The sequence below is a fragment of the Sinohyriopsis cumingii genome, chromosome 5 (assembly GCF_028554795.1).
Source record: "Sinohyriopsis cumingii isolate HCF-2022 chromosome 5, ASM2855479v2, whole genome shotgun sequence".
NCBI classification, from domain to species: domain Eukaryota; kingdom Metazoa; phylum Mollusca; class Bivalvia; order Unionida; family Unionidae; genus Sinohyriopsis; species Sinohyriopsis cumingii.
The window spans coordinates 149,614,688-149,686,776 of NC_142965.1; the positions used below are offsets into that span (position 1 = coordinate 149,614,688).

General features: G+C 34.4%; 1 protein-coding gene and 1 pseudogene across 1 annotated transcript; both read left to right on the forward strand.

Annotated features, from left to right (window-relative positions):
* Positions 1-14,766: 14,766 nt before the first annotated feature.
* On the forward strand, positions 14,767-16,562 carry LOC149800443 (uncharacterized; annotated as a pseudogene).
* A 2,269-nt stretch (positions 16,563-18,831) lies between these two features.
* On the forward strand, positions 18,832-43,532 carry LOC149800444 (uncharacterized). Its single transcript, XM_089957250.1, has 7 exons — positions 18,832-18,854; positions 19,425-19,527; positions 22,372-22,495; positions 25,203-25,357; positions 33,457-33,604; positions 38,542-38,666; positions 43,379-43,532. The coding sequence occupies exons 2-7, from the start codon at positions 19,488-19,490 to the stop codon at positions 43,399-43,401; spliced, it is 615 nt and encodes a 204-aa protein (XP_089813376.1). The 5' UTR covers positions 18,832-18,854; positions 19,425-19,487; the 3' UTR covers positions 43,402-43,532.
* The last annotated feature ends 28,557 nt before the right edge of the window (positions 43,533-72,089 follow it).

Consider the following 72,089-nt stretch of genomic DNA (forward strand, 5'->3'; position numbering starts at 1 on the left):
TGAATTCAGTATACATTCTAGTGAATGCCTTTATCCAAGAATGTTATCAGAGCACTCCTGGTTACAAGATATCAAACAACTTAAAAGTGCTAGATGTTAAAGCACGTATGGTAAAATCATCTCAGTTACACACACACACACACACACACACACACACACACACACATTATATATATATATATATATATATATATATATATATATATATATATATATATATATATATATATATATATATATATATAGTTCTCTACTCGACCTGAGGTCACAATTAGCATTTTATTTTTTTAAAAACATTTTCTGATGGAAAATAACCTTCTAGAATGACCTAATGAGCGTTGTCTTACAACACAATAACCTGTAAAATTCACTTTGGAAATTCCAAGACCCTGACCAAAATCAACATACGTACTTCTATTATTATATAAGGATTTTATATCAAGCCCATAAACATCCGGAATAATTTAGCTATTCATTAGTTGTTGACATAAATGAAATAAAAGTTTTTAAAAAGTCAATCAGTTCAAGCAGGCATAAACTCAGTTTTGGACAAGGTCAAGTCCAGCATACACTTGTACATTATAATAACATGTAATAAATTGAAAAGGTTTAAAGATAACAAAAAAAATTGTTCAATTAAATATACAAAACAGTATTTACAAAATAGATAGATACGTAGATAGTGTACTTTAAGGCTTTAAAATTGCAATGATTGTAGTTGAAATTTCCTACTTGCGTTGGTACCATTTTAAGATATCAATAACTTAAAATTGAATAGGATCTATAAATAGATGTTTACGCACGTGTTTCCAGTTACTAATATTACATTATTCAGAAATATGTTGAAAAGTTTCAGTTTGTTTCCTATTGGACAGGTCGGTCGTTAGGATGCTTAGAAAAATTAAGCCATTTCTCATTGGAGGGTAAGATCATACGATATTTTTACAATGTTGGAGACTGACTATTTCTCAGGTAGCAGTAGTGACACAATGCGTGTTTTATCTCTTATGTCTGTATATAAATCCCTGTCAGTGATCAATTTTCCCATTTATATTTATTGTGCTTTTGTTGTAACATGAAGTTCTTGGACTTATTAATATGTTGTATTTAAATATGTGTTGAGAGGAAACAGTTGCTTAAATTATTCAGTGAAAATAGTAAGTACTAATTGGACTATACTACTGTTATGGGACTAGTGTAAAGTATTCAAGGGAATTCTTGATATTCACGTTTTGAGACGTCAGGAATGTTGAAAGACCAGTATAATTTTAATTTCAAATTTGTACTGAACATTTGACATTAATGATTTTTGTTCTTCTCAGGATTGTTTTGGATTCAATTCCAGCCCAATTTCATGTTAAAGTGTTCAATAATAGCATTGATAAGTAAATTAATTATTAAGTTTTATGAAACTTGTTTGGTTTGATTCTTTCTGTTACTTAGATTATGAACATAGAGTCGGAGAAAATAAAATATCCTTTTCCATTTAAATTCTTTTATTTCGGAATTATCTTTCATAGTGTTATCTACGGTGGAGAGATATGTGTTTGAGGTGGAGTGTTTCAAAAGTATAAGATGCTGAAGCATGCCATCCTTTATTCTCCTTTGGACTCAAACAATCTGTATTAAAACAAGAAAGGTTTTTGACAAAAGATTCGGTGGAAAAGAATATTTTAGATTTAAGTGCTCTGGGTGAAATGAAATTATGAGAAGTGAAGTTAAAACTCCAGATGGAAATTGAGCTAAACAAACTTCAGTTTGAAAAAGACAATTAAGAAATTGAATGACAAATTCAGAAGAAAGGAATGGAGCTGAAGAAACAGAAAGATAAAGACGAAGAGGAGAACTGCAAATGTAGATGCACATAAAAAGGAAGAAACATAAATGCAATTTAGATTATAGAAATTATAGATGACAAGAAGAAAACACCCTTCTTACGAAACTTCAGGTTTTGATGCTGCCAAAATATTACATTAGTACCCCATTTTAAGATAAAAACTGTATACCTAAAGATTTTTTTTCATTTTGAAAAAATAGCATATAATTTAAAATCGCAAGGAGATAACTGAACATTGTTGTTACATCGTGTACTAATTGGCTAAACTTGAGAAGTTTATATCTCACTGTCAGAAGAAGCAAGTGCTGTGTAAGAATTGGTCAAGGAATGTATATTGAAGGGTTATGCGTTGATATATCCCCAGAGGCTTGGGAACTTAAATAGAAAAGAAATTAGACAAAACTACTTCGAACTTCTAGGGATAATAATTATTTGACGGGTGATGTAATATAAAATGATTGATAAAGCTTATGATAAACTTAGACAATGCATATTGATTGAAGTGTTCAAGAACAGTGACGTCAATATTTATATTGAAGAACACCCGGTAGATACTTTAGAAAATGCAGTTCTTACAGATAAAAATTATTCCATGAATGACAAAGTTTCATTTGTCAATTCATTTTCGTCGACCAGATTGTTCTTAAAATCTACACCAGCCTCAAGTGAGTAATTATAAATTTGGCACAACGTATAAGAATGAAAAGTCAGACAAGGCTGATTAGAAATCCTTATCTATTATACGTGCACTTATTTCAAGATGATAGGGCTCGTTATTTATGATTGCTATAAATTTTCAAATAGGCAACATAATGAAGATAAAGATATTGGAAACAAAACATTTGGTGTGTCAAACTGATTTTATTACGGAGAACTATGAACCCTTATTTTCAAAGGGTTCTATAGCACTAATTGTTTATTTAGACAATCCTGTAGCTATTACAATATTATTGACACTGGAACTTCTGAGAACCTTTTTTCGGTCATTTACTATGACTATCTTAGGAGACTTCATCTGGTAAAGGTGTTTATATTCGGGCAGAGTGTGGCTTTGTTACTGTTCCTCTACATTGAGTTAAGTTTGCATCACACTTTATTTAAGGACCTGTACCTGCTGGATTGGTAACTTCTTTGCCTATTGAGGGTGTGTGTGTGCATTTATTGATAGGGAATGTCTTAGCTAGAGATATGTTTGTTGTTAATTCACTTATAACAGACAACGTTTGTGTGTATCAGAACGTTGATCATATTGAAAATGAAGCTTATGATACGTACGTTGCATATCTTTGTTCTAGAGCTATGAAAGAGGAATTCTTGTGAATGAAAATGATCAATCCTTTTACTGATACATGTTATGGTCAGAATGTAGACAATGTCACATTTGCTCCTGACACTGATGAATGAAAAGGTTCGATCCTCTTTCAACACCGATTTTCTTCTCCCCAACCAGTCAGAGGCTATGAGCGACGTACCAGCTTGCTATTTTCGATACGATTGGTTCCTTTGAAAGAAATGGAGACCACCCTGGAAAGCTTCTGGTGCCCAGTGTTTATTGAGCTATCATAATTTTCTTTATAAGTCGTACAGACAGTAAAGTCTTAGTTTATCTCACGAAACTCCCTTGCCCGTTGATTTTGAAGTCCACGAACCTAGCACAAGATATGTAATCATTCGTATTGGATTAAAACTAAATGTGATGGTTCTAAATACTGAAGATCTTGTCAAACGTGTCAAACTGTAGGAAAACCTAAGCAAAAGCTTGTATATAGCTTATTGCTGCATCTGACGAACCATTTACCAGAATAATGGTATTCTGTAGATCCTTCACCAAAGACTAAGCCAGACAATCAATACATATTGACTGTTATGCGTGCGTCGAAAAGTTTTCCAGACACAGTTCCTTTACGGAATATTGAGACTAACAGTATACTCAAAGGATTCATACATTTGTTAACGCTTTTTATCCTTCCTAGTTCCATCGAATTTGATCAATGTTCTCACATCATATCAGGGAACCTGGTTAAAATCATATTTGGATTTGGTATCCATCAACTGAAGTCCTCCGGCTAAAATCATATATGGATTTGTTATTCAACAATTCAGTTCCTCTGGCAAAAATCATATATAGATTTGGTATCCATCAAGTTGATTCCTCTGGCAAAAAGTATATATGGATTTGGTATCCATCAATTTATGTCCTCTGGCAAACATTATATATGGATTTGGCATCTATTAATTTAAGTCATATGGCAAAAATCATATATGGATTAGGTATCCATCAAGTTAATTCCTCTGGCAAAAATTATATATGGATTTGGCATTTAAGTCCTCTGGCAAAAGTCATATATGGATTAGGTATCTATCAGTTTAAATCCTCGGTCAAAACTTATATATGGATTTGGTACCCATCAATTAAATTCCTCTGGCAAAACTGATATATATGTGTTTGGTACCCATCAATTTAAGTCCTCTGGCAAAAATTATATATGTGTTTGGTATCCATCAATTTAATTCCTTTGGCACACATTTTATATGGATTTGGTATCCATCAATTTAAGTCCTCTGGCAAACATTATATATGGATTTGGCATCCATCAATTTAATTCCACTGGCAAAAATCATATATGGATTAGCTATCCATCAAATTAATTCCTCTGGCAAAAACTATATATGGATTTGGCATTTAAATCCTCTGGCAAAAATCATGTATGGAGTTGGTATTCATCAAGTTAATTCCTCCGGCAAAAAGTATGTATTGATTTGGTATCCATCAATTTAAGTCCTCTGGCAAACATTATACATGGATTTGGCATCCATCAGTATATATCATATGGCAACAATCATATGGATTAGGTATCCATCAAGTTCATTCCTCTGGTAAAAAAATATATCTGGATATGGCATTTAAGTCTTCTGGCTAAAATCATATTTGGAGTTGGTATCCATCAATTTAATTCCTCTGGCAAAAAGTATATATGGATTTGGTACCCATCAATTAAATTCCTCTGGCAAAAATTATATATGGATTTGGTACCTATCAATTCAATTCCTCTGGCAAACATGATATATGGATTTGGTAGCCATCAATTAAATTCCTCTGGGAAACATTATATATAGATTTGGTAGCCATCAATATAATTCCTCTGCATATCATTCTTAAAACTAGAGGGCTTTGGAAATATATCATCAGATTAAAAAAATAATAAAGTCATATTGCTCCGATACTAGAAAAGATTAGCATGAAGGTTTTCATTAACTGTTGTTTTCTGCCACGGAGTCAGTTTAAGGGTCCCTTGGCTTCAACACTTTTTAAATTATTTTTGGACACACTGTTCGTGGACCATTGCAGTTGTTTAAATACATTTTCAACACGGATGAATCGGAGATTTTTTCTTTCGATTAGGTCTCTGGTTTTAAATACAAACTGCCGGCTATTTGTGAGATGGCAAGAAATAATATATAGTCTATCCATTTAAAATTGAAAGTAAGGTATGACAAAACTGCAAGGAAAGAATGTTTCAGCCTGGGGATAAAGTTCTGACTCTCTTACCCATAACTAAAATTAATCTTCCGACTAGGTATTATAGTCCCAATGCAGTTAAAAAGAATGTAAGTGACCTGAATTATATCACCAACACTACTGGGAGGACGACATAGCAATAACTGTAATATATCCATCACCAGTCACGCATGTAAATATGTTAAAGGATTTTATCGAGAAAGCCTTGTAAATCATTCAGTAAATTTCGTGGTTTCCATCGCAATCAGAGACGATTTAAATAATGGCATACAACCGGAATATACTGACTTTGTTTAAACCAGTCTTTAGAAATGGACAATATTAAAGAATCTGTACATCAAGAGTTCACATCTACAGCCACTGGAAAAGAATGAGTTCAGAAAGCTAAACTGTGAATATGACCAATTGTTTCCAGATGTACCAACTCAAACAAAAAAAAAAATCTAAAATTGGTATAAAGAATTCTCCCTCAACATTCCAGCACAATGGCTGTGCTGCGTATCATAACTTTAGAAAGAAATTCTACTTTGCAATGTAATTCCAAAAATGTTGCACTTGCTTATCACGGTACATTTGGCATTAATCATATTGCTTTTTGGATGACTCAGCTTACATTTATGCAAATAAAACATTGTTCTAGATTTAATATGTTCTTAAAATAAGTAACAGGAAAGAGTGAAAACATCAAGCTTTGTATGAAAAAAGCAAATAATTTATTTCCCAAGAATACAAAGTGAAAAAATGAGAAAGAAGAAACTACGGTATTGTGAATAAAATCACAAAAAGGAAAGAATTAAAGACACAAATTCTACTAAAAAAAGTCCTGAACAAAACTCAGTTAAAGCCCCGAAGAGGCTTTTTCAAATTGACGGTGATGACATGTCTGTCAAGGTCTTCGAAGTACTTAGGTGTCAACGGTCTCTTGTTGAATCACAGAAATATTCTTCCATTTTTTAATTCAGTACAAATTCCAGTATATGTCTTTATCAAAGAAATTTATCAGAGCACCTTTATGTATTTCCAGAGAAAATAATCAAATGAATTCAATAATTTGAAGAACATAAAATTCACCCCAAACTGTCACAATATAATGCAACTTAAAGTGTTAAAGCAAAACTGGTAAAATCTTTACAGCCACAAGATAATATAGTTCTCTGTCTGACCTCATGTCACATTAGCATTTTCTAGAAACAACCATTTTCTAATGGGAAATAACCTTCTAGAGTAATCTAATGAGCCTTGTTCATTTACAACTCAATAGCCGATAAAATTCACTTAGGAATCTACAAAAGCGGATCCTGATCAACATATGTACGCCTTCTTAATTACCATAATAATGATCCCGATAATAAGCTCATACACTTTGAGAATAATGAAGTTATTATTAGTTGTTTACATAAATGAAATACAAAAATCGAAACACGTCAGGTCAAGCAGAAAAGAATTCAATTTCGGACAAGGTCCAGCAAAAAATGTTACGTTACAATAACTTGTAATGAAATCAAAAACTAACAAACAAACAATAAAATTAAATATATAAAACAGTAGAAAAGGTTGTATATTCGTGGAAATCAAGGATAGAGGCAAAATATGTATGTTTCTATTTTCAATTTTGGAATTCTAAATACCATTTCTCATGGGTTTTTTCGCTCTCAATTATCATGCCCCATTTAACAATCAAACATTGCACGGAAGATTACGTTATGTTAACTATAAAGGTTGATAGCAACTGATTTCGGAGTTTGGCTTACATGTTGATATTAAATATAAAAAAATTGTTTTTACTAATTAGTACCTAAATCAGTGTAATCGTAATCATAAAAGAACGGTATAGAATGTACATGCGTAGTTATTATAGGTTGCACATTGTCCAATATTGTAATTAACATTTTATTATTTATGTCAGAAATGTATCATCAGGAACAATTCAAGCACTCCAACCTGTACGATGTATTAATATACTTTTAGAATCACAATCCTTAATTATTCCCTGCAGTAATTATTTAATAAGAACTACTATTAAATCATTCCGTTTGTATTAAAACAAACATAATCAACAGATTAGCAATGTAACCAAGATAACGCATGAAAACTAAATGTACATCTGATTATAAAACAGTATAACATAACCATAAGGATATACTACATATTTGAACCAGAATAATTTATATATTTACTACAAATAAACGTCTCTAAAATTATATTTAAAGTACCTGAGATGCATATGTCAAACCCAATCATTGCATTTTAGATAATAGGGATATTAATAAAGCTTTGTGTGTTTTCAGGTTGTGAGATAATTCATAGGAGAATAATTTCTACCTAGATAGTTTAAGGTATTTTATTTTTAAATTTAAACGTATCTAAACACAACGCTTTTACTATTAGAGTTTTAAAAACAAAGTACAAAAACGCATAAATGTGAAAAATAAACATATTCCATGCTGGCTGTGTCTCCATTTTGAAAACGATTTATAAGAACACCGAAATAGAGCCAGGTGTTATATGAAGAACTCATGTCTAATATAGAAACACATTTCAGCTAAAATAATGGGTATTTTAAATGTAGATTAATTAAACGAGCAGGTTTATTGGTTTTGAACGCGATAACACTTTGTGCCCATTGGATATGGGCCAATATGAAAACAATTTAGAAAATATTAATTTGTTATGGCTATCAGGATTATTTCCAGAATAGGCGGACTATTACTAAGTATAGATGAGAAAAGGTAACCAGATCATTACATAGAAATTTCATTAAAGGAATATAACTAACAAGCTCTCCCTTATTTCTTACAGTTGTTTCCTAAACTGAGTTAATAGCCACTGACATCATAATTTGTAAAATAATTAATCAATAATCGAAAGTCATAAAATAGATAATAACTTGCCTAATTTTAAAAATTATGAAAACCAAAAGGCTGTTATACGTGCAATATTTACGTGCTTTAAAGCTCATGCCCAGAAAGAATAGCGAAATGAAGGTAAGAAAAAATAAATAATTGCACCACATGTACCTGGCTTTTTAAATATATATTATCATACAATAATAGAGAAATTAATTGCTTACAAATATAAAGGTAACCATGACAGTGAACATATTGTGAATTATCTTAAACATACAACAGTAACAATCAATTAGTTCCTCACACAACTTGTGAAAATGATAACACAAGAAATATAAAACTTACACAATATCAGTGGAGACACAATGCTATATGAATGAAAGCGGATTAAAATTCCTCCGTGCAGTAAATAAAATCCCATTTTGTTTCGTTAATCTGGTATTTATGTTGTTAATTTTATCCTTAATGAAACTAGAAAAAGCATTCAATGAAACAAATGGACAATGTAGGAAGTAATTGAACAATTTATAATTTTCAATAAAATGAAAATTCATGCAAAGTATGCTGCTTCCTTTACGTGAACATTACAGTAAAAGACAAGATTTGAACCGGATGATTTTACCACCAAAGAAAAAGGTTTGGAAGAATAAAAAAGTTATGGCATTTTGTTATTGCAATATATACGTTTTTATTGTGTTGATAACTAACATAAGAAAAGGAAAATTTGTATTGAATCATAGGAGAGAGAAACGTGCCTAAATTGTTTTGGGATACATTGAACTTCAACAAATGAGATTTTTTACCCCTCTTTAAAAAATGTTGTATTAATTCTGAAGGATGAATTACATTAAGACTTGATATGATCTTGTTTGATGAAACATATGCTAAGTCAAATTATAACTATGTATCAAATTAAGATAATAAACAAAAACATATTTTATACCTTGATTGCAATGCTTTACATTCCTGGTCAAAAAAAACAACCTCTTCAGATAAAGAATCCACATAGCTTTATCCAGTAAAACAAATTTAATAGGGGATTCAGTATTACTGATGATAATCCTAAATCACACATTTCAAACGTTTTTCTAAAATCTTTAAAAGAATTACACCATTCACATGGTGATAAGAAATTAGGACCTGCAGTAATCAAAATAAATTTTGAATGAATATCAGATTATCTAAAGAGTTGCTTATGGCAAATTGGCAAGTTAGTACAAGTGCATCTATGAATAAACATTGCCAAATTGTTAACGAATACTGTGACAAATGCATGAAACCATATATTAACTATAACACAATAGTACGATGTAAAGTGAAACCATCTAGTGATTATACATCTAATGGAATCATATTTATCATTAGCATTTTAATGGTTAAGATATTATGTAAGAAATAGAGTAAAATGTGCAGTTGTGCGAAACAGAGGAAACAAAACGAACAAAAAAGACAAAACGTTGACATGAAAATAAGCATGCAAGCGCAAAAAGAACAAAACGTGATAAAAATGCAGAAAGAAGAACAAGATTGCACATGAAAATAATATGGAACACCATGCGAAATTTAAATGGCTGCGAAATAAAAAGAATTAGAACGGGCAAGAAGAAATAAATTCCCTCACAAAAGTTCCGTTTTAATGCTACCAAAACATTCGGTTGGCACATCATGTAATGAACGACAAGTATACTATTTTATTTCTTACTTGGAAAAAAATAACTAAAATTTGAAATTGGCAAGAGAGGACTGGATTTTGTTATTAAAATGTCTACCTACTGGCAAAGCTCGTGAAGTCTATACTACATTTTTGGAGAGTGTTGATTATGACCTGTTTAAGGAATGTGTCTTGAGGGGCTATGAGTTTAGGAATTCTAAAAAAATAGCCAAAACCATGAGCTTGCTAGAAAAATGAACAACTAATTGATAGTCGGTGTGCATCTAAGAATACTGGTAATGATTATTGTAACAAAATAACCGATTTGGGCTCGGATTTATAAAAAAACACTATTGATGGTGACATAAATACAATGTTTATTGATGAATAACTCAAATGAGAAAAAAGTATGATTATTACGTACGTTTATAGATTCGATTACTAGACAAATGAATACGATCCGCACGAACCTAAACTTGTAAGATAAATGTGGATAAAAGTGAATGACCTTACATGGTACAAGGACAAAGGTTAATAATTCACAATAATTTCACACGACAAAACGAATGATGTATTTTACTCCAATATTAAAAATGATATGCCTTACTCAATAAAAATGTCTTTTTCACTGAAATAGTGAAAAATTATGTACTTTACTCAAATAGGAAAATGTATATAATGAGACATATATCATACAATATATCTTTACAGTCCCAAAACACTGGGTATGACAAACCCCAAAATTAGCATACGGCTAAAATAATACATGTATAGAGTTACACAAAACAATCCGTCACTAGAATACTTGGCTACCAGTGACACTGGTCAGTCAAGCAGTCAGCTTTACGGGTAATCACCGACCACCATTAAATCACCCGGTCAATCAGGCAATCAGCGCCCATCAATCGGTTAGCAACGTCCGACCACCTGCTACTAAATCAGCAAAACACTGCTCAATCAGCTCTACGGCTGCTATTTGGTCAGCTTTACGACTGCTATGGTCAACTTTACAGCTGATACCCCGTCAGCTCTGATCACTAATGTCAGTTCTACAGCTGCTATGGTCAGCTTTATGGTTAGCTCTCCAGCTGCAACCTCGTCATCTATGATCACTATAGTCAGATCTATAGCTGTTATGGTCAGCTATATGGTCAGCTCTACAGCTGCTACCCGGTCATTCCTGATCACTATGGTCACATCTATACGTGCTATGGTCAGCTTTATAATCAGCCCTACAGCTGATATTTCGTCAACTCTGATCAGCTTAAAATAAGTCTAACACCGCGTACCGAGAATGACACGGGCATATACGATAACACGTAATGACCTTATATACGGTAAGCTATACAACGTACATTATCTGCACAACATTACAAAGCAATAAACAGGTTCAGAAGCGGTACTACCTGTGTCCGATAAGAATCCTTTGATCCTAAGCGTTTCTTAATAAAATGCAACGGTATTGCTAATATAAACCTCCTGTTAAGTCATATAAAAGGATAGGAAATATTTGCCTTATGCTACACAAGCCGGAGCTACATTGAAAATATAAAAAAATAAACGTGGAAGTACAATAGTTATAACATATTATAGACATAAGAAATTAAAAAATAACCCACATACCTCTACAGCTGGATATATACAAGTCCTTAAGTGGACTGCTCACTGACAAGCCGTTTCCGAAGTGTAATGTTTCCGTCCTACGGTGAGGTATTTATACACAGACGATGTGCACTTCATCAATATTGTTTTTTTTTCTTCAAAACGATGGCACTTCGCACGTGCGGCATAGGATTAACAGAACTCACTGTTTCAAAATACCGTACAATATACATAAATCACCCTCGGTAATCGTTGTACACAAAAACGAGAAACCAAAAACGAAACCCAATTACATGTATGTAATAAATAACAAAGGGATTTATACAATTCCGTGACAATTATGACAAATGTAGACAACTCATATTAATTTAAGTGTTCAAGAACTGCATCATAATGGTGGCAAGACCTTATATGATGAGGTAGGAAGATGGTTACAGTACAGCGGACTAGCAACGTTTCGTTTGTCAATAGGTTTTCCTCTCAGCAAACGTTTAGTAAGAAACTTTATTAGTATCGCACGATTACGTTCTATTCTCAGCCTAATAATGAACTTTCTGATAAGACTCATCAGACATCCTTATATTTTCCTACTTGCGCTTATTGCAAAGCGATAGAGAACAATATTTACTACAAGTTAACACTAAACATCTGATTTTGTTACTCCAAACAAACCAGAGGCCCCGAGTGGCCGAGTGGTCTAAAGCGCTCACCGTTACGGATCACTGCCATCTCACCTCTGTCTGCGTGGGTTCAAGTCCAAGGCTCGGCTAGCGTGGATACGTGGGAAAGCCTGCCAGTAGCTTCTAGGGGGTCGGTGGTTCTTCTCTGGGTTCTCCAGGGTTCTTCCTCCACCAGTTATACTGGCCGCCATGTATAGCCTATCTTATGTTGACAAATGGCGTTAAACCCTAGAACAACAACAACAACAACAACCAAACAAACCAGATTGATCGCATTTTATAGAAATATCAGCCATTCAATTATTCATGTCGAAGGGTTCTATATCAATTATTAGTATTCTGCCACGTCTATAACTATTGAAACACTAATGGAGACAGGAACTTCGGAAAGACCTTTAATCAGATACTTTGCCTTTTCCTCGTCATGTAAAAGAGTTTATGTTTCAAGGAATATAGTGCGGCTTTCTTAACATTCGTCAACATTGTGTAAATTTGACATCGAACATAGTATTGGGATATGTGACTGTCGGCGCATTGACACCTGTGCCCATTGATAGACTGTTCTTTTATAGATAGGAATTTACTTAGTTGGGGATAATGTCATGAATATTCCACTTGTAACTGGTAAGCTTGGCTTGGATTAAAATGTCGTTCCTATTTAAAATGAAATTCTTTTTTTTTTCTACACTGCCTTTGCAGTTCATACAACTATGACGAAAGGAGCTCTTGAGAATGAAACCGATCCGATAATGACCAATTTATGGTCAGTTTATTGAAGAGGTGACTTATGCTTCTTGTACTCAAGTGATCCTCTTTTCATTCTCTTAATTCTAATAAGGGGCAAAGCGAAAAAAAAACTGTTGAAAGCTATTACGAATCTGAAGACACCCACGTACCTTTATTATATGATGGGGTCCTTATACGTAACTGGAGAACGCCTGATGAACCCGCTGATCTGCCAGCTATCAAAGTTTTATTCCTTAGTTGAACAGACTGGAAATTTTTATCCTAGCTAATGAAAATCCCCTCTGGCTGATTAATTTTCTCTGGCTGGAGAAAATTAAACTAAATATTTCTGAATATTGCAGATCTTGTCATACTTGTCATACTTGTCCAATGGCATGTTTTGGTCATTTTGAACCAGTCCGTGGACATACTGTTCGTGATTGTAGATCTTGTCATACTTGTCTGTGGACATGGTCTTCGTGGATCGTTAAATTCAGCCGAAGATTCAAGGTTTCTGTCCTTTAGAACCAGTCTGTGGACATGCTGTTCGTGGATCATTAAATTCAGCTGAAGATTCAGAAAGTAATCTTTTTTGCTATGTCTCTAACTGCAATCTTAATTTGTCAAATACTTGTGTACTAGCAAGCTCTTATCTTCCGTCTCCTGAATCAAAAATAAGTTGATGTATTACAGAATTACAAATGAAAAAGGCTTTCCTTTGGTTTTAAGGATTTGGCTGTCGTGTACAAACTTCAAAGTCCTCTTCAGTCCAAGTAGTCTTATTAAATCACATACACCCTAAACTTTTAAAAATAAGTCATTTTAACTATTTCATGAAGACTTCCGGGATGATATAATACAAATCAGCTATTTAAATATTCTAAAACGGTAAGTGAATTGTGATATCCCTGTTAATAATTCAATCAATTCAGTGCATGTCTCAAACAGTGGTGATTAAACGACGTAGTATAATTGGATTGTAGTTACATTGGTTTAACCAGTCTTTGGAATAAAGACAAATTGAGAATTGATATTGTTTTTAAATCACTTCAATATCGAACGGGTGAAGCGTAAATTGAAATAGCTACTATGTGAATATAACTAATTGTTTCAAGATGTTTCAAACCCCCCCAAAAAATCACTCATAACTTTGACATTGTAAATCCTGCACATGTGAAACAGCATCATTTCATGAAGAATCTTATCTACATGGAATGTTAAGGAAAGAAAATTGAATACTTGTCGGAGAATGCTTTTCCTGGACCAAGTTGAATAAACTGGAGCTCGCTATGCATCTTAGTGCCAAAACCAGTAAAGTCCTTCCTGATGTGCTATGACTACAGAAAAGTAAACAGAGTGCTCAAAAGAAATTCGTTTCCAGTACCAAAAATTAAGTACTAGATTGGAAAATTGGAATTGCAAAATACGCCACGAAACTCCACTGATTGAAACAATTTTTGCTGATCCCACTCCAGGAAAGAGAAAATGAAATTTCGGCAATTGCGATTCCGGAGAGGACTTTTTAATAGAGAGCTATGCTTTTAGGTGTCAAAACATTATCCATGAACATTTAAATAGATGTTGTGCGTACAGCGATTATATACATCGACGACTGGAAATATTGTCTGGAAGCCGTCCGGAAATACTTTGATTGAATAAGTGATGCACATTTGACACTTAAAGTGCCACAACAGTGTATCTACACTTATTCAGTTTATTTCTTGGTAAAAGAGAGTATATATTCAAAATACGAATGTAAAAAATCCGATTGAAAATTTTCAGTAATAACTGCGTGGGACCCTACCTAATATCGCGTTTGCACCTGTTTACGATCATAACCGAAGGCAACCGCCGACCACTTCCGGTATTAAGTGAAAACAAAGCGTGACGTCATATTATGAACACTTGTTGTAAACAAAGGCTCAGTTGGTATCGTCACCCAAATTAATCCGTACCAGTTTGAACCCTATATTTCCATTACCGAACAATCCGAAGTTGCAGATGAAGATGACGAAGAAGAAAGACAAGATAGATTGACGGACAATTCATGGTAATTGTTTTCTGAATATGTCTACGGCCTAAGTTACGATAAATATATGTATCCGACGATATTGACAGTCTCCTGTTCCTTTACAAATTTGGATTTTTTCTCTCCTGTAATAAAGGCTGCACAAGTGTATAGCATTTCATGGGTAGAGACGTATCTATACGTTGATAAGCAAAAGGTACATCGGATCACAGTTGTATGCTTTGAAAACCTGTGAACAAGTTGATATGATTACTATTGAAATAGGCAGGATATTACCCTCATGACATTAAAATTGAATTCATATTCTGTACGCTGTATTATAAGTTAAACTTTCGAATTTCTCATACGTATGCTAATAGTTGATTTAATAAACTATGAAATAAACCTTTTTTGTCTGTGGTAAGCATCTTCTTGCAACTTCTATTTTCTTTCATATCTAATTTAATTTTACAGTGTTGTACTAAACGTTTTATCTGTTCCTGACTTTAGTCAGTTTGTATCATTGTACTGTTCTATTGATGTGTTCATAAATATGAGATTAAATTTGACAAGCACAGCATAATGCATTAAAGAAGAAAACTCTATTTCATTTGTAAATGTGGACATTGTTTGGTAATGCCTACAGCAAGGGAATGTGTATGTTGTTGTGACATAGAGAAGGTTACAAATATCCGCAATGAATACCAGGGGATAGAGTGTAAGCACACCATCCAGGGTTTAATGCAGTTTGTCTCGACATCCATGTTTTAAAAGTTGCATACTACCAGTATAGACAACAATTTGGAGAACATCCAGAACAAAGAAATGAGTAAGTAAATTATCGGAGTAATTTTTCATGTTCTTTTGTTTACATAAATTTTGCTTTCATGATCTATGCATGACAGCAAAGTATTGGGATTATTAATACAGCAAATAAATAAACCACTTTTTCAAGTCATGTTATGACATCTTCTTGGATTGAACCCATGTTATGGAGGCCTACACTAACTAACCTTTATACCAGTGATTTTGATGAATCATGCCAAAAAACAACACATATACATATACAAATATGGTTTTATTTAATTTTATGTGTCGCAAAATAAGATGGTCATATATATATATATATATATATATATATATATATATATATATATATATATATATATATATGCACAATTTATACTGGGTTCATTTAACTTTATTGATATACAAAATAATGATAAATTGCACTGGGTAACTACTAGTACTATCTACTAAAACGTTTGATTTCCAAATTTGATCTAATGCATAAAGCATATTTTATTTCAACTCAATTTTCAAATTATTATTTCAGAAGACATCGGTATACAGCATATAGACAAATTGCTCTGTGGTGTTGGCACTTCTTTGGCAAAGAAGTGAGGGTCATCATTCTATCATGTGTTCTTCAGAGAATCCGTACTGCCTTTCCTGATCAAAACCTGAACTACACTGGCTTTCATGAGGTTGACAGCAATTAAACCTGTCTGAAGATTTTGAGTAACAATATCCTTGTCAGGCCTCTCATACAGACTACATAATGGTGGTGATACATCTACCATAAGTTTTAATCCTTCATCATTCATGTGAGACACCTGTCCAATTGTGAATGTTGTTTTCATCAGACATTTCACATAATCTGCAAATAAAATTTAATATGCATTGTATTGTACAAGCCAAAAACTGCAACCTTTTGCTGAAGTTAATACATGAATTAAAAGTATTTGTGTTTACAATTGTTTGTATATATTTACTATTTTACCAGTTAAAATTCATGGCCTTTGAAATTAAAGGAGTGTCAACTTTAACAAATATTTTGCTTTTACTATTTGAATTTAATAATTTAAAAAAATAATATAGGTACATACACTTGGTACAACAGTATTTATATTTCTATGTGATATATACCTTTATGTTCATTAATTACTAATGTATATTCTTGCCATATGTTGAGTCGACAAGGATTTTCCTGACAGTGTATTCTCCTTTCTTGTACTTTGGATACAGTATTTTATATCTGGCTCTCACATCCTTAGTGCATACTTTCTCTTTGGCTGTTTTCATTAAAATGCAATGCAGCTAGCTAAAGCTTATTTCAAACTAGATAAAGATGCAAAATACAGTATATCATTCTATCAGAATACAGATAATGTATTTTTTTTATAGATACTTTATTTGCAAACATTCCCAAACACTAAAAACTGTTATACAAGTTTACATTGTAGGATATGAAAAGATCAGATCTTGATATCTATGATTTAATTTGAATATGAATATACTGGACTACAAATAAAACACTGAAAAACCTGAATCAGAACTTTGTGTCTGCAATAATTTAAGCTTTACCTTCAAAGCATTCCATAATAGGAGAAACCAGTTATCTTTGGTGCAAAATAATTGATCACAGAGTTTTATCCCTGAAGCTTGTTGTCCAGGTGACAGCATTGGTACATATTTTTTCATTTGTCTGCTGTCACAGTCTCTTCAAGCTTGTCAAATACTTTTGATCCTATAAGTTATAAAATATATTCACCAAAGCTTGGTTTTATGCTATCTTGCATGAACATTAAAGTATCCACTAACATAAATGTATCTAAATTCAATAAATTACTAGACCAATACAGTTAAATCAAAGTCACATACCTATATGACATGTGCTCTATAAGATGCTTTTGCATACCAAATATCATTGATCAATAAGAAATAATTGAAAAACTTGATGGACTTACGTGATTGTTGCCAAGATACGACTGAAAAATTGTTGAACATAACACCACTGAAAAAAATCATAACAATATTGTAAAATTTCTGCTACATTTTTTGCTATTCAGATTTGTATTCATTGCGAATGGGAATAAACCTCATCACGTTTGTAAATATATATATATGTAATCTGATTCACACATTTGTCCGACAATGAAAAATATATGAAGGCCTTCTAAATCTACCAGCAGAAAGATTTTTCACATGGTCAAACAAAGTTGAAGGCAACATGAAAATTGTGACTATTTATCCACTGTTTACATCTCAGTTCTTGATTGATTAGATATTTAATGCATTTGTTTTGAAAACTATGAAAAAAAAAAACGTTCTATAGGGTAGAAATGGAAATGCTGCAGTAACTGATATGTTGAATATCATATATATAATATGGTACATGTCATTAAAACCTCACCCTTGCAACTTCTGTCTTTGAATAGCCCCTTCTTACTTTCTTTGGTGGTGACACTTAACAAGTTATTAACTCTGATGGTGACAACTTTTCAAGCCTACACAGTTGATGCTTTGGTGTTGAAGTTTCTGATACTTTTGCAGGTACCTGGGCTTGGTTGTCAGTTTCCTTCACTCAATGGAATGACGGAGCAGCAGCATCATTGAGTTTGACTTTTTTTTTGGTGCCCTACCCATATGCTCAACATCAAATTTATGCCTAAATGGGAAGCATTATGGTGTGAACTGAAAGGAGTAGAGCCTAGAGGGCAGAAAACTCAGTTGGACCATCCCAGTTTGCTCTTTTGATTGTTACAAAATCTGTCCATCTGCGACGAAGTGCTTGGTCTTTCGGAAAGGAATGCATGGAAAACTCATCAGCATTTGAATTCCAATAATTTGCTGTAACACACCTGACCCCACTGCCCTTGCTTGTAGCTCCACAATCTCCTCTTGGCATGACTGTGATGATAAAACTTTTCAAACTAGATAATATGGAACGGAACAAGTGCTTTGTTTATGTTTCGATAGAAACGAAAGTAATGTGTGTGTTCAAAAAATGACGTCAGGCGATCTACACACTCCAGAAATTACCGAGCGATAACATTGGTCCGATGTGTATTATTTTCGAAAACACACCTGAGCGTATTTCTCAGTTATTATAGCGAATTTTTTCATCGGTTGTTTTATACCGCTTTCAGACTTGATTTTCGATTCAAATAATATTGAATTGCATTTACTTTATATATACTGGTATGGCACTTTAATTTCAGTAAAAGTGATGTGTTACATTTGTAGAATATATTGTGGGAAATGGTAAATTGAAGGCATTTTAAGTAAAAGCTCTATCAGTACAAAGTATGCGATATTTGGATATTGCTAGATGTTATTGATCATTTTGCTAAAGCTTTTTCCATAATTGGGAGAGCTCATGACCAATTCGGTGATTAAGAGAAAAAAGTTTTGTTGGACTGACTAATGTCAGAGGGCATTTCGTACGTTTCGTAAATTTCGTAAATTAATAACCGTAACTAAGAGTTGCCCAGTTCTTTCAGCTCCGGATTTCAACCAATCATTTAAAATGGTTGTTGATGCAAGTGGTATAGAGGTTCGCGTAACATTAATTCTAGAAGACAAAACGGTGTCTCGATCATCGAGTGTAATAAATTTCCAAAGCATTATAGACGAACCAGTAAAAGTATTACAGTACGGAGAATTAATGTTTATAATCACTATTCAATTCAAAATATATAAATTCTATAATCATCTGTTTAGTAATACACAACGTTTCACCACATAATCTTCTCCCTTCTTTTTTTACAGCTTCTTCCAATCTTGTACAGCGTGGTGTCTGCTTATTTTGCTGTATACAAGGAGCAGGCCAAGATGCAAGGACTAGTTATATTTGTCATCTGTACTAGTCTATGTCAGTATTTATTCTTGGATATCTTAAAGGGTTGGAAACTGCTACGACTTCCAATGATACTGCTACTACTACTACTACTTTTTATATTTAGCATTATAAGTAGCATTAGTTGTAGTAGCAGTATTATTAGTTGTAGTAGTAGTAGTATTAATTTTAGTAGCAATAGTAGTTGTAGTAGCTGTAGTAGTTGTAGTAGCTGTAGTAGTTGTAGTAGCAGTATTGGTTGTAGTAGCAGTAGTAGAAATATTATCATTCCTGATATTTGGCTTTGTAGTCACTATTACAGCATATCTTTCATGTAAAAAATGGCAACTTTTTGCAATAATTTGTATATTTACCTGTAATATGCCAAAAAGATGCACAATCCATAAATCGTTCAACATATTTCCAGTTTATTCACACTTCTAATCCTACGCATCTCTCATACCTGGAATGGTGGAGGTCTTCAAAATTCAAAGACCAACTTGGAATTTAGTAAAACAACACTGATTATCTCCAGCATTATAGAGACAATATTATTTGCGTAGTTTAAATATCCTTGACACAGAGGTTTCAATGGAAAGTATTTTAGCTTGAAACCGGTCCCATGTCGCTATAAAATTATATTCAGTGTACGGTTGTAAACTGTATAAAGGTAAAATCTGGTCTGGGTTCGAAATGTAGCCTACATTGCTCTGTTCTTAGCAATAATGCATGTGTTCATGAACGAAAGTCATTTTGGTGTGCAGCTGGAAATGATGACAATTACTCAGATGCAGCAGGTTCATCCTTGAGAAGATCACTGTGGTCTAAAGACCTGTATACAATATATAACGTGATATGTGTTTTATCTATACTACGATAAAGATAGGGTGAAATGGGATTCGTACATCATAAGTTAAATAGCCGTCGATATTATTCTCTTCCTCTAACAAAACCTGCCCATACGCTCCAGATAATAGTATAAACGTGCTGATTTATTGGCACCAAGACTTTGCCAAGGACCCATGGTTTTGAAAGATGTCCACAAACGTGGAAAAGTTATTTAGACTAATAATAATAATAATAATAATAATACAAATAATAATAATAATACTATTTCAAAGTAGTATTAGTACTAGTAGTACTAGCAACATTAGTACCAGTAGTAGTATTAGAGGTAGCGAGTATATCATATATTACAATATATCATCATGGTCATCATTAATACCAGCTGCAGCATATAATTGTGATCATTAACCTACAGGTGACACAGGTGTGAGTCTATTAAGAAAGTGAAATATTCTCCACACAGCTATAATTCTATGTTTTGATTTCACTTTCATAGTTTTAAAAATATATTATATGCCAAACATGTAAACTAGAGATATATCAGGGACACACTGTCGTAAAGCAGTAAATTATTGTTTTGTTTTACACCGTAATGCATGGAAGAAAATTATGACATCCCGATATCAGTAGTGTCTTTAGAGATTAAAGCTTGGGAGAGAACTCGTCTTTCCTTAATGGTGGAAAGTATATCATATATAGATGTTACTGAACTGTACTCTCACACTGCACCAACATGTCATGAACATATGCAAGGCAGCATATCTTGTTGTGATGTTCCACAGGGGTCTGTTCTTTGAGCTGTTCTCTTCATTCTATACACTCATCTGCTCTCCAGTGTCTCATCAACTGTACGCTGATGACACCCAAATATACAAAACTAGTCACCCAACTGAAGTTGATGCAACCCTCCAACGTGTAGAGAGGTGGATTTCTGATGTGAAATCATGAATGACATGTAACAAGCTGCAGATGAAAGATGATAAAAGTTGAGGCCATTCTGATCACAACATAAAGACTTTCTCATTCACATCCTTTACATGAAACAATAAATATCAGCAACACCAACATTAAATTCACGCAGTCAGTACGAAACCTAGGTGTTACTCACGACAGTACTCCCTCATCGCACTAACATGTCATGAACATATGCAAGGCAGCATATCTTGAGCTAAGACGCACCACCTCCTTCTGCAAATATCTTTCAGTTGATGCCGCTAAAACACTTATGTGGTCATTATTATTTTCAAGACTGGACTATTGTAACTCAATTCTGTCCGGTTCATCTCAATATCTACTCCAGAAACTTAAACAAATTCAAAATACAGCTGATCGGATCATACTTAGAGTACCACGATCATAGCACACCTCCCCCTGCTCTGTATCCATTCGATCCAGAATCAAACACAAAATTTGTTTTCTGTGCTACGTTTTGCTGATGGATACCAGTCCAACATACCTGTTCGACCTCAACCGTGTGTACAAACCAGGAAGATACTTACGCTCTTCTTTTGACAATCGTATACTCATTATTCCTACTATGAAAACCGGGTCATATAGACAACGTTCTTTTGCATACCACAGCCCATCAACGTGGAAAGAATAGCCCACTGAACTTAGACACAAAGACACAGTGATCTCATTCTAGAGTGCCATTAAAACTCACTTATTTCGACTGCAAGAACATACTTAAAGACCTAATAATGTTTCCTACCTTAAATATTTTCAGCATGTTTTATGTTTTCTAATTTCATGGTGTTTTTTTAATGATATCATTATTTATGTATTTTATGTTTTAGGTGGTGTTTTATGTTGTAGGGCGCTTAGAGCTTCTAAAAGGCATGCGCTATTCAAAGTCCTCATTATTATGATATTCTTATTATTAATATTATTATTATTATATTATTATCATTATTATTATTATTATTATCATTATTATTATTTTTTTGCGAGTCACAAAAATGTTATATTGTTCTAAATATGGACCATTATAATCTCTATTTAATTCACTTTAACATGAAACTAGTTAATTTTCAGTTTTCACTCAAGTGCTTTCGCAGTGTAATAGAACCAGATTGGAACAGTGTATGGGGCTTTACGCTGATGCAATAAAAAATTCATCAATTGCTGACTTTCAATCGGGGATAAAGTTATATTGCAGGTAAAATACCTATCTACTTTTAATTAATAACACATGTTTCTGGACAATGCATTAATTATATAATTAATATGTATATTTAGGTAGGTAAAATTTTGATATTTGTCTTTATCAATGTGAAAACAGACATATACGCACAAACATACACACACTAATATATATATATATATATATATATATATATATATATATATATATATATATATATATATATATATATATATATATATATATATATATATATATATTAATAAGAGAGCAGTACGATTAGTATCAATCTCCGATGTGCATATGTTTGCAAATGTATAGATAATGAATTGTTAGGATATACAAATACATATTAAATAAATATTGCATATCGTCAGGATATTTACAGATGAGCATGGCTGGACTATTTGGTTTATAGAGATTGATAAAGACCAAAAAGTATATAAAACGTTTATTTTACTAGCTTTGTTGATCTTATCAAGGTAAGAGTGTAAAGAATAGCGGAAAAACTAAATGTTTTTCGTCCAAATACTCAGATCGACCTAATGCCTAGTTTTGAAAGGATATGAGTTTCAGACTTGCATGTGGAAAGTAGAATATCAGTAACCGGACTGGAATGTGGAAAGTAGAATACCAGTAACCAGGCTGGAATGTGGAAAGTACAATACCAGTAACCAGACTGGAACGTGGAAAGTAGAATACCAGTAGTCAGTCTGGCATGGCATGTGGAATACCAGTAAAAAGACGACTGGAATGTGGAAGTAGAATACGAGTAACTAGACTGAGTAGTAGAAAGTAGAATACTAGTAATCATACTTGAATATAGAAAGTAGAATACCAGTAACCAGACTGGCTAGTGGAAAGTAGAATACCAATAACCATAATGGCTAGTGGAAAGTAGTATACCATTAACCAGACTGGCTAGTGGACAGTAGAATACCAGTAACCAGACTGGCTAGTGGAAACAAGAATACCATTAACCAGACTGGCTAGTGAAAAGTAGAATACCATTAACCAGACTGGCTAGTGGAAAGTAGAATACCAGTATCCAGACTGGCTAGTGGAAAGTAGAATACCATTAACAAGACGGGCTAGTGGAAAAAAGTAATACCAGTAACCAGGCTAGTGGAAATTAGAATACTAGTAATCATACTTGAATATAGAAAATAGAATACCAGTAACCAGACTGGCTAGTGGAAAGTAGAATACCAGTAACCAGACTGGCTTGTGGAAAGTAGAATACCATTAACCAGACTGGCTAGTGGAAAATAGAATACCAGTAACCAGACTGGCTAGTGGAAAGTAGAATACTAGTAAGCACATTGGATGTGTGCAAATTACAATATCAATATCAAGATTAACAGGTGGTATTTAAAATATCAAAAGCCTCATTACTGGTTTGAATTTTAAAATGCAGATGACAAGGCTGACAGCATGGAATTTTGAATATTAATAAGCAGCGTGGCTGATATAACATCATTCAATCAATCCTTTCTGCGCCGTCTGGTTCTTGAGGCGACAGCAAGGGAGCACCATTTTGGTCTGTCGGCTGCTGTTATGGGGGCAGTCTGCAGGGTGAGGCCTCTGGTCCTGAGTTCTCGCTCCACGGTTATGCACCAGGTCTCTTTGGGTCTGCCACGGTTCCTTTTCCCTGTGGAGTCCATCTCATTGCCACCCTTGGTAGTGCGTCAGGGGGCATTCTGCAGACGTAGCCGAGCGATCTCCATCGACGAGTTGCAATGGATTCAGCGATGGTGCTTGCGCCCGCTCTGTGCCGGAGTTCCTCGTTCGAGATCATGTTTGGCCAGAAGATCCTCATGATCCGTCGTAGGCGCTTGGTCTGGAAGACTTCGAGCTTGCGTTCTACGTTAGCAGTGGTCTTCCAACACTCTGACCCGTACAAAAGGACGCTCAGCACGTTGCTCTTGAAGATACGGATCTTCGTGTGGGCGCTGAGGTTTGTTCTCCTCCAGATGGGCTTCAGTATTGCGAAGGCCTGGTTGGCCTCGCTGATTCTTGTGGTGACCTCTCTTGTGCAATCTCCATCCGTGGCGTCCTTGCTGCCCAGGTACGTGAATTCGTCTACTTCTTGCAGAGACTGGTCCTTGTGGTGATTGGGTCGCCTCAACACTTGTGTCTTCCCTATGTTGACTCGTAGACCTATGGTGTCTGCTGTCTGTACCAACTGTTGTGTCTTCTGTTGGATATCCTGGTGTCTGCTTGCCAGCAACCTGATGTCGTCGGCATAATATATTATATTATTTGCAGTATTAAGGTTATCCAGCATCTGCATTGCATATAGCAATACATGTTTTGTAGTATTAAAGTTAATTATGATCAGTATTGCATATAACAATACCTTATTTGTAGGTTGAAAGTTATCTAGCATCTGCATTGGGTATAACAATACTTTGTTTTTAGTCATAAAGTTATCTGGCATCTGCATTGCATGTAACAATACATTGTTTGTAGGATTAAAGTTATATGGCATCTGCATTGCATATAACAGTACGCTGTGTATATTATTAACGTTATCTAGCATATGCATTGCATATAACAGTACGCTGTGTGTAGTATTAAGTATTCTACAATTGCAAATGTCATGCCAATGTTTGTAGTACGAAAGGTGTTCTATGTCTGTATTACATTACATTTGACAATGCAATGTTTTAGTTGGTAATAATTAATGTTTTAAATGTATAATCTTTTTTTATTAACATAGTTCTTCATTCAAGAGTGCCACGGCTTGTTACATGCAAGAAATTGGGTCATGTCCTGACTACCTGGGCAACTTAGATGCAGAAATAAAGAACCACCTGCATGGCTTATATATTAACTCTACCAGCTACTTAAACGCGTACTGCAGCACCATGGAAAGTAACTGTTTGTCATTTATGCTGATTGTTGGCATGTGTGCAAGATTTATTATTTCAGGGTGTCTGTATATAGTAGCCATAACTCTAACATTTGGACCATACATTACAAACAATGACACGATCAATTTATTTTCCTGAAGTTCATCTGTCACGTGACTCTCAAAGTCTAAATCAAAGTTCATACAACTGACTAACGCTGTTTAGATCAATTCATCATCCAATCAATATTTCACTATTTTGGCAATATAATCACGCCACGTATTAAATTCCAAAATAGCAAACGCCATAAGTCTAAAACTACATACATTAATTTTAGTCGATTTGTGGTCCGATTATAATCCAATTAATGTTTAAATCATGAAAATCTTCCTGCAATCATTAATAAATGTAAAATCATCTCCAGGCTAGAATTGAATAGATTATAATATTGTCAGTATGTTCTTGTATTGATATTTCCAATACCAACATTTATATATTTCTCCTCAATACATATGCAATGGGAAATAGTAATGTTGTGCATCGAATTTAACATAATTATGATTAAGACTAAATTATCCAGCATAAACGAAAAGAACATGACATATGTTAGCTGATAAATTTAAATAGGGGCACAGTGACAGTTTTACAAAGTAATGCTCAGCGGCACTAAAGAACGAACATTATATGAAGGCTTTCAACATTGCCATACACTTTATATCCTTCTAGGTTGAACTTTAATGTTATGTATGTTTCTGTTTATATGTATACGAGAGGGACGAATTCGAAGACCGCTCCGGTGGCATAGTGCTTAGAGAGTCCGCCTCAGAAGCGGGAGGTCGTGGGTGTGAACTCTGGCTGAGTCATACCAAAGACTTACAAAAATGGTACTAACAGCTGCCTCGCTAGGCGCCCAGCATTAAGAGGTCTGTGTTAGAATTGGTCGGCCTGGTGTCAGGATAAAGTGACTGGGTGGGACATCATGCTATATATGTCTGCGGCATGATGCCTGAGTGCTAGACATCACTATAAACTGTAACACTGCAGGCATAGTAGTGATATGACTGAAAAAAAATTAAAGCTACGTTAGAAACCCCAATCACACACACACGCACACACACACACACATGAATTCGAAAATATTAAAATAAACGGAGGAAACTGATCTATAACAAATAATTTTATCAAAGATTTTTCTATATAAGATGCTTTTAAATCAGGTTCACTGTATCGGTGGCGACTGTGGACTCCACCGTGAGATAGATATGCGCCCATCATCTTAAAAAATATAATATATTAATTTTGCTTCTTTGTCGGTGGTATTTATATTCCTAATTGTGCCAACTCACTGCTAATTTTTAAACAGTTTTACATTTCTTTATAAAACTGCCATTTGCAGAGATTTTACATTAGTCATACGTAATTTACATACATACATACATACATACATACATGTTTATATATCGCGTCGGAATTTAATTTTGTATATTATTTGAACTACTGAGTTATGAATACCAGGATCACAGAAGTATATTTTGCATTGTAAACGTACCTGCCAAGACTACGTGTTTAGTCGTAACTATACTATATACTGAAGCTGTATTAGTCTTTACAACAATGTCTACACACTAACTAAGAAGAATTGTAAATTGAAAACATTATGCGGCCGTTAGATATTCAAATATATGAAACTGAAGCAATATACTACCAAAACATTATGAACAGTTTTTTTTATGTTACTAGCAATGGCGTAATCCTGCCAAAAGATAGAATTCTCATATATATAGCAGACAAAGTGACAACACTGTATCGTTTGAATGAATTAAATGCTGCCTTGGAAAATACAAATCATAGAACAGATCATGTCATTATAACGATTGTAAAGCAGACGCAAATATTACGTGAAGACCCTGCCTGAAATGTGGCATTGGAGTACAGTTACGTGACCCATGTTGCCAACCTCGTGGATCTTTGGGGAGTATTGCGCATACAGAAATAAAAACCACAAACACCCGTGGCTGCACAAATACAACAAATACAGATATAAAAACCCGAAAAGAAACAGATACATTAACAGCCAGGATTTAAGCTATTTCTGATCTTGACAAAATGTCAAAGTAAAACAATCCATCGAGAAAATTTCCCAATGAGAAAAATGATTCACACTCACCATAGTATAGGCATGTCTACAGATAAGACAACTTGCACTGCAGCATGGTATACGTGTACCAAGTAGCATGAGAAACGCTGACACGTCTCCGCTGAATCCACAAATATTACCACCACCACAACCACCACCACTTGTTAAGCAACTATAATAATTTGCACATCAGCACAATATCAGAATACCCAACGGCGCAGGAAAAGCAGACATCCTTGCGATAATAGGTTCATATCAACAAAACCGTTTTCGTGCTGAGGAAGAGCGAAAACGTCGTCTCGCCGCTATTATAGCTACCGAAGCGGCTGAGTATGTTCTTGCAAAAACATAGTGGTCACATGTGCCCGAAGATCGAATTTCACAAGTTAGTGCTGAGTTGAAAAATCTTGTGGCCATTATCCATCCCGTCTACTCCACCAGGCAAAGACGCTGAACAGCTGCTTACAAATCTGATTCCAAAAATCGTAGCAAACTGGGAACAAAAGAATACCATGCCCTTAGCTCCTATCTGTTTATGCCGCTTAGTTGTGACAAGGATTGATTCAAAACTACTACTCCGTGGATGTACAGTGGTGCCCGAGTGATCCTGAACAACAAAGACAGAAGCTCCATCAGTGATTACATAGACAAAGGCACTGAAATATTCTAGAAACGCTGGAGAAATATACATATTCTAAATCTGGATGGGACACTAGAAAGAAGTGGCTAGGTCAAGGTTCATCTTTTGCCGTATCACCCGTTTTCGTGGATCCAGTTAATATCAGCACAAACAAAATTGGGTTCCGCCAAGGTCAGTGATCAACGTGAAGATATTTGATAATTGTTGTTCTGAGTGACCAATCAAGTCGGCGCTATACCCGAACAGCTTTTATCGGCTGACATTATCTCACTATCGACAGAAGGGTAGAAAATCGATTCATTGTTGCAGTGTGTAAAGAACGACACAGAATCGGAACCCAAACTGAATTCCTTTTGATTGAGTGAAATGAAGAACTCCGAATCGGTATCGCAGAGCATGAGAAATCAATGATCTTGGTCGGCTGCACATAAATACAACAGCAACAGCATATCAGTGCAAACGTTGCACGCATGTATTCAACACTCAGGAACTAATCACCAGTCAGGAATTTTAATGTTCATGTGTCACCAAAATTCCGCAGCGAACAATCATGCTCGAGCGCTGAAAACACTCTCATATACACTGCAGTGATGCGAAAGATACAAGTCCCGTGTATCATCTACGCGGATTTTGAATTCCTGAAACGGAAAGCAGCTCTACAAACATAGAAACAAATGCGCCAGATATCAATCGGACGGTGCGAGTTGTCCAGCAAATTGCATGCATGTTTATGTTGTGGTTCGAATTGATATCAAATCGGAACCGCTAGTTCCTTATCGTGCTCAGAGTGTGAACGCCCCAGACACAGTAGCGGTAGTCCCCTGGTCAATCGAAATCACAACGAAATCGATTCCCAAGCGCGAATGGAAATGACGGTTCATAACATTCGTTAATTTGATGGAGGCATTAACCGCTGGATTTGTGAAAACACTTTTACTAACAAAGAGCAAAGATAGTCCACGGACAAAGAGCAACGTCCGTCCGGCGATAAGACGATGCAATCCCTTATGTCAAAGTTCCTGATCACTGCCACATCACGGAACGTACAAAGGTGCATCACATAGCGAATATAATTTGGAGCTGACAATATATTCCAGCAAAAGCAAAATTCATGTGGTACAGCATAACCTGCACGGGAACGATATATACTTGAGCATGCAAGCAGTTGCCACGGCATCCGATTCACTGATCAACGTGATCAATAACAACGTGGAAAAATTCATGAAGTTTCAGCTAAGTTCATCGATTTTATTCAGTTCAAGAACTCGACCCTGGAGAACGTAGCGAACAATCTGACGACAGAAAACATCAAAATCACTTGTCAATATTTTCCCACCAACTCGGACCTGTTCACCAGGAACGGGGTGTATTTGTACAAGGAATTGAACGATTGTAACGAATTTTCCGAAGCCGCCACCGATTACAGCGTTTTACACGCGTTTTACACGATGATACAAGGCGGTGGTATTTCCGCTTTCAATAACTAACAGGCAAATATAGTTTAGGTCTGCGTTCGAGTTGAAATGTGTACGCGATTATCAGGATTTGTGTCTGGGCATAGACGAGTTGTTGCTTGCAGACGTGTTTAATGATTTCCGTGACACCACCATGCACCAGTTCCAAGCTCGATTCTAACCACTGCTTTTCTTTTCTCAGTATTGGCTAGGATTGCTCTCGGACATTTATTCATATTTCCGTTGTTGAGCAGGAAGACGGGTACATCGTGGATCTGCGGAGTGAACAATTAACAATACAGCTGTAAATTAGAGATTGGCGTGACATATAACCAAACACAATGACAGTGGTGTGTGTACGTGTGAAACCCATTCGCATAGTCAACGCGATTAAACCGGTGTACATGACCGAATACGTAAAAGCACCCATGTGGCCACGCGCGTCGTCTATAGTTCTAAACGTGCCGCTGTCGATCAGTTAAAACAACTGCGCCCGTTCGCTTCGAGATCCAGTACGGCGATTAATAAAACTAGCACCAAAGATGGCTCCAGTTATAATGTCAGCGACCAAATAAATGCCGCCTGCAGTGAGTAAAATCCTTCACGAGGTCGCTTAACAGAAGATTGTCATATTCAACGACTGCAATCAGTCCATGTGGAAACGCATTGCATTGTAATAAAGAAATTCAACACAAATATTATTTTGCAATGACCCATTTCAAAGAGATATTTTGATCCAGCATTTGACATGTGAACCCCGTTCTAAGTTTATCAAGGCAATATAGAGTTTTAGTTTGAATCAGTGAAAATTGAATTTCAAGTGCAATACACTTCTTGGTTTTTCCTCGTATGTGATACATTTTTGGAATTAGTGGCAACGCTGGTGAACTAGAGCAATGCCTATTACGATGCGAATGTCCAAATGAGATTTCTTAACAATGGCATCAAGGCGTTATTCAACAGTATACATTATTCCATCAATGGAAAGGAAATCGAAGTAATTTCGGACAATGTTTACATGAAAACGACGATCATACGACATGCCCGATAAAGCGATGACTGCACGAGAAATGCTGGCCTGACCATGATGCCTGTCAGTGATGCAACTGATCACGCTGATCATATAGCAAATATAATCAGACCTGGAAATATTGCTGGCGATGCTGATTTAGCCGTTGAAATTTTAGAGTGTCTTAATACTGTATATAATCCTTCATTGCAATGCATTGGGAACTACTTCACGGGGACAAATACGATTTTCGTGTAGCATTCCCCTTGGCCAAAACATTGGGTTTTGCAGAGATATTCACGGGCTTATACTTGGAGCGAGACACACGGTCACCTTGTTCCATAAGAAACAGCTCCAAGGATATAATTCGACGTGATGCATGTGCTCCTGGCGAAAAAGTATATTAGATGCACGGATCGTGTGTGTGCCTGTCGTATCCCATTCACTGGGCACAGAGCATCGCATGTTATAATTTATGGAGTCGAGAACCACATCAACGCTATCGGTTCTCGCACATGCCACAGACTCAGACCCACCCACTGATATTGTGGGGCAGTTTACTTGGCAAAGATTTATCTGGCCTTTGTCTTTCTACACTAAAACAAGTATTCCTGGTGTTTCAAATTTCGGCGCCATATAGTGACCAGGTACAGTGTAAAATTGCATTTGAGAACGTAGAAGAGACTGCGACCTCTCTACGATTAAACAACCATCAGGAAGCTTTGGAAGAAATTCGGCTTAACTATAGAGGTCAATGACATTGCACTTGCATATCACAATATGTGGTTATACAGTGACCGGAATCACGTGCCTGCAGATTTCCCAACATGACTTTATGACGCTTTGTTTATAATAACTCTAACGGACAGTACGTGAGGTCCGATGGGGCTGAAGATAAATAATAAGCAATTTCTTGATCTTACTTTATCATGAATTACCAAGCAAAACAGTGATGATTTAACTTCTTACATAGTTACAATATCAGCATCATTAGTCACCGAAGATGAAATTCAGTTCGACGCACTCAACCTTTATCAAGACGATACTTAACCGTCATTGCGTTTGTGTTTAAGAATATAATTTTTATAATTTTATATGACTAATACAATCAGACAGTGGCGATGAAGCAGCGGAATTTACCAAAAACCAGCTGGTAGCAAATGTTAGCATTACAAATAATTTTGTTCCACTTCTCGAAGAATATTTGCGTGAATGTTGTGTTACCAAACCCTCATATGAATTGTCGTATAATTATGTTAAGGGTCAAGTAGAACATTACCATTTAGAAACAACCTGGCAAACAACTCTGGGCCAGCTAAGAATCATCGCACGTGCACGTGCAAATGGTCACGCGTAGAGTTTAGACTCAGGCGTAAGAGCAACTCCATGGTTGTTCCTACAATGGTAGTGACATTCAACGGGTCCATCCCGGTCACGTTAACAAGTGAATATTTTACCGTTGACTCTACTGAGAAAAAGAAAGTTTTCAACATTTATTCATCAATGTCTCACTTTTCGGGTCGCAGTATTTGGCCAAAGACGACTGTCCGATGTTAAAGCTTCTGGCGTAATCGGTATGTTGTGAATGAGAGTTGTTGCTGACCATCGGAACGCACCATCGCTGGATGTGTAAGTATTTTCGAGGAAGAGTTTTTGTTTATAAACGCATGACCATTGTGCCAGTCAAAAGAATAATTTGCTAGAAGTGCGTATTACGCCTGCTGGTGATGATGAGATGTGACAAGGTCTGCCTGCCGTGAAGTTACGATTCGCGATTATATTATGGATAGCAGAACTGTGGCAGGCCATTAGTCTTACCTACGTGAAAAACTAATCGAAGCAGAACAATACTTGAGAAATTAAATCGCCAAGAGAACCTCGTTGATCGTGAAATAAAAACTCACATGTTTGATCGTAGATGCCATTTACGGACACTCTGTTGGTCTTGATATCACTAGAATAATAGCAACATCAAACATTGTAGGTTCACCAACTGTATTGTTGTCGGAGTTATACTCTGATAGCGCAAGAAGTTAATTTCGACGGAACTGCATTTCCGAGTACTTGTCTATTTCGATTTGCTTGGGGACACCCAGAGCAGTCTCAATACGATCAGCACATTGTTTTCAGTTGCTATCGTGGATAAAATAATAAGTGCGGCTGCGTTTCAGACTGGGCTGGCGGAAATGGAAAATTACACACCACTCGAAGCACAAATTAGAAACCATGCGGTTAAAGATTTACAGACATTAAAATCAAGCAGCAAACAGCAAGCGCCATGCGTGTACGTATTGACCACTACCTAAGATTTTGCCTGCCTGTCGAAGCAATATCATCGCTCTCTGAATGAGTATCCTTAACAAAATCGCTGCAGGCTAGAGTAATACGGAAACGGGACCTTTCATCTTATTCTCTACACAATGGGGACACGGACACCTATAAAAGGGTTTAACCCCCAGGAATGAATCACTCGCATCACTTGGTGACTACACCTCTGGATATCCATGAACAAAACAATTACCAAACAACTATGGCTCTCGTGGAGGATAACTTTGTCATGGACGTTAGGGCCTCGTAGGGGTGTCATTGGAACCATAGGATAGACTAAAGGGCAAAACCCCTACTTTAGATAATACTAAGTTACATTTAACAATAAAAAAGCAAGTTTATATATCCACACGTGTATATATAAATTGAGTATTGGCATATATATTATTCCTTTTTTCAAACTTATCGAGACGATATATGTATATTATTGAAAAAATCTCAGAGATTTTGTCTGTGAAAATTAGACGTTCCCACCATTTTAAATGAAATATATTACGAAATTGTCATACTTTGCTTAGTAATTTTAATATATAAATATGTTTATGCGTTTCAGACTTGTCCCCTGAATTCATAGCCTGCCTTAGGAAGATGACAAATGACACATTTCCTCCGACACCTGGTGGATATCTAGAGTGTGTGTATTCGAATCCAGTATATAATGCTACCATCACATCTGGACATCTATCAACGGATGCGTGCTCGTAAGAAATGCAACTTATACATTTATTATAATGAATAGATTTCAGTTGTGTGTGTATAACTTCCAGATTCAGCTAAATTTCACATTAAGGGTATAGTAATAATGCGAACATGTGATATTATCATGTACACGAAGTGTCCACTACTTCCTCTGCTTCGGCCATAGCTTTTCAATCGAAGATTTCAGCAAAAACTTTATTTGTCACCATTTAGTATTTTCAAGCGTTTATGACTTTCTTACTTCTCTATCTTGAAGCTAAAAAATCCATTTTAATATTTCTGGTCTGTAAGTTTTATAAAATTCAAAATTCATAAAACTTCTTATGCGTGAATAAAGTTATTGAAAGTCCTAACAAGGTATTGGAAGATAATAGTCTAATCGAGTTCATTGCCTTTCGTATTGAAATAGGCAAGTAAAGACCGACCGAGAACTGTGCTGTATGAATACATACCTGCCGTTGCGAGGATGCAGAATATATTATAGATATACAAAAGATATGCTGTCTTTAGGAAACGTGCATTTGATTAAACATATACAGTCTCTAGCATCTAAATACGCCACCCTTGAGGTTGAAATAAGGTCTCCAATTTATGCATAATTCGATTGAAATGCTAAGACCCTTGTGCACGATGGTCAGCAGGTAGGTGCACCACAAACACATATTACATGAAGTAGACCTACAACATGAAAAAGGTATTGTAACTTTCCGTTAACACTGAATCTATAACAGAGAGTAAATGGCCGTGTTATTTGCAGTCCCTAGAACTATATGTACAGTGGGTCTGCTTTGATCCTAATACAATCTGAAGATTTTCATGTAAAACTTACCAAATAGTCAAGGAAAAGGGCACATCCCGTTCCTCCTGAAGTTTCGGCGACAATGGATGTGGTCCAAGTGCAAGAATTATACCAACCCCGACGGGTCATCGCCTAATAAGTCATACAGCAATACATACCATATAATTGCACCATGCTTAAACTGGAACGTACAACTCAAAATGACAAAAAATAAGATCTGATAAACACTTGTTTATGGAGAAATGCATAAATTAAGGATTTTCGATATTCGCGGGTCAAACGTTCGTTTTTGGGAATATGACCTGTCCGAACTTGGCAGAGCCTCGAACTACCATGACATTCTGCAAATATCTTGCAGGAATGATGTTCCGCATGAAAGCAATCATGACATTGTGATGGTTTATGCAAGCACACAACAGCAGCACAACATTCACTGAGTGTACCATGGTGAGTGTAATGCGAACCGAAAGTCCGGCCTTCGTGGCAAGATTCATCAAAGTGAGCTTAGGTGCCAAAGTCTTTGGGTTCCCAAGCAACTGTTTCTAGGCTAGATGTATTGCCATGCGACCAGCGGATGAGCATATCGGTAGCGGTTTGACGATTCATTGTGGAAAATATTTCATTTTCTGTTTGCCATTTGATTTGCACTGAATATCTTTTGCATTTGCGTGACTGATTCCCGCCATTGGCAGCCTTTGTAATTTAAAGTGTCAGACGAACTGCATCTACTTTCCAGTTCAGAAACTTTTACCGTCCTGTTTTACTCTACGATACATAAAACGCCATTAAAACATACTGGCATTAAAGCTAAAACGTCGAGGAAACAGATTTCTTAATTGTATATATTTACATGTTTACCCTATTAGTCTTAAGCGCACTAAGTCGACTCACAATAGACATAATACGCCTGTCTGCTTGATAAAGGCTCTTCGGATTTGCTGTCATATTGTCTACAGTAACGATGATTTAGTATTGCATAGGTATTTGCTGAGGACGAATAATCTAATCCATGTGTGGTGGTAATGGTGGTGGTCCAAGACGATGTTGGCTGTAAACAATGCAACGTTGCTAGGAACCGGCAACTTGACCGCAATTAAAACAATTTATGACAAAAATACTTCATGCTGCTTTAATAGCTTCCACACAAATTCTCCGTCGTTTCCGTTGTAATGACATACACAAGACACTCATATTACAAATTCTTATTATACAGTTTTGTGGTGTATGCAAAGTTGAGTTATATGTTAACATTTTTTAACTTTTGAATACGCGCTTAAAATGTATTAATATTCATGTAATTACAAAGGCACTGTCAGCTCCTCATTCACATTCACACCTCTTCCTTTTTGGTTATTCATCTACACTTCCAGGTTATTGTAAATTCCATTTTCCATAGTTTTACGTATATCTGATTTAATATATATATATTTATTTTAATTTAATTGTTTGTCAGTTTAAAACAAAAATTCTTACATGCTATTGTAATGTAAATGTCTTCACTGGAGATGATATTTTTTGCAGAAAATTGGTTGACCTGAATCATTCTTTTCATAAAGACCAGGTGTTGGCCTTGAAGCTGACCTTGATTCAAAATTAGTAAACAAAGTTCTATTTTATTTTAAAATGATTGGTTGTTGTCAAGGTCATGATGGGACTACGTGGGTTAAGAAGTAAACACTTTTATTTCTATTCTGGGAATAAAATCATTTATCTAATCAAGGCCATATTCTGTGAACGTGATATAAACACGATCACGTGACCCACCTTCAGATTTCGAAACTTGGGAGAATTTCAAAACTGCGTCTGATGATACAATACAACCTTTGTTTTAGAGAGAGATCTGTTTTGGGGCTTTTACACTTGGTATCAAGTTGTTTTCTTTGTTGTTGCCAGATTTTGAGTTAATTATCTTCAGATCATTTGGATTTCAAAAGGATTAATTCTTTATTCTCTGAAAATATTTTGAGGAGTGCTCACACAGAAGTTTTGGAAAGACATTGCTTCAAGTTTAATTTGGATCTCCAACACCGGAGTGCCATTATTTGTATTTCAACAAGGAACTGTAGATAAACACAGTAATGACTACAGCATACGTCATCGTCATCCATCTTGGATTTTCCATCAGGATTCGAACTTGAAATTATCAGAATATTTATTAATAAGACTTTTGTAATTTAATTCGTGGATTATTCTTAGATTATTTTTTAATTTGATTCTTAAAACCGTAAGTTTTCTTTTTTTCATTTTTACAGAATTGTTCCAGGAAAATAAATTTGTTAAATTGTTGTTTTTAATATTTCTCTGTTACTGTTTATTCGAGCCTAAACACGTAACAATAGTATTGGACTTTGAGACTTTGATTTAGATGCCAGTGACTTAACAAAAAGAACGGCATCACTCACTAGGTTTAACTGCATATAAAATACGTGGTCGTCATCCATATCGGCAAGACTGTCAAATAAAAGTGTTTCCCGTACATCGGTGTTTGACAACAACTGATTGTCAAGCCGATATTTTTTGACCGACTGAATGAATTGAAAACCCCGATGGTGTGTAATAACATCCCAAACACAGTGTAAGTTACAACTACCCCTATTCCAGAGACCCTTGTTTTCTGTTAACTGGGCTGAGATGGTTGCTTTTGGGTCGGTGATGTTGGGGCAGTTCAAAATATCCTGACGCGTCATCATACAAGTCTTTTTCAAGGAACCCTATAGTGGTATTCCGTGTTTTTTTTTTTCAAAGACGACAGTATTAAGGATTCTGTTGTAGCGGTGACCAAAGAGGGATTAAGCGTAGATACTTTTTCGTCTCAACGAATCAGTGTAATAAGGCAGTGAATCGAGGATCAATGTACGTAACGTGCCGTAAGATCCAAAGTATGCCATGCAGCCACCATCAGTACAAATGGTATTAGGAGGGTTTAGCATGCATCATAGATTGTTTAATAGTATCTACGTAGAGCGTTCGCTCGTACAAGCCGAACGTTAAAAAAATATTCTTTGCTAAAAGCTTAAATTTGCAGAAATACAAAGGCAGGCGTGTAAAAACATGTTTATCTAGAATTATTAATTTCAATCAATACACCTTTTGTTTTTATTTTCAAACGGAAGACTAAAGTATAATATAATATATATTCTGTCAATGGCCGAGTATTTGTGGATCACTCTGATCATATAGTTCTGGTAGAGCGATTTGAACATATGTGCCATGATTCGCTTAGTAACTGCTACAAAAGGTGATTGGAAGAAACTTATGTTTGTTTATTGTTATTTTCAAGATTCATTGTTCATCAGCTATTTGAAGAGCGAGTCTTTAATATAAACTATTGTAATTGTCTTTCTATTCAATATATTGTACATGTAGATTATGTGATACAATATAATTATATCTGCATTTGATACAATCTACATATCGTTCTATTTAATGCATGGTGATTATATTTGTGTTTGATATATTGTATTTATCCTTGTATTTGATACATTGCAAGGATTGTTCCATTTGAAATAATGTAATTATATCTGCATCTGATACATTGTTTCAAACATTTTACTCCTATTACAACTAGGATTAACTCAAACAGGACGACAAAGTATCGAAAATAACAAAATAGAAACAACAATGCTGAGTTAAAGTATATAGCATTACTACATAGCAACTTGTACCTGTATTTGTTTTGTTGCTGACGATGTTGCTACCTTCAATACTTAATTTTACTTTCGCTTGCAGTGTTATTACTGCCACCATGCAAAAAATAAATAGAGGCTATAGATGCAGGAAACAAATATGCAGAATTTAATTGGTCATCAAATAATTACATATCACAAATGGTTATTTCCAAGGTAACCGGAATTCTAGACTCATACTGCAGCTATTGGACATCATTCTCTCTTATTATGTAATCACATTATACTTATTTTGCTGTACTAGTCACAGCATAATAATTGACCGTAAACAGGGCGAAATGAAAACTCAAGGGAATATAAACAACAATGTAAAATTACGAAAGGTTGCCAAAACCTTTGGTCATTTTTTGTTTGGTTTTGATAGGAAAATGGCTATATCAAGTAAAAAAGAAACATACTCTTCTGAAAACTGTCTTGCCTCCAAAGTTCATGGATGTTAAATCAAATTCTACAGAGCTCAAGCCATCGGACACAAATGTGGAGTTCAATATATAGATAAACACTGTCCAGACCAAGTCAATGACTTTAACAACTACTATCATGTGGCTACAGGAAGCATGCCCTGTCCCGACGCCAGTGGTATGTATAGCAAATTATTAGTCGTAGCATCAATTGTTCTTATTGTTATCTGCATTCATACATATTTGTAATACTAAACAATTCACTAACTTTAATATTCATATCTGAAGACATGTTTGGAGTTGCATGATGCATTTATGCCTTTCGCTCCAATTTGCCCACTTTTCTATCATATTTATATGGATTTCTGGATTTCTAACGCCATTTTAGCACATTATGATCTACGTCTTGCAGAGTAAACTGTAACATCCCGACTCGCGTTATCGGGGATATAAAAAAAATACCCAATTGTTATGTCAGAAAAGTTGCGTCACATTGAGTTTTACAATTCATTGAATCCCTCATGTCTAATTATTCCTTAAAATTTACTGAATTCCTGACACTGGTTACAGTCCTAAAATACAAAGAATCGCTTACACTGGTTGAAATTGTAAACGTCATTAAAAAATCCCTTATATTGGTAACAAGATGGCAAGTGGATGTCACATGGAGTAATATCAACAGTCACACTGATTAACATTAGAAAGATAACGATGATAGTAAACACCTAAAGGTGATATCACATGGATTAATATTGTACATATGACGATGATAATCAACACCTAAAGGTGGATGTCACTTGGATTAATATTGTATATATGACGATGATAATCAACACCCAAAGGTGATATCACATGGAATAATATTGTAAATATAACGATGATAAGATAAACACCTAAAGGTGTCTGTCACATGGATTAATATTGGAAATATAACGATGATAAGATAAACACCTAAAGGTGCCTATCACATGGATTAATATTGGAAATATAACGATGATAAGATAAACACCTTAAGGTGTCTGTCACATGGATTAATATTGGAAATATTACGATGATAATCAACAATTAAGGTGCATTACTAATAGGAACATAATGTTGATAATGAACACTGAAAGGTGGATATGACATGGGCTAATATTAGGAACGCCACGATAATAATCAAAGAGTGGGTATCATATGGCTTAGTATTATCAATGTAACGATGATAATGAACAATTAAGGGTGGGTATCACATGGCTTAGTATTATCAATGTAACGATGATAATGAACAATTAAGAGTGGGTATCACATGGCTTAGTATTATCAATGTAACGATGATAATGAACAATTAAGGGTGGGTATCACATGGCTTAGTATTATCAATGTTGCTATGATAATGAACAATTAAGGGTGGGTATCACATGGCTTAGTATTATCAATGTAACGATGATAATGAACAATTAAGGGTGGGTATCACATGGCTTAGTATTGTCAATGTAACGATGATAATGAACAATTAAGGGTGGGTATCACATGGCTTAGTATTGTCAATGTAACTATAATAATGAACAATTAAGGGTGGGTATCACATGGCTTAGTATTATCAATGTAGCTATGATAATGAACAATTAAGGGTGGGTATCACATGGCTTAGTATTATCAATGTAACGATGATAATGAACAATTAAGGGTGGGTATCACATGGCTTAGTATTATCAATGTAGCTATGATAATGAACAATTAAGGGTGGGTATCACATGGCTTAGTATTATCAATGTAACGATGATAATGAACAATTAAGGGTGGGTATCACATGGCTTAGTATTATCAATGTAACGATGATAATGAACAATTAAGGGTGGGTATCACATGGCTTAGTATTATCAATGTAACGATGATAATGAACAATTAAGGGTGGGTATCACATGGCTTAGTATTATCAATGTAACGATGATAATTTTACAATTAAGGGTGGGTATCACATGGCTTAGTATTGTCAATGTAGCTATGATAATGAACAATTAAGGGTGGGTATTACATGAATTAATGTTATGAATATAATGACGACAATTAACAGATATAAGACAATCGTTTTTAGAAGGAGACTGGATAAGAAACGTTCTCAGAACTGGGAGTTTAATGTACCTATTAGCTTGTAATGTACCTATTAGCTTGTTATGTACTTATTGGCTTGTAATGTACCTATTAGCTTGTAATGTACCTATTAGCTTGTTATGTACTTATTGGCTTGTTATGTACTTATTGGCTTGTTATGTACCTATTAGCTTGTAATGTACCTATTAGCTTATTATGTACTTATTGGCTTGTAATGTAACTATTAGCTTGTAATGAATATATTAGCTTGTAATGTACCTATTACCTTGTAATGTACCTATTAGCTTGTTCTGTATCTATTAGCTTGTTATGTACTTATTGGCTTGTTATGTACTTATTGGCTTGTTATGTACTTATTGGCTTTTAATGTACTTATTGGCTTTTAATGTACCTATTGGCTAAGTAGATGATTATGTTTGTATTCGCCAGCATTTCATGTTATTAGTGCCACTGAAAGGCTTTTTTAGTAATCCCATTACTATCGTCACCATATTGTCATCATCATATGCATCGTCAACATCATTCTGACGGACCTAAAAATGGCAGAGTAAATTAAAACGAAAATCCTTTCTGTCTAATCAAATATTCAAATTTAAAGTTTAATATTGAAAGCCATGAATATTAAAAGCTGAATAGAGTCATTGAAACGTTAAATATACTCAGTTTTAAAAAGAACAGAATCTCCGTTTTCTTGGAGGGATTGGAAATTTTAACACATTATCGCTCCCTAATACAGTGTCCACGAAAGCTAAGCGCCTTCTCCAATCAGAACGAGGCAGTCGTTCTAAGTTGGCCGTTGCAGTGATGTTTCGATTATTAATCCGAAGCCTCCGATACTATACGTACAGTAGTCTGATGCATGTCTATGCTAAATATTAAAAGTTATAACACTTTATAGGAAAACATGAGGCTAAATATTTATAGGTTATAACATCGTTTATCACATAGACGGTACACTTTTATAATTGTATGTGCAATATCATATTTTATATGCAACACATTAAAATAGGAATTTGTACAATTCTGATTAGTCCAAATAACCCCTGAAATTTTTGCGCAGTATCCTTTTTCTGATTGGCTGAGACCATGGGAAATGTTTCATTACACAGCCTACTGCTGCATTTAGTTTTCATTATTGCATTGATGATTTTGACGACCATTTTTCGACTATATTTACGAAAGGGAACTGGGCAACTGTGGTATTAAACCCCAAGACAAAAAAAAAACAGTTAAATTGAAGTTACTGTTCATTTGATAGCGGGTGTGTGGTTAGTGGTGTCTGTGGTATGCCTTTAACATTGAATCAGCATTATATACAAGCATTTTTGAAAAGTTATAGGAGTAAATAAACTCACATTCGTTAACAGAAAAATTGCGAAATAAACCGGTTTTCCAACTGACAGAACGTTTGGGTAATTAAAACACAGGATTTATTTTTACGTGCAAAAACAGTACTGATGATTTAACGTTTCGTATGGGATGCAATTCCAATTGGCTACTATTGAAAAGCAACAAATATAAATACCCGGTAGCAAACAAATTACAGCAAATAAGGCTTTAATTCATCTAGTAATCATCCTTTTACATCAATATCCAGCAACTTTAAGTAGTGAAAATAACAAGTATTGGTCTAATCGAAATAAATCAACTACGCAACATCAAAATGGAACATAGAGTACATTGTGTGTTGAAAAATAATCTTGTTTTAGTCAAATGTTATATGTATTCGGAACGTAAGTTCCTCTTTCAATAACAGTTTGTACAAGAAAGCATGCGTTTAAATGTTATAGATTATAATAGTGCGCAAAAAATCGACAAACAAGGATTTGGCACTTTTGTTACACCAAACACATGGAATGTGCAACGTATGAGTCAGAATGAACGAAATGATTTCTTCTTCGTTCTATATATTTCCACTAAAATAAAAATATGTGATAAAAAGAATCTCAAATAAGTAATTATTTAATATTAATTTAATGAAACTCATTGAATAATTTCAAGCTTTTGCTTGCCAAGGCCCACACAAGCTGGACATTATCGGACTCGTTTAATATATTAAATATTAATTAATTACCCTTTTAAAATCATATCTATAGGAAACTATGAACCATTTTTTCCGAGACATATTGAACACCGTTAAACACCAGTTGCCTGTGCTCTTTTAAATTATTATTATTGTTATTATTATTATTGCTATTAGTATTATTATTATTATTATTATTATTATTATTATTATTATTATTAAAGTTATAATGACATAATGAAAGCTACATAATGAGAAATAAATGTAATGAATTAACGACAGGTACAGAGACAATGTCGGAATATAAACTTAAAAAGGCTCTGTTTAAGAGATAAACGTTCAATATACGAATTTTCCGTTTGGGACTAGAGGAATAAATTGGTCTGCAAACGAATATAAATGTGTTTTCGTACACTCATCTACTCAGCCGGCCCAGCAGTGAATGTGTTAGAGCGATGTCATTTGATTTGCAGTGCGCAAAAACGGTATAACAAATTTAAACTTTACAAATGGGCTAGCCCTCTTATTACTTTACTGATGACTTCTTCGATATCTTTTTCCTGAGACCTAATATTTCCTGGTCATATTATATAAATGAAAAGGCGAATTTCGTTCTAATATGTTGATGTAAACAAGCTATGTCTCGTACATGTAATATATCCAGTGTCATCGGATTTACTTGCTGAAGCAACGTAACTTTAAAGAAAACATTAAGTTAACATGTAATTTAATTCGCACGTTTACTTTACAAAGTCTAAATATTTCAATTTCAGTTATGACACCGATCGTTGGATAATATCTGATTTGCAAGCAGTCGGAAACAAAAATGACGAATAAAACCTGGAACTAACTGTTATGTTTCCTATGGGGCTGATAGTAAGATGGAATTCAGAATATCATATCGAAATGTATAATCGATGATAATTATTTCATTTTTTGTGGAAATAAATTTGCCTAGTACATTGCCCTCATGTACACTTGTATTTTGTCTTGCAATAGAAGCAAATAAATTTAAGAGAGACGAAATACTTTACCCCAGCATGTGCATTTAATTCTTCTTGCAAACGGCAAGCAATATTTCAATTTAAATATATATAAATAGAATCAGGCAAGTGAAACTAATTCAAAATACTATACTAAGCTTTTTTAAAAACAGTTTCATATTTTGAACGAAAAGGCATGTTTCATGTAGACAGTAGATTTTAGCTTCTGACAAAAGCATAAACTAGACGTAGTCGATTTTCCTTACTAGTGATGATAAATGTCACAATATCAAGGAAAACATTATTCGTACAAATATAATTTCTACTACCACTAGTAGTAGTAGTAGTAGTAGTAGTATAGAAGATAATTAAAAGAAAAAGGTTAATGAAGAAGCTGAAGAAAATGCCTAGCAAACAACGCCATGAAACTGAAATTCAGTTTCAGCCCAGGTAAGAAAGAATAAAAACAAGAAAGATTACAAGACAAGGTCGTCATATTAGTTGAAGTAGATGTGGCGGTAATGTTAATATTTAACCTGATGTTTCAAGATATATTCCTCTTAATTTCACATAGAAAAGTTAACAAACCCTTCCATAGCTGCCGTAATCTTTACTTTTAATTTTAAAAATAATCATATCATGCCACGTAAATGTTTGATTGAATGAGAAATTATTAATAGGCAACATCCTTTGACAACCGAGCTGAAACAAATACCAAATGTTGCTATTCCATCATTCCGTTAATGTATCCAGATATGAAAGCAATATTCATCAATATTAGTAAAGGTGCTGCATCAGTCATATTTTCTTAGTCTGCTTTTTGTACTTATTGAAACCCAACTACCTGCCATACCGCTTTGAAAACGCAGTAAATTATGCATATAGATCTGATTACATAACATCGTGAGATAAATAGCATTGTTCTAACATCGTGGGATAAATAACAATTGTTCTGGATAATGCAAAACAAACTTCAAAATAATATAGCTGAAATTGTTTAGGGTTTATCATCAATTCATCTTGAACTCCATATAAATATATACGTTAGGGTTAGAGCATAGAATCGTAAAAGTATACGTAAATTTAGTACTGAAGATAGAAGATAAAGTACAGAATGCCAATTACCCCTGACGGGACTAACTCATACGTCTATCTGGGAAGTGATGTGTTCGCTATTCGAATCAAACAAAAAAAAAATGACTAATTTAATTTAATTAAATTTGCCTACGCTGATGGCACGTATCAGGAATTTGTCACACACGTATTTACAGGCTGTGTCAGAAAGGAATGACGTTTTGACCAACTATAATACGCCAAAGTGGACACGTTTTGACCAACTATAATATGCCAAAGTGGACATTCAAATTGTTGGCAAAACCTTAAGAAATTCATATTTAGGCTAAATGTTTTAATTGAAACCTATATGTATGTATGTTTAACACGGAGACTTTCGAAGATGTCATGGTAACCCATAATCTAGGGCATATCTGCAACTGGCATAGCCTTTTAAATTATGAAAGAGTTCAGGTGACGTGTCAATTCCAGATGCAGGAGTAGACTACGATGTTTTAATGTTCGTCTTTGGGAATGCTTTGTTTTTAATGTGTGTCCTATTTATATTGATCAAACCAATTGGTCAAAATGCCAAAAAATTAACATAATGCAAAGACAATAATTGTAATCGTTGAAATAAGTGTCGGAAGATGAAACTATCTATGACTCGGGTTATTAATAAGGAGCGAAATATGAGATATTCATGCCTCGATAGGGGCTTGTTAATAACGGCGGTTATATAGATATAATCCTGAATGGCTAACCTAATTATATAGGGTGGTGTCCCATGTAAAATTTCATATTTGTAAATATTCTACATCGCAAACGTAGTCTAAATTTCATTTTTAGCTACGAGAGTAGTATCAAAGAGACGGGTGTCTAGAAAAATGTGAGAGACACGGAACCCAAATGTACAGACATAATTATGATACGGTCGAAGCGAGCGATTATCGAAAGCAATGTATTTCTCTTAATATCATGCAGTTTTTCTTCGATATGAGTCTGTAGATAAATGTTTGAATTATTTGCTCCAAATCCATATATATGATTTTTCTTTGCTATAAGTATTAAGATACTTTCTTGAATGTTAATTTTGAATCTTATATTAATCATGTGTTCTAAAGGTTTCATGCACTATGTTTCCTTGATACTTGATAATTGTGTCAGTTTCTTAGTCTTAAATGATGTAAATCATGTATGAAATGAAGTGCCTATTCCTAGATTTGCAGAATGTTCACGCGAATGAATTGGTAGTTCGCAAATAATGCAGTAAAGGCAAGAAGTTAATTTCGTTAATTCACTCGTATAATTAAGATGTGAATTCATATTACCCAGAATCGATTGTATTAGCATTAGAGAGCCTGCCGGCTGACATTTAGTCCAGATAGCGATTTAAACTTCGCGGCAGAGTATAATGGTTAAGTAACTGGTTAATGGTTTCTTCTAACTAGACTATACTACAGATCGATCCGTAATGCCAAATAGCCCTGCTAGGGAAACACGTGTTCTATGCTTTGTGTATTAGACGTCAAGATACGACCTTAACCATATTAGCTGCTAATTTCTGCTTGAATTGCTATATGACGATACCTCATGTAAAGAGAGAAGGGATATTGTTGTATCCAACTAAAGCCCTAACAAATATTTAGGTTGCCTGTTTATCACATTTTAAAAAGGAAATAGCTCCATATACACCCACACGTAAACGCAGTAAGAAGGCAACTCATATTACTGTTAATTACCCATACATGGCTGGATGAGAGAGAGAGAGAGCTATTAGAAGCAATATAACCGAAGCCGGATGGACTTCTACCTTTCAGAAACATTCAATCTGGAGTGACCCGCAACCAACTAGCTTATGCGGGGATGCTGGACAATTGAGATCGAACGCTCATTTGTTTATATGATGAAATATGTTATATCGGTGCAAACGGAATAGATAAGCGCATTGTACACGTTTGGTAATTATTTTCTAAAAGAAAAGTATCCATCAATCATTATGTTCACATTCATTTGCTTATAAAATTAAATTATTTTTCTGTATAAAGGGGCTCGTTGTGTTCTATTTTATATCTCTGCTTAGATCTCTGTTTAGTCATTCTATTAATTTAATAATTCTTTTTCTTCACTTGATCTGGGGTTATAACACGGAGGTCGAACATCCTCTAGATAATGATAGCCAAACCTACACCCCATCACATTATGTATGTACGTATGTGTTATAAGTATGATTTAACGCTCAGTGCCTGTATCAGATTCTAGCAGATTCTAATTGTTAGTAGTGACACCAGAACATTAATCCAAGCATTCTGGATATTTCATAAAAGAGAATGTCAACAGGTTCGGTGCTGTTGTTATCTTCCCATGGCTAACTGAGCCTGGATACGGCACAAATGTTAATTTAATTAAGACGCACTATCTCTAACCCTTACTAAAACAAGAGCAGGGTGGTAGAGCATGCAGGTTTTAGTGATGGGCCTTGTACTGTACGCAACACTGGTTTTCTAGCTTTGTAAAGATTTTAGCTTTATTTTACATAAAGTTGTAGGACCCTTATTTGGTGTTTGTGTGTCCTTTTAACCCGAATGTAACAGTATGTGTATACGAATTGTTACGACTATATATAGTCATGAACTAGTTAAGGAAAGAAGCAAAACCAACAAAGTTTGTACAACTAAACAAACAATTTAATTATCAATGTTATAAATAAAAATATGAGAGGAACTTTCAGTGTTGAGAACTGAATCCTAAATAATCTAGATAGTGTTCTATGAAGTTCTAAAGAGTCTAACGTTCCGTATGCAATTTAAGACCGGAAATGCGCCGGTCGCCAAGTATCGTGCATTTGAAAAGATGGTGTTGTCTAGAATTAATTTGAATAATTCACATCATTTCCAGAATAATATTAGAGTCCAAATAATGGGCACCTTCGATTTCTACTGAACAATCCACACAGTTGTTTATCCCCTCGAATACTATATATGTACAACATGATGCACGTCTGCAATCTTACAACAAGAAAACAAGAAATACGAATTACTCAAAAATAGAAATGAATCTGACTGCTCAATTCTCTCCTTATATACACTATTACAACTCATGTATAGCATACCCAACGTGACAGATCATACTATTCAATTTACCTCGAACTTGCATATTCATTTGACCTAACCACCTAATGAGAAACTATTGAATTCCTATAGACCCGTCCAGACCCCATCAGCCAATGAGAAACTACTGAATTCCTATAGACCCGTCCAGACCCCATCAGCCAATGAGAAAGTTTCTCCAAGTCGTCATTAACACTATTATTAGTTCTTGTCAACGCATACGTAAGCGTCTATTGATAGATCCTATGTAATGTATACGTAAGCGTCTATTGATAGATTCTATGTAATGTATACATAAACGTCTATTGATAGATCCTATGTAATGTATACGCTGTTAATCCTAAAACAGACATTAGTGGAGTATTCAAAATGTAACTAATGATAAAGAGAAATTACTACAATCTACTCCCATGAATAAAATTACTAAAATTATATAAAAGTACTTTTATCATACAGTCTGAAACAGTTTCCATGATGTTATAAAGGTATCAATGCAGGTGAAGAAAAATCATATATTAAATTTCCTGAGAATGAATTAAATTTCATTATGATTGTTCTTCTAAATTTTGTTCAACAGTCTTTTTTATGTATTTTTCGGTAGAAAGCTTATTTGGTGTTTTTTATATTCAAGATGAAAACCTAAAATAATTTAACAACAAACTGTCCTAAGTTTATAAGGATTTATCTATAAAGTGACAACCGTTGATTGATGTTGAGGACGTTTATGCATAGAGTTTCTGATGTTTGCGGTATCGGAAGTTTCCGTAGTTGTTGTTTAATTGTTAACCCCTTCGATAATTTAATATCAATGGACGTAGAGTATACAGCCCCTAGAATGAAATTTAAGGAAAAATAATACAACAGTGTGTTGCAATGCAAATGTAAATTGCTTAAAATTAATATCAGACCATTCACTAGTTTAGGTTCAATCGTGGTAGCTAAACGTTTCCATCCAATATCTATATATATATATATATATATATATATATATATATATATATATATATATATATATATATATATATATATATATATATATATATATATATATATGTATCTATATATATATCTATATCTATATATATCTATATATATCTATATATATATGTATATATATATATGTATATATATGGTATAACGGTACCAATTGCGCAAGTCCAGGTGGGGGGAGCTTAAGGTGTATGGAACATTGTATTCAGAATTAAAGAACAAAACTAGCTGTGATTGGTGCATTATGTAAGACTTGTACTTTCTGTTTGGCTTAAAAAAAAGTTGAGCCTCTTGGCAACATGTGAGTTTGTGTTAATTTCTATCTAGATCATATTTTGTATTTTTTATGATTTTTTTAAAATATGGTACACATGACTGAAAATGTGCTTGTTGTGACTAGATAACTCTTACCCCTGTCTAGTTCCAGTAGAGTTATCTCTCTTAAATGCAATGGAGTACCTGGTTATGTCATTGTCAAATTGACAATCTAGCATTGTTCTATATGACAGCGTGTGACATGCATGCCCAAGTAGGACAGAAAGTATATTTATTTCACAAAACATTAGCATTGAGGTATATGGAAAAACAATTGGTACCGTGATACCTAAAGGAAAGAATAGCCTCACAGTGTTTCCATAGAAACGCATACATGTGGGCGGCATTTATGAACTATACTAGTTTGATGTAGGAAAACAAATGTGTGCTGAACACTTTTGGTCAAATATTGAAAGTTCTTTAAGAATAAAATGTATAAAATCTTTAGAAAATAGCACAAGATGGCTTTGGATGGGGACTTTTGATAACTATAGCTATGATAGATATAGACTTGTGTTACCTGATGCCTTTATGTATGTGCTGTTACCTCCTAGATTGGAATGCATGCAACAAAATAAGTTATGTAAACATAATATAGTTGATTTTGGCCAAATATTGGCTATTGTACCTGCAAAAGATGAAAAATCATGTGTACAAAAACAACTATCTTATTCTTGTAAGGCATGCCATAAACCAGGATAGAGAACACTCTAAGTACACTTGTAGATAGATCACTTGTACCATGTGGGATGTTCTGGCATGAGTAATTTTTAGGTAATTTATTAAGGATTTGGTATTCCTTCCCATTTTGATTTGAATTGTCCTGCTCTAATTGTCCCTTTTTTTTTTTTACACTCTCCTGCTTTGAAATTGTTCATGTAGTTAGTTCAGTTCTCTTGCATTCCCTTTTGTTGAAGTAGCAGTGAATACCAACAAACAAGAACAGTTTCCTTAAGTCAGCATTTCCCATTGGCACTTGTATAAGTCCAATTATAATCTACTATTGACTTTCAATTAATCCTATTTCTTTCTGTCAAGCTGCTCCTGTGGAATTTCCATGTTTGGTCCAACATTACAAGAATGATAACCATTTTAGTCACACAGTGCGTATTCATTCCATTCAAATCCACACTGTTCTTGAAACTTTGCATCCCATCGCAAGAATCCAAATTGGCATGAGATGATATCTGCATGGTTATGGAAGGCTGCACTCTACATGCCGGCATTGTAGAAAGTATGAACTATGTGATATGAAAGAGCTGCGTCATCTTAGAAATTAAAATTACATGACTCTTGAGGTCTCCACTAAACATAGGAGTCTAAATGTTAGGTTCTCACTTTGTCAGTAATGTATTTTGAGATAATTTAATTGCAATGAAGTTAATACAGGTTGTTGATGAACTCATCTATATTACATGGATAATGTATTCAAGGTTACCACACCTTATGTATATCATTCAGTTATCTCCCTTACACCAGTCATAACATTTCAAGGAAATAAAATCTCACATTTTCAGTGACTGATTATGAAAATAAAGAGAAGATTTGTGAAGTATTATATTAGCCCTCAATCTTGACGCAAATGTAAGTAGAAGCAATTTGATAATTTCTCACAGTAAAGTTTACAAGTTTAAAAACTGATAAGGTATGTTCTGCTTGGCTCTGAGATAAGTTTCTCTCTATCTTATGCCAATTATTATTAAATTCTTATGTAGAAGAAATATACTTTATATGTATCTATATTATCTAAATTATTCACCCTTTTATATTAGATGGAAATGAACACAACTTCACTTGAAATTTGGGTCCTGTAAGGGATGTTATAGCACAGTTGCCTTTGGGCTGTCCTTGGACCTGTTGGGCCCTGCCCCATATATTTGTCCAAGGTAAGGTCATCAAACTTTCACTTCTCATTTTTCGCATTGCTGATTTTGCCACCTTTAATTCCTTTATCATAAGCTACCTCTCCCTTTTAGATAAACACTTTCCTCCTGTTTTTAACTCCATTTGATGTGCTATACTTAGTGTTTATATTTGGCATTTTTCTGTATTTTATTCCCCTAATTTCACCTCCCAATCCAAACATAACCACTTAGAAGCTGCGATTTACTATATTTGGTGACTGACTGGCTTATTGAAACAATTTTATTCACATTACAAAGGAGGAAAGCTTACTATTTGTGTTACAAAGAGGATGGGTAGGTGGACCTTTGTGTGAGGACTGGTGGTTAGTGACCTCTTGTATCTGTAGATAGTGTAAAGTGGTCAAAGCTTATACTTTATAATAAGATTGGGTCATGTCCACCTGTCTCTGATGTTAAGTTCTGCACCTACCAAACAAATATAAATTCCTTTCTTTTAGGTGAATTGTACATTTTGAAGTAGGACAGGTGCATACTATTTGGTACATTGACCTTTGACCTAGTTATTACATAATATGATATAATGTGATTTATCCCATATCACCTATGTGAAGTTCAATAATTGCTGATATGAATAAGATACAACTCATAGTTGAAAGAATTCATTTTATTTCAAAAGATGATTTTGATAGTGAAGCAAAAGTATGAAAACAATAGTTCAAACAGCTCAATGACATTTCTTTACACATTCATATAAGACATAGGTTAGTACCTCATCAAATTGTTTTTCACAAGTGAGACTAAGTATATTTGTTACTTATACAGTCCCGAACTATTTCACAGATTATTGGAAAAATTAAGGTTTGCTATAGGTATAACGGTACCAATTGCGCAAGTCCAGGTGGGGGGAGCTTAAGCTGTATGGAACATTGTATTCAGAATTAAAGAACAAAACTAGCTGTGATTGGTGCATTATGTAAGACTTGTACTTTCTGTTTGGCTTAAAAAAAAGTTGAGCCTCTTGGCAACATGTGAGTTTGTGTTAATTTCTATCTAGATCATATTTTGTATTTTTTATGATTTTTTTAAAATATGGTACACATGACTGAAAATGTGCTTGTTGTGACTAGATAACTCTTACCCCTGTCTAGTTCCAGTAGAGTTATCTCTCTTAAATGCAATGGAGTACCTGGTTATGTCATTGTCAAATTGACAATCTAGCATTGTTCTATATGACAGCGTGTGACATGCATGCCCAAGTAGGACAGAAAGTATATTTATTTCACAAAACATTAGCATTGAGGTATATGGAAAAACAATTGGTACCGTGATACCTAAAGGAAAGAATAGCCTCACAGTGTTTCCATAGAAACGCATACATGTGGGCGGCATTTATGAACTATACTAGTTTGATGTAGGAAAACAAATGTGTGCTGAACACTTTTGGTCAAATATTGAAAGTTCTTTAAGAATAAAATGTATAAAATCTTTAGAAAATAGCACAAGATGGCTTTGGATGGGGACTTTTGATAACTATAGCTATGATAGATATAGACTTGTGTTACCTGATGCCTTTATGTATGTGCTGTTACCTCCTAGATTGGAATGCATGCAACAAAATAAGTTATGTAAACATAATATAGTTGATTTTGGCCAAATATTGGCTATTGTACCTGCAAAAGATGAAAAATCATGTGTACAAAAACAACTATCTTATTCTTGTAAGGCATGCCATAAACCAGGATAGAGAACACTCTAAGTACACTTGTAGATAGATCACTTGTACCATGTGGGATGTTCTGGCATGAGTAATTTTTAGGTAATTTATTAAGGATTTGGTATTCCTTCCCATTTTGATTTGAATTGTCCTGCTCTAATTGTCCCTTTTTTTTTTTTACACTCTCCTGCTTTGAAATTGTTCATGTAGTTAGTTCAGTTCTCTTGCATTCCCTTTTGTTGAAGTAGCAGTGAATACCAACAAACAAGAACAGTTTCCTTAAGTCAGCATTTCCCATTGGCACTTGTATAAGTCCAATTATAATCTACTATTGACTTTCAATTAATCCTATTTCTTTCTGTCAAGCTGCTCCTGTGGAATTTCCATGTTTGGTCCAACATTACAAGAATGATAACCATTTTAGTCACACAGTGCGTATTCATTCCATTCAAATCCACACTGTTCTTGAAACTTTGCATCCCATCGCAAGAATCCAAATTGGCATGAGATGATATCTGCATGGTTATGGAAGGCTGCACTCTACATGCCGGCATTGTAGAAAGTATGAACTATGTGATATGAAAGAGCTGCGTCATCTTAGAAATTAAAATTACATGACTCTTGAGGTCTCCACTAAACATAGGAGTCTAAATGTTAGGTTCTCACTTTGTCAGTAATGTATTTTGAGATAATTTAATTGCAATGAAGTTAATACAGGTTGTTGATGAACTCATCTATATTACATGGATAATGTATTCAAGGTTACCACACCTTATGTATATCATTCAGTTATCTCCCTTACACCAGTCATAACATTTCAAGGAAATAAAATCTCACATTTTCAGTGACTGATTATGAAAATAAAGAGAAGATTTGTGAAGTATTATATTAGCCCTCAATCTTGACGCAAATGTAAGTAGAAGCAATTTGATAATTTCTCACAGTAAAGTTTACAAGTTTAAAAACTGATAAGGTATGTTCTGCTTGGCTCTGAGATAAGTTTCTCTCTATCTTATGCCAATTATTATTAAATTCTTATGTAGAAGAAATATACTTTATATGTATCTATATTATCTAAATTATTCACCCTTTTATATTAGATGGAAATGAACACAACTTCACTTGAAATTTGGGTCCTGTAAGGGATGTTATAGCACAGTTGCCTTTGGGCTGTCCTTGGACCTGTTGGGCCCTGCCCCATATATTTGTCCAAGGTAAGGTCATCAAACTTTCACTTCTCATTTTTCGCATTGCTGATTTTGCCACCTTTAATTCCTTTATCATAAGCTACCTCTCCCTTTTAGATAAACACTTTCCTCCTGTTTTTAACTCCATTTGATGTGCTATACTTAGTGTTTATATTTGGCATTTTTCTGTATTTTATTCCCCTAATTTCACCTCCCAATCCAAACATAACCACTTAGAAGCTGCGATTTACTATATTTGGTGACTGACTGGCTTATTGAAACAATTTTATTCACATTACAAAGGAGGAAAGCTTACTATTTGTGTTACAAAGAGGATGGGTAGGTGGACCTTTGTGTGAGGACTGGTGGTTAGTGACCTCTTGTATCTGTAGATAGTGTAAAGTGGTCAAAGCTTATACTTTATAATAAGATTGGGTCATGTCCACCTGTCTCTGATGTTAAGTTCTGCACCCACCAAACAAATATAAATTCCTTTCTTTTAGGTGAATTGTACATTTTGAAGTAGGACAGGTGCATACTATTTGGTACATTGACCTTTGACCTAGTTATTACATAATATGATATAATGTGATTTATCCCATATCACCTATGTGAAGTTCAATAATTGCTGATATGAATAAGATACAACTCATAGTTGAAAGAATTCATTTTATTTCAAAAGATGATTTTGATAGTGAAGCAAAAGTATGAAAACAATAGTTCAAACAGCTCAATGACATTTCTTTACACATTCATATAAGACATAGGTTAGTACCTCATCAAATTGTTTTTCACAAGTGAGACTAAGTATATTTGTTACTTATACAGTCCCGAACTATTTCACAGATTATTGGAAAAATTAAGGTTTGCTATAGGTATAACGGTACCAATTGCGCAAGTCCAGGTGGGGGGAGCTTAAGCTGTATGGAACATTGTATTCAGAATTAAAGAACAAAACTAGCTGTGATTGGTGCATTATGTAAGACTTGTACTTTCTGTTTGGCTTAAAAAAAAGTTGAGCCTCTTGGCAACATGTGAGTTTGTGTTAATTTCTATCTAGATCATATTTTGTATTTTTTATGATTTTTTTAAAATATGGTACACATGACTGAAAATGTGCTTGTTGTGACTAGATAACTCTTACCCCTGTCTAGTTCCAGTAGAGTTATCTCTCTTAAATGCAATGGAGTACCTGGTTATGTCATTGTCAAATTGACAATCTAGCATTGTTCTATATGACAGCGTGTGACATGCATGCCCAAGTAGGACAGAAAGTATATTTATTTCACAAAACATTAGCATTGAGGTATATGGAAAAACAATTGGTACCGTGATACCTAAAGGAAAGAATAGCCTCACAGTGTTTCCATAGAAACGCATACATGTGGGCGGCATTTATGAACTATACTAGTTTGATGTAGGAAAACAAATGTGTGCTGAACACTTTTGGTCAAATATTGAAAGTTCTTTAAGAATAAAATGTATAAAATCTTTAGAAAATAGCACAAGATGGCTTTGGATGGGGACTTTTGATAACTATAGCTATGATAGATATAGACTTGTGTTACCTGATGCCTTTATGTATGTGCTGTTACCTCCTAGATTGGAATGCATGCAACAAAATAAGTTATGTAAACATAATATAGTTGATTTTGGCCAAATATTGGCTATTGTACCTGCAAAAGATGAAAAATCATGTGTACAAAAACAACTATCTTATTCTTGTAAGGCATGCCATAAACCAGGATAGAGAACACTCTAAGTACACTTGTAGATAGATCACTTGTACCATGTGGGATGTTCTGGCATGAGTAATTTTTAGGTAATTTATTAAGGATTTGGTATTCCTTCCCATTTTGATTTGAATTGTCCTGCTCTAATTGTCCCTTTTTTTTTTTTACACTCTCCTGCTTTGAAATTGTTCATGTAGTTAGTTCAGTTCTCTTGCATTCCCTTTTGTTGAAGTAGCAGTGAATACCAACAAACAAGAACAGTTTCCTTAAGTCAGCATTTCCCATTGGCACTTGTATAAGTCCAATTATAATCTACTATTGACTTTCAATTAATCCTATTTCTTTCTGTCAAGCTGCTCCTGTGGAATTTCCATGTTTGGTCCAACATTACAAGAATGATAACCATTTTAGTCACACAGTGCGTATTCATTCCATTCAAATCCACACTGTTCTTGAAACTTTGCATCCCATCGCAAGAATCCAAATTGGCATGAGATGATATCTGCATGGTTATGGAAGGCTGCACTCTACATGCCGGCATTGTAGAAAGTATGAACTATGTGATATGAAAGAGCTGCGTCATCTTAGAAATTAAAATTACATGACTCTTGAGGTCTCCACTAAACATAGGAGTCTAAATGTTAGGTTCTCACTTTGTCAGTAATGTATTTTGAGATAATTTAATTGCAATGAAGTTAATACAGGTTGTTGATGAACTCATCTATATTACATGGATAATGTATTCAAGGTTACCACACCTTATGTATATCATTCAGTTATCTCCCTTACACCAGTCATAACATTTCAAGGAAATAAAATCTCACATTTTCAGTGACTGATTATGAAAATAAAGAGAAGATTTGTGAAGTATTATATTAGCCCTCAATCTTGACGCAAATGTAAGTAGAAGCAATTTGATAATTTCTCACAGTAAAGTTTACAAGTTTAAAAACTGATAAGGTATGTTCTGCTTGGCTCTGAGATAAGTTTCTCTCTATCTTATGCCAATTATTATTAAATTCTTATGTAGAAGAAATATACTTTATATGTATCTATATTATCTAAATTATTTCACCCTTTTATATTAGATGGAAATGAACACAACTTCACTTGAAATTTGGGTCCTGTAAGGGATGTTATAGCACAGTTGCCTTTGGGCTGTCCTTGGACCTGTTGGGCCCTGCCCCATATATTTGTCCAAGGTAAGGTCATCAAACTTTCACTTCTCATTTTTCGCATTGCTGATTTTGCCACCTTTAATTCCTTTATCATAAGCTACCTCTCCCTTTTAGATAAACACTTTCCTCCTGTTTTTAACTCCATTTGATGTGCTATACTTAGTGTTTATATTTGGCATTTTTCTGTATTTTATTCCCCTAATTTCACCTCCCAATCCAAACATAACCACTTAGAAGCTGCGATTTACTATATTTGGTGACTGACTGGCTTATTGAAACAATTTTATTCACATTACAAAGGAGGAAAGCTTACTATTTGTGTTACAAAGAGGATGGGTAGGTGGACCTTTGTGTGAGGACTGGTGGTTAGTGACCTCTTGTATCTGTAGATAGTGTAAAGTGGTCAAAGCTTATACTTTATAATAAGATTGGGTCATGTCCACCTGTCTCTGATGTTAAGTTCTGCACCTACCAAACAAATATAAATTCCTTTCTTTTAGGTGAATTGTACATTTTGAAGTAGGACAGGTGCATACTATTTGGTACATTGACCTTTGACCTAGTTATTACATAATATGATATAATGTGATTTATCCCATATCACCTATGTGAAGTTCAATAATTGCTGATATGAATAAGATACAACTCATAGTTGAAAGAATTCATTTTATTTCAAAAGATGATTTTGATAGTGAAGCAAAAGTATGAAAACAATAGTTCAAACAGCTCAATGACATTTCTTTACACATTCATATAAGACATAGGTTAGTACCTCATCAAATTGTTTTTCACAAGTGAGACTAAGTATATTTGTTACTTATACAGTCCCGAACTATTTCACAGATTATTGGAAAAATTAAGGTTTGCTATAGGTATAACGGTACCAATTGCGCAAGTCCAGGTGGGGGGAGCTTAAGCTGTATGGAACATTGTATTCAGAATTAAAGAACAAAACTAGCTGTGATTGGTGCATTATGTAAGACTTGTACTTTCTGTTTGGCTTAAAAAAAAGTTGAGCCTCTTGGCAACATGTGAGTTTGTGTTAATTTCTATCTAGATCATATTTTGTATTTTTTATGATTTTTTTAAAATATGGTACACATGACTGAAAATGTGCTTGTTGTGACTAGATAACTCTTACCCCTGTCTAGTTCCAGTAGAGTTATCTCTCTTAAATGCAATGGAGTACCTGGTTATGTCATTGTCAAATTGACAATCTAGCATTGTTCTATATGACAGCGTGTGACATGCATGCCCAAGTAGGACAGAAAGTATATTTATTTCACAAAACATTAGCATTGAGGTATATGGAAAAACAATTGGTACCGTGATACCTAAAGGAAAGAATAGCCTCACAGTGTTTCCATAGAAACGCATACATGTGGGCGGCATTTATGAACTATACTAGTTTGATGTAGGAAAACAAATGTGTGCTGAACACTTTTGGTCAAATATTGAAAGTTCTTTAAGAATAAAATGTATAAAATCTTTAGAAAATAGCACAAGATGGCTTTGGATGGGGACTTTTGATAACTATAGCTATGATAGATATAGACTTGTGTTACCTGATGCCTTTATGTATGTGCTGTTACCTCCTAGATTGGAATGCATGCAACAAAATAAGTTATGTAAACATAATATAGTTGATTTTGGCCAAATATTGGCTATTGTACCTGCAAAAGATGAAAAATCATGTGTACAAAAACAACTATCTTATTCTTGTAAGGCATGCCATAAACCAGGATAGAGAACACTCTAAGTACACTTGTAGATAGATCACTTGTACCATGTGGGATGTTCTGGCATGAGTAATTTTTAGGTAATTTATTAAGGATTTGGTATTCCTTCCCATTTTGATTTGAATTGTCCTGCTCTAATTGTCCCTTTTTTTTTTTTACACTCTCCTGCTTTGAAATTGTTCATGTAGTTAGTTCAGTTCTCTTGCATTCCCTTTTGTTGAAGTAGCAGTGAATACCAACAAACAAGAACAGTTTCCTTAAGTCAGCATTTCCCATTGGCACTTGTATAAGTCCAATTATAATCTACTATTGACTTTCAATTAATCCTATTTCTTTCTGTCAAGCTGCTCCTGTGGAATTTCCATGTTTGGTCCAACATTACAAGAATGATAACCATTTTAGTCACACAGTGCGTATTCATTCCATTCAAATCCACACTGTTCTTGAAACTTTGCATCCCATCGCAAGAATCCAAATTGGCATGAGATGATATCTGCATGGTTATGGAAGGCTGCACTCTACATGCCGGCATTGTAGAAAGTATGAACTATGTGATATGAAAGAGCTGCGTCATCTTAGAAATTAAAATTACATGACTCTTGAGGTCTCCACTAAACATAGGAGTCTAAATGTTAGGTTCTCACTTTGTCAGTAATGTATTTTGAGATAATTTAATTGCAATGAAGTTAATACAGGTTGTTGATGAACTCATCTATATTACATGGATAATGTATTCAAGGTTACCACACCTTATGTATATCATTCAGTTATCTCCCTTACACCAGTCATAACATTTCAAGGAAATAAAATCTCACATTTTCAGTGACTGATTATGAAAATAAAGAGAAGATTTGTGAAGTATTATATTAGCCCTCAATCTTGACGCAAATGTAAGTAGAAGCAATTTGATAATTTCTCACAGTAAAGTTTACAAGTTTAAAAACTGATAAGGTATGTTCTGCTTGGCTCTGAGATAAGTTTCTCTCTATCTTATGCCAATTATTATTAAATTCTTATGTAGAAGAAATATACTTTATATGTATCTATATTATCTAAATTATTCACCCTTTTATATTAGATGGAAATGAACACAACTTCACTTGAAATTTGGGTCCTGTAAGGGATGTTATAGCACAGTTGCCTTTGGGCTGTCCTTGGACCTGTTGGGCCCTGCCCCATATATTTGTCCAAGGTAAGGTCATCAAACTTTCACTTCTCATTTTTCGCATTGCTGATTTTGCCACCTTTAATTCCTTTATCATAAGCTACCTCTCCCTTTTAGATAAACACTTTCCTCCTGTTTTTAACTCCATTTGATGTGCTATACTTAGTGTTTATATTTGGCATTTTTCTGTATTTTATTCCCCTAATTTCACCTCCCAATCCAAACATAACCACTTAGAAGCTGCGATTTACTATATTTGGTGACTGACTGGCTTATTGAAACAATTTTATTCACATTACAAAGGAGGAAAGCTTACTATTTGTGTTACAAAGAGGATGGGTAGGTGGACCTTTGTGTGAGGACTGGTGGTTAGTGACCTCTTGTATCTGTAGATAGTGTAAAGTGGTCAAAGCTTATACTTTATAATAAGATTGGGTCATGTCCACCTGTCTCTGATGTTAAGTTCTGCACCTACCAAACAAATATAAATTCCTTTCTTTTAGGTGAATTGTACATTTTGAAGTAGGACAGGTGCATACTATTTGGTACATTGACCTTTGACCTAGTTATTACATAATATGATATAATGTGATTTATCCCATATCACCTATGTGAAGTTCAATAATTGCTGATATGAATAAGATACAACTCATAGTTGAAAGAATTCATTTTATTTCAAAAGATGATTTTGATAGTGAAGCAAAAGTATGAAAACAATAGTTCAAACAGCTCAATGACATTTCTTTACACATTCATATAAGACATAGGTTAGTACCTCATCAAATTGTTTTTCACAAGTGAGACTAAGTATATTTGTTACTTATACAGTCCCGAACTATTTCACAGATTATTGGAAAAATTAAGGTTTGCTATAGGTATAACGGTACCAATTGCGCAAGTCCAGGTGGGGGGAGCTTAAGCTGTATGGAACATTGTATTCAGAATTAAAGAACAAAACTAGCTGTGATTGGTGCATTATGTAAGACTTGTACTTTCTGTTTGGCTTAAAAAAAAGTTGAGCCTCTTGGCAACATGTGAGTTTGTGTTAATTTCTATCTAGATCATATTTTGTATTTTTTATGATTTTTTTAAAATATGGTACACATGACTGAAAATGTGCTTGTTGTGACTAGATAACTCTTACCCCTGTCTAGTTCCAGTAGAGTTATCTCTCTTAAATGCAATGGAGTACCTGGTTATGTCATTGTCAAATTGACAATCTAGCATTGTTCTATATGACAGCGTGTGACATGCATGCCCAAGTAGGACAGAAAGTATATTTATTTCACAAAACATTAGCATTGAGGTATATGGAAAAACAATTGGTACCGTGATACCTAAAGGAAAGAATAGCCTCACAGTGTTTCCATAGAAACGCATACATGTGGGCGGCATTTATGAACTATACTAGTTTGATGTAGGAAAACAAATGTGTGCTGAACACTTTTGGTCAAATATTGAAAGTTCTTTAAGAATAAAATGTATAAAATCTTTAGAAAATAGCACAAGATGGCTTTGGATGGGGACTTTTGATAACTATAGCTATGATAGATATAGACTTGTGTTACCTGATGCCTTTATGTATGTGCTGTTACCTCCTAGATTGGAATGCATGCAACAAAATAAGTTATGTAAACATAATATAGTTGATTTTGGCCAAATATTGGCTATTGTACCTGCAAAAGATGAAAAATCATGTGTACAAAAACAACTATCTTATTCTTGTAAGGCATGCCATAAACCAGGATAGAGAACACTCTAAGTACACTTGTAGATAGATCACTTGTACCATGTGGGATGTTCTGGCATGAGTAATTTTTAGGTAATTTATTAAGGATTTGGTATTCCTTCCCATTTTGATTTGAATTGTCCTGCTCTAATTGTCCCTTTTTTTTTTTTACACTCTCCTGCTTTGAAATTGTTCATGTAGTTAGTTCAGTTCTCTTGCATTCCCTTTTGTTGAAGTAGCAGTGAATACCAACAAACAAGAACAGTTTCCTTAAGTCAGCATTTCCCATTGGCACTTGTATAAGTCCAATTATAATCTACTATTGACTTTCAATTAATCCTATTTCTTTCTGTCAAGCTGCTCCTGTGGAATTTCCATGTTTGGTCCAACATTACAAGAATGATAACCATTTTAGTCACACAGTGCGTATTCATTCCATTCAAATCCACACTGTTCTTGAAACTTTGCATCCCATCGCAAGAATCCAAATTGGCATGAGATGATATCTGCATGGTTATGGAAGGCTGCACTCTACATGCCGGCATTGTAGAAAGTATGAACTATGTGATATGAAAGAGCTGCGTCATCTTAGAAATTAAAATTACATGACTCTTGAGGTCTCCACTAAACATAGGAGTCTAAATGTTAGGTTCTCACTTTGTCAGTAATGTATTTTGAGATAATTTAATTGCAATGAAGTTAATACAGGTTGTTGATGAACTCATCTATATTACATGGATAATGTATTCAAGGTTACCACACCTTATGTATATCATTCAGTTATCTCCCTTACACCAGTCATAACATTTCAAGGAAATAAAATCTCACATTTTCAGTGACTGATTATGAAAATAAAGAGAAGATTTGTGAAGTATTATATTAGCCCTCAATCTTGACGCAAATGTAAGTAGAAGCAATTTGATAATTTCTCACAGTAAAGTTTACAAGTTTAAAAACTGATAAGGTATGTTCTGCTTGGCTCTGAGATAAGTTTCTCTCTATCTTATGCCAATTATTATTAAATTCTTATGTAGAAGAAATATACTTTATATGTATCTATATTATCTAAATTATTCACCCTTTTATATTAGATGGAAATGAACACAACTTCACTTGAAATTTGGGTCCTGTAAGGGATGTTATAGCACAGTTGCCTTTGGGCTGTCCTTGGACCTGTTGGGCCCTGCCCCATATATTTGTCCAAGGTAAGGTCATCAAACTTTCACTTCTCATTTTTCGCATTGCTGATTTTGCCACCTTTAATTCCTTTATCATAAGCTACCTCTCCCTTTTAGATAAACACTTTCCTCCTGTTTTTAACTCCATTTGATGTGCTATACTTAGTGTTTATATTTGGCATTTTTCTGTATTTTATTCCCCTAATTTCACCTCCCAATCCAAACATAACCACTTAGAAGCTGCGATTTACTATATTTGGTGACTGACTGGCTTATTGAAACAATTTTATTCACATTACAAAGGAGGAAAGCTTACTATTTGTGTTACAAAGAGGATGGGTAGGTGGACCTTTGTGTGAGGACTGGTGGTTAGTGACCTCTTGTATCTGTAGATAGTGTAAAGTGGTCAAAGCTTATACTTTATAATAAGATTGGGTCATGTCCACCTGTCTCTGATGTTAAGTTCTGCACCCACCAAACAAATATAAATTCCTTTCTTTTAGGTGAATTGTACATTTTGAAGTAGGACAGGTGCATACTATTTGGTACATTGACCTTTGACCTAGTTATTACATAATATGATATAATGTGATTTATCCCATATCACCTATGTGAAGTTCAATAATTGCTGATATGAATAAGATACAACTCATAGTTGAAAGAATTCATTTTATTTCAAAAGATGATTTTGATAGTGAAGCAAAAGTATGAAAACAATAGTTCAAACAGCTCAATGACATTTCTTTACACATTCATATAAGACATAGGTTAGTACCTCATCAAATTGTTTTTCACAAGTGAGACTAAGTATATTTGTTACTTATACAGTCCCGAACTATTTCACAGATTATTGGAAAAATTAAGGTTTGCTATAGGTATAACGGTACCAATTGCGCAAGTCCAGGTGGGGGGAGCTTAAGCTGTATGGAACATTGTATTCAGAATTAAAGAACAAAACTAGCTGTGATTGGTGCATTATGTAAGACTTGTACTTTCTGTTTGGCTTAAAAAAAAGTTGAGCCTCTTGGCAACATGTGAGTTTGTGTTAATTTCTATCTAGATCATATTTTGTATTTTTTATGATTTTTTTAAAATATGGTACACATGACTGAAAATGTGCTTGTTGTGACTAGATAACTCTTACCCCTGTCTAGTTCCAGTAGAGTTATCTCTCTTAAATGCAATGGAGTACCTGGTTATGTCATTGTCAAATTGACAATCTAGCATTGTTCTATATGACAGCGTGTGACATGCATGCCCAAGTAGGACAGAAAGTATATTTATTTCACAAAACATTAGCATTGAGGTATATGGAAAAACAATTGGTACCGTGATACCTAAAGGAAAGAATAGCCTCACAGTGTTTCCATAGAAACGCATACATGTGGGCGGCATTTATGAACTATACTAGTTTGATGTAGGAAAACAAATGTGTGCTGAACACTTTTGGTCAAATATTGAAAGTTCTTTAAGAATAAAATGTATAAAATCTTTAGAAAATAGCACAAGATGGCTTTGGATGGGGACTTTTGATAACTATAGCTATGATAGATATAGACTTGTGTTACCTGATGCCTTTATGTATGTGCTGTTACCTCCTAGATTGGAATGCATGCAACAAAATAAGTTATGTAAACATAATATAGTTGATTTTGGCCAAATATTGGCTATTGTACCTGCAAAAGATGAAAAATCATGTGTACAAAAACAACTATCTTATTCTTGTAAGGCATGCCATAAACCAGGATAGAGAACACTCTAAGTACACTTGTAGATAGATCACTTGTACCATGTGGGATGTTCTGGCATGAGTAATTTTTAGGTAATTTATTAAGGATTTGGTATTCCTTCCCATTTTGATTTGAATTGTCCTGCTCTAATTGTCCCTTTTTTTTTTTACACTCTCCTGCTTTGAAATTGTTCATGTAGTTAGTTCAGTTCTCTTGCATTCCCTTTTGTTGAAGTAGCAGTGAATACCAACAAACAAGAACAGTTTCCTTAAGTCAGCATTTCCCATTGGCACTTGTATAAGTCCAATTATAATCTACTATTGACTTTCAATTAATCCTATTTCTTTCTGTCAAGCTGCTCCTGTGGAATTTCCATGTTTGGTCCAACATTACAAGAATGATAACCATTTTAGTCACACAGTGCGTATTCATTCCATTCAAATCCACACTGTTCTTGAAACTTTGCATCCCATCGCAAGAATCCAAATTGGCATGAGATGATATCTGCATGGTTATGGAAGGCTGCACTCTACATGCCGGCATTGTAGAAAGTATGAACTATGTGATATGAAAGAGCTGCGTCATCTTAGAAATTAAAATTACATGACTCTTGAGGTCTCCACTAAACATAGGAGTCTAAATGTTAGGTTCTCACTTTGTCAGTAATGTATTTTGAGATAATTTAATTGCAATGAAGTTAATACAGGTTGTTGATGAACTCATCTATATTACATGGATAATGTATTCAAGGTTACCACACCTTATGTATATCATTCAGTTATCTCCCTTACACCAGTCATAACATTTCAAGGAAATAAAATCTCACATTTTCAGTGACTGATTATGAAAATAAAGAGAAGATTTGTGAAGTATTATATTAGCCCTCAATCTTGACGCAAATGTAAGTAGAAGCAATTTGATAATTTCTCACAGTAAAGTTTACAAGTTTAAAAACTGATAAGGTATGTTCTGCTTGGCTCTGAGATAAGTTTCTCTCTATCTTATGCCAATTATTATTAAATTCTTATGTAGAAGAAATATACTTTATATGTATCTATATTATCTAAATTATTCACCCTTTTATATTAGATGGAAATGAACACAACTTCACTTGAAATTTGGGTCCTGTAAGGGATGTTATAGCACAGTTGCCTTTGGGCTGTCCTTGGACCTGTTGGGCCCTGCCCCATATATTTGTCCAAGGTAAGGTCATCAAACTTTCACTTCTCATTTTTCGCATTGCTGATTTTGCCACCTTTAATTCCTTTATCATAAGCTACCTCTCCCTTTTAGATAAACACTTTCCTCCTGTTTTTAACTCCATTTGATGTGCTATACTTAGTGTTTATATTTGGCATTTTTCTGTATTTTATTCCCCTAATTTCACCTCCCAATCCAAACATAACCACTTAGAAGCTGCGATTTACTATATTTGGTGACTGACTGGCTTATTGAAACAATTTTATTCACATTACAAAGGAGGAAAGCTTACTATTTGTGTTACAAAGAGGATGGGTAGGTGGACCTTTGTGTGAGGACTGGTGGTTAGTGACCTCTTGTATCTGTAGATAGTGTAAAGTGGTCAAAGCTTATACTTTATAATAAGATTGGGTCATGTCCACCTGTCTCTGATGTTAAGTTCTGCACCTACCAAACAAATATAAATTCCTTTCTTTTAGGTGAATTGTACATTTTGAAGTAGGACAGGTGCATACTATTTGGTACATTGACCTTTGACCTAGTTATTACATAATATGATATAATGTGATTTATCCCATATCACCTATGTGAAGTTCAATAATTGCTGATATGAATAAGATACAACTCATAGTTGAAAGAATTCATTTTATTTCAAAAGATGATTTTGATAGTGAAGCAAAAGTATGAAAACAATAGTTCAAACAGCTCAATGACATTTCTTTACACATTCATATAAGACATAGGTTAGTACCTCATCAAATTGTTTTTCACAAGTGAGACTAAGTATATTTGTTACTTATACAGTCCCGAACTATTTCACAGATTATTGGAAAAATTAAGGTTTGCTATAGGTATAACGGTACCAATTGCGCAAGTCCAGGTGGGGGGAGCTTAAGCTGTATGGAACATTGTATTCAGAATTAAAGAACAAAACTAGCTGTGATTGGTGCATTATGTAAGACTTGTACTTTCTGTTTGGCTTAAAAAAAAGTTGAGCCTCTTGGCAACATGTGAGTTTGTGTTAATTTCTATCTAGATCATATTTTGTATTTTTTATGATTTTTTTAAAATATGGTACACATGACTGAAAATGTGCTTGTTGTGACTAGATAACTCTTACCCCTGTCTAGTTCCAGTAGAGTTATCTCTCTTAAATGCAATGGAGTACCTGGTTATGTCATTGTCAAATTGACAATCTAGCATTGTTCTATATGACAGCGTGTGACATGCATGCCCAAGTAGGACAGAAAGTATATTTATTTCACAAAACATTAGCATTGAGGTATATGGAAAAACAATTGGTACCGTGATACCTAAAGGAAAGAATAGCCTCACAGTGTTTCCATAGAAACGCATACATGTGGGCGGCATTTATGAACTATACTAGTTTGATGTAGGAAAACAAATGTGTGCTGAACACTTTTGGTCAAATATTGAAAGTTCTTTAAGAATAAAATGTATAAAATCTTTAGAAAATAGCACAAGATGGCTTTGGATGGGGACTTTTGATAACTATAGCTATGATAGATATAGACTTGTGTTACCTGATGCCTTTATGTATGTGCTGTTACCTCCTAGATTGGAATGCATGCAACAAAATAAGTTATGTAAACATAATATAGTTGATTTTGGCCAAATATTGGCTATTGTACCTGCAAAAGATGAAAAATCATGTGTACAAAAACAACTATCTTATTCTTGTAAGGCATGCCATAAACCAGGATAGAGAACACTCTAAGTACACTTGTAGATAGATCACTTGTACCATGTGGGATGTTCTGGCATGAGTAATTTTTAGGTAATTTATTAAGGATTTGGTATTCCTTCCCATTTTGATTTGAATTGTCCTGCTCTAATTGTCCCTTTTTTTTTTTTACACTCTCCTGCTTTGAAATTGTTCATGTAGTTAGTTCAGTTCTCTTGCATTCCCTTTTGTTGAAGTAGCAGTGAATACCAACAAACAAGAACAGTTTCCTTAAGTCAGCATTTCCCATTGGCACTTGTATAAGTCCAATTATAATCTACTATTGACTTTCAATTAATCCTATTTCTTTCTGTCAAGCTGCTCCTGTGGAATTTCCATGTTTGGTCCAACATTACAAGAATGATAACCATTTTAGTCACACAGTGCGTATTCATTCCATTCAAATCCACACTGTTCTTGAAACTTTGCATCCCATCGCAAGAATCCAAATTGGCATGAGATGATATCTGCATGGTTATGGAAGGCTGCACTCTACATGCCGGCATTGTAGAAAGTATGAACTATGTGATATGAAAGAGCTGCGTCATCTTAGAAATTAAAATTACATGACTCTTGAGGTCTCCACTAAACATAGGAGTCTAAATGTTAGGTTCTCACTTTGTCAGTAATGTATTTTGAGATAATTTAATTGCAATGAAGTTAATACAGGTTGTTGATGAACTCATCTATATTACATGGATAATGTATTCAAGGTTACCACACCTTATGTATATCATTCAGTTATCTCCCTTACACCAGTCATAACATTTCAAGGAAATAAAATCTCACATTTTCAGTGACTGATTATGAAAATAAAGAGAAGATTTGTGAAGTATTATATTAGCCCTCAATCTTGACGCAAATGTAAGTAGAAGCAATTTGATAATTTCTCACAGTAAAGTTTACAAGTTTAAAAACTGATAAGGTATGTTCTGCTTGGCTCTGAGATAAGTTTCTCTCTATCTTATGCCAATTATTATTAAATTCTTATGTAGAAGAAATATACTTTATATGTATCTATATTATCTAAATTATTCACCCTTTTATATTAGATGGAAATGAACACAACTTCACTTGAAATTTGGGTCCTGTAAGGGATGTTATAGCACAGTTGCCTTTGGGCTGTCCTTGGACCTGTTGGGCCCTGCCCCATATATTTGTCCAAGGTAAGGTCATCAAACTTTCACTTCTCATTTTTCGCATTGCTGATTTTGCCACCTTTAATTCCTTTATCATAAGCTACCTCTCCCTTTTAGATAAACACTTTCCTCCTGTTTTTAACTCCATTTGATGTGCTATACTTAGTGTTTATATTTGGCATTTTTCTGTATTTTATTCCCCTAATTTCACCTCCCAATCCAAACATAACCACTTAGAAGCTGCGATTTACTATATTTGGTGACTGACTGGCTTATTGAAACAATTTTATTCACATTACAAAGGAGGAAAGCTTACTATTTGTGTTACAAAGAGGATGGGTAGGTGGACCTTTGTGTGAGGACTGGTGGTTAGTGACCTCTTGTATCTGTAGATAGTGTAAAGTGGTCAAAGCTTATACTTTATAATAAGATTGGGTCATGTCCACCTGTCTCTGATGTTAAGTTCTGCACCTACCAAACAAATATAAATTCCTTTCTTTTAGGTGAATTGTACATTTTGAAGTAGGACAGGTGCATACTATTTGGTACATTGACCTTTGACCTAGTTATTACATAATATGATATAATGTGATTTATCCCATATCACCTATGTGAAGTTCAATAATTGCTGATATGAATAAGATACAACTCATAGTTGAAAGAATTCATTTTATTTCAAAAGATGATTTTGATAGTGAAGCAAAAGTATGAAAACAATAGTTCAAACAGCTCAATGACATTTCTTTACACATTCATATAAGACATAGGTTAGTACCTCATCAAATTGTTTTTCACAAGTGAGACTAAGTATATTTGTTACTTATACAGTCCCGAACTATTTCACAGATTATTGGAAAAATTAAGGTTTGCTATAGGTATAACGGTACCAATTGCGCAAGTCCAGGTGGGGGGAGCTTAAGCTGTATGGAACATTGTATTCAGAATTAAAGAACAAAACTAGCTGTGATTGGTGCATTATGTAAGACTTGTACTTTCTGTTTGGCTTAAAAAAAAGTTGAGCCTCTTGGCAACATGTGAGTTTGTGTTAATTTCTATCTAGATCATATTTTGTATTTTTTATGATTTTTTTAAAATATGGTACACATGACTGAAAATGTGCTTGTTGTGACTAGATAACTCTTACCCCTGTCTAGTTCCAGTAGAGTTATCTCTCTTAAATGCAATGGAGTACCTGGTTATGTCATTGTCAAATTGACAATCTAGCATTGTTCTATATGACAGCGTGTGACATGCATGCCCAAGTAGGACAGAAAGTATATTTATTTCACAAAACATTAGCATTGAGGTATATGGAAAAACAATTGGTACCGTGATACCTAAAGGAAAGAATAGCCTCACAGTGTTTCCATAGAAACGCATACATGTGGGCGGCATTTATGAACTATACTAGTTTGATGTAGGAAAACAAATGTGTGCTGAACACTTTTGGTCAAATATTGAAAGTTCTTTAAGAATAAAATGTATAAAATCTTTAGAAAATAGCACAAGATGGCTTTGGATGGGGACTTTTGATAACTATAGCTATGATAGATATAGACTTGTGTTACCTGATGCCTTTATGTATGTGCTGTTACCTCCTAGATTGGAATGCATGCAACAAAATAAGTTATGTAAACATAATATAGTTGATTTTGGCCAAATATTGGCTATTGTACCTGCAAAAGATGAAAAATCATGTGTACAAAAACAACTATCTTATTCTTGTAAGGCATGCCATAAACCAGGATAGAGAACACTCTAAGTACACTTGTAGATAGATCACTTGTACCATGTGGGATGTTCTGGCATGAGTAATTTTTAGGTAATTTATTAAGGATTTGGTATTCCTTCCCATTTTGATTTGAATTGTCCTGCTCTAATTGTCCCTTTTTTTTTTTTACACTCTCCTGCTTTGAAATTGTTCATGTAGTTAGTTCAGTTCTCTTGCATTCCCTTTTGTTGAAGTAGCAGTGAATACCAACAAACAAGAACAGTTTCCTTAAGTCAGCATTTCCCATTGGCACTTGTATAAGTCCAATTATAATCTACTATTGACTTTCAATTAATCCTATTTCTTTCTGTCAAGCTGCTCCTGTGGAATTTCCATGTTTGGTCCAACATTACAAGAATGATAACCATTTTAGTCACACAGTGCGTATTCATTCCATTCAAATCCACACTGTTCTTGAAACTTTGCATCCCATCGCAAGAATCCAAATTGGCATGAGATGATATCTGCATGGTTATGGAAGGCTGCACTCTACATGCCGGCATTGTAGAAAGTATGAACTATGTGATATGAAAGAGCTGCGTCATCTTAGAAATTAAAATTACATGACTCTTGAGGTCTCCACTAAACATAGGAGTCTAAATGTTAGGTTCTCACTTTGTCAGTAATGTATTTTGAGATAATTTAATTGCAATGAAGTTAATACAGGTTGTTGATGAACTCATCTATATTACATGGATAATGTATTCAAGGTTACCACACCTTATGTATATCATTCAGTTATCTCCCTTACACCAGTCATAACATTTCAAGGAAATAAAATCTCACATTTTCAGTGACTGATTATGAAAATAAAGAGAAGATTTGTGAAGTATTATATTAGCCCTCAATCTTGACGCAAATGTAAGTAGAAGCAATTTGATAATTTCTCACAGTAAAGTTTACAAGTTTAAAAACTGATAAGGTATGTTCTGCTTGGCTCTGAGATAAGTTTCTCTCTATCTTATGCCAATTATTATTAAATTCTTATGTAGAAGAAATATACTTTATATGTATCTATATTATCTAAATTATTCACCCTTTTATATTAGATGGAAATGAACACAACTTCACTTGAAATTTGGGTCCTGTAAGGGATGTTATAGCACAGTTGCCTTTGGGCTGTCCTTGGACCTGTTGGGCCCTGCCCCATATATTTGTCCAAGGTAAGGTCATCAAACTTTCACTTCTCATTTTTCGCATTGCTGATTTTGCCACCTTTAATTCCTTTATCATAAGCTACCTCTCCCTTTTAGATAAACACTTTCCTCCTGTTTTTAACTCCATTTGATGTGCTATACTTAGTGTTTATATTTGGCATTTTTCTGTATTTTATTCCCCTAATTTCACCTCCCAATCCAAACATAACCACTTAGAAGCTGCGATTTACTATATTTGGTGACTGACTGGCTTATTGAAACAATTTTATTCACATTACAAAGGAGGAAAGCTTACTATTTGTGTTACAAAGAGGATGGGTAGGTGGACCTTTGTGTGAGGACTGGTGGTTAGTGACCTCTTGTATCTGTAGATAGTGTAAAGTGGTCAAAGCTTATACTTTATAATAAGATTGGGTCATGTCCACCTGTCTCTGATGTTAAGTTCTGCACCTACCAAACAAATATAAATTCCTTTCTTTTAGGTGAATTGTACATTTTGAAGTAGGACAGGTGCATACTATTTGGTACATTGACCTTTGACCTAGTTATTACATAATATGATATAATGTGATTTATCCCATATCACCTATGTGAAGTTCAATAATTGCTGATATGAATAAGATACAACTCATAGTTGAAAGAATTCATTTTATTTCAAAAGATGATTTTGATAGTGAAGCAAAAGTATGAAAACAATAGTTCAAACAGCTCAATGACATTTCTTTACACATTCATATAAGACATAGGTTAGTACCTCATCAAATTGTTTTTCACAAGTGAGACTAAGTATATTTGTTACTTATA

Bases quoted from the DNA above. Each gene is read 5' to 3' on its own strand.
- LOC149800444 (XM_089957250.1), top strand. From the start codon at position 19,488: ATGCAAGGACTAGTTATATTTGTCATCTGTACTAGTCTAT. The intron at 33,605-38,541 runs GTAAGAAATGCA...CAAATTCTACAG, and splicing joins CTATCAACGGATGCGTGCTC to AGCTCAAGCCATCGGACACA. The intron at 38,667-43,378 runs GTATGTATAGCA...TTTCAATTTCAG, and splicing joins GCCCTGTCCCGACGCCAGTG to TTATGACACCGATCGTTGGA.